Source organism: Diadema antillarum, unplaced genomic scaffold (genome assembly GCF_040938485.1).
Source record: "Diadema antillarum isolate AM-2024a unplaced genomic scaffold, OU_Dant_1.0 scf00000226, whole genome shotgun sequence".
Classification (NCBI taxonomy): domain Eukaryota; kingdom Metazoa; phylum Echinodermata; class Echinoidea; order Diadematoida; family Diadematidae; genus Diadema; species Diadema antillarum.
Window position 1 is genome coordinate 2,281,773 of NW_027271115.1, and position 72,089 is coordinate 2,353,861.

The 72,089-nt window shown below is 37.8% G+C and overlaps 4 protein-coding genes across 4 annotated transcripts in view; all 4 read right to left on the bottom strand.

The window, feature by feature from the left end:
* Window positions 1-4,053: 4,053 nt before the first annotated feature.
* Window positions 4,054-10,541, bottom strand: LOC139724673 (alpha-N-acetylgalactosaminide alpha-2,6-sialyltransferase 5-like). Its single transcript, XM_071635801.1, has 6 exons — window positions 10,512-10,541; window positions 9,613-9,726; window positions 8,723-9,001; window positions 7,276-7,703; window positions 5,635-5,742; window positions 4,054-4,465 (listed from the first exon to the last, which is right to left on the bottom strand). The coding sequence occupies exons 1-6, from the start codon at window positions 10,539-10,541 to the stop codon at window positions 4,054-4,056; spliced, it is 1,371 nt and encodes a 456-aa protein (XP_071491902.1).
* Window positions 10,542-25,216: 14,675 nt separating this feature from the next.
* On the bottom strand, window positions 25,217-34,696 carry LOC139724674 (alpha-N-acetylgalactosaminide alpha-2,6-sialyltransferase 5-like). The gene is made up of 4 exons (XM_071635802.1): window positions 34,637-34,696; window positions 29,187-29,614; window positions 27,881-27,988; window positions 25,217-26,630 (listed from the first exon to the last, which is right to left on the bottom strand). The coding sequence occupies exons 1-4, from the start codon at window positions 34,694-34,696 to the stop codon at window positions 26,273-26,275; spliced, it is 954 nt and encodes a 317-aa protein (XP_071491903.1). The 3' UTR covers window positions 25,217-26,272.
* A 7,399-nt stretch (window positions 34,697-42,095) lies between these two features.
* On the bottom strand, window positions 42,096-58,742 carry LOC139724675 (uncharacterized). The gene is made up of 3 exons (XM_071635803.1): window positions 58,292-58,742; window positions 46,135-46,440; window positions 42,096-42,143 (listed from the first exon to the last, which is right to left on the bottom strand). The coding sequence occupies exons 1-3, from the start codon at window positions 58,337-58,339 to the stop codon at window positions 42,096-42,098; spliced, it is 402 nt and encodes a 133-aa protein (XP_071491904.1). The 5' UTR covers window positions 58,340-58,742.
* An 8,493-nt stretch (window positions 58,743-67,235) lies between these two features.
* LOC139724677 (alpha-N-acetylgalactosaminide alpha-2,6-sialyltransferase 5-like) overlaps window positions 67,236-72,089 on the bottom strand; it is a 14,575-nt gene continuing 9,721 nt past the window's right edge. Inside the window, exons 2-5 of the mRNA XM_071635804.1 lie at window positions 71,818-72,056; window positions 70,796-71,223; window positions 69,331-69,438; window positions 67,236-67,740 (exon numbers count right to left, since the gene is read on the bottom strand). Of these exons, the coding sequence (XP_071491905.1) occupies window positions 67,236-67,740; window positions 69,331-69,438; window positions 70,796-71,223; window positions 71,818-72,056 (1,280 nt within the window). The remainder of the gene's footprint in view (window positions 67,741-69,330; window positions 69,439-70,795; window positions 71,224-71,817; window positions 72,057-72,089) is intronic.

Consider the following 72,089-nt stretch of genomic DNA (forward strand, 5'->3'; position numbering starts at 1 on the left):
AAAATAAAAATATTTTAGGCTCGCTCGCTGCTCTCGCTTGCCGAAATTTATATTAAAAAAGAAGATAAGATAATTATAAAAAAAGAAGATAAGATAACCAAAATATGACAAGAATTCCATGTTTTGTAAGCTGAAATACAAAAATTTTCGGCTCGCTCGCTGCGCTCGCTCGCCAAAAATTGATCAAAAATTATTACATTCAAATCACCCTCAAAGACCCTTTTAAGTGCTTGAAAAAGCATATCATGTGGACTTTTAATAAATCCCTATACCGAGTTGGGGTTGGGGTTGGGGTTGAACACGTTTTAAGAAATTAGGGGCGCAATTTTCGGGCTTGCCGCGGGCGCCGTTTTCCCTAGATACGCCGCTGCCTCAGGGATCACTCGAGAGTGAAAACCCTCATTTCAACCCCTGAGGTCACTATAGAATGAATGAAAATGAACATTTTCATTCACCCAAATTCACTCTTTTCTGTTTTTCACTCCTTCAAGACTGAAAACTTCCACTCATTTTTTGTTCTTTTTTTTTTTGAAAGGAGAATATCCCTGGTTTTACTCTCTGTATTCATGGTAAAGATATTGAATTTAACATGGGTTTCATAAACATTTTTTAATTTCGTTTTCAACTTTTTAAAGAAATGTTCATCATGGTGCATTCCGAAAATGTCACCATAAAAACCTAAGACGGTTTAAGATAATAAAAATGTTCAGAATGTATAAAAACATATTAATAGACAGCAAAATAGACAAAATTGTAGCAAAATCTATACAATACATTTACTTTGGCGCAATACACTATGCCAATTTTGATGGCCGCCATCTAAAAATTTGTGAGTGGTTGATATAAATTTTGTCTTAAACTATCTACAGCAAGATTGGTGCCAAGCTTCAAGCTTCTACCTCTATTTGGAAAAAAAAAGTTTATTTTTCTTCATCTTATCTGCTTCGGAACAATCTACTTTCAAATCTGATGATTCTATCAAATCCTATATTTCAAATATCAAATTCAGTAAATATGGCGGCCCTCTTGGACGCCTTTTGGATTTGGAGCCTTTCGCAACAATCATTTTTTAGGTAGACCTGCGGAATGTTGTTTGTTACAATCAAAACTTGAAAATAAGCATGGTCTACTAAGTTTGTAGAGGGAGTGGAACTCGACCTTTCTTTTTAGCTTTCGGCCCCCCGCTTATTATCAAATATTCATTTAAAAGACTCCAATAGGTACATATAATTGAAGAGGGTAGACCACTCCCCCGCCCGAACTCCATTACAAGACGCCGGTAGGTGAGATTTGTCTTATCATCCTGATGATGATGCCTACCTAAAACACCTTACCTTACACCTTACCTACAAAATTACTACATGTGTCTCCCTCGATCAAAACAAAAGACTGGGGTCTCATGCTCACTTGAATATTGCAAGTTCACCAATACACAATGGACTGCTGATCAAGCAGAACATAGCAAACTTGCGGTAATGTTGGTGACCTTTTTGGAGGGCATCTATTTTTATATTCTATGGCACTAGCAAAACATCTGGCAAATTTGTAGAAAATTTGACCATGCGTTTGAAAAAGAAGGTGAAAATGTGAAAACTGTTCCTGGTCTAAAGAGGGGAATTTCCAGATAAATCATAAAAAAACTGTACACACCCTAATACATTGTTAAACATGTAAATAGTATTTGTGTTGTTATACAAGTTTTTTTTTCTTTTCTTGTTTTTTCTTTTCTTTTTAAAGTTCGGTAATTTTCAGGGTTAGGGACCCTGGGAGCCCACAAGTAGGGCATTGGGCCCATTTGCACAAACACAATTGTGTACAGTATACTCTTGTATTCTGTCATTCTGGCAAAAATACCAAATACCAATTACACATGTACAAAGACCAAATGACAAATTAAGGTGATCCGATCTTTTTTTTAATCAATGATTCGAGTCCTGATACTGCAAAGTCTCAGCTACAACATATTAAAATCTGAGAGAAATTCACCGGAGCATAAGTAAGATAGTGCTCGATAAAGAGAGTCATGTCAATTTTCACATCTAAAAAATTCCCTCCCATAGAGATAACACGTCATAGCAAAGATAGAAAAAGAAGTACATATGACCTTTGACCCCACTTTGCACAGACAAGATGGCATCTGAGCAAAAAGTGGTTATTTTATGAAATGATCCCTGTAACATGGTCTTTACGTGTGCAAAATATGGGAAAGATAAGACATGTATTCACCAAGATACAGGATGAAACATCTATGACCTTTGACCCTAATTTACATACCCAAGATGGCGTCTGATCAAGTAGTTGTAATTTTATGAAATAATTTTCGTGACATGAACTAAACATGTGCAAAATATGAAGGTGATAGGGGCTGTTTTTCTTGAGTTATTGCAAAGAAAGTTGCAGAAAGACAGAAATATTTCAATACATCGAAGATAAACTTTAATTTCAACCAAGTTTTTTAACGTGATCCCGACAACGTATGAAAAAACGAAGGGCACAATTACGATAGCCCTACATCCCAGCTACAACATATTAAAATCTTAGAGAAATTCACCGAAGCATAAGTGAGCTAGTGCTCGATAAAGATAGTCATGTCAATTTTCATTTCCATAAAAATTGCACTCCCATAGAGATTACACGTAAACTAGTCAAATTTGACAAGGTTACCTTCAATCCATTTTTTCGAGGTGATGTTGTCATCAAATCAAAATTGTATAATAACGTTTATGAAAGAGCATTTCATAAGCTACAACATATTGAAATTTGGGTGAAAATTGGCAAAGGATTAGTGAGATACGCTCGAGTAAACTTGAAATTTGATGACGTCATTTTGAAAATTTACTTTTTTTACTTTATTAAGAAATTTGATATCTTTTAATCATTTTTTCAGCATAGCCAACCCATGAAATAACATGAACAACTCATCAGCTTTCATAATATGTAAAAAAAATGGGGGGTCACCGTCCATCCTGACGAGTAAAATCTGATTTAAAATTGGCGGTTTTTTTGCATAGTTGCACTGTGTATCCCCATTGACGCACGCGCGGAATTTTGAATTTGCCGGGCCCGTATGACGTCATACTGAGTCGGATCGACTTGAAATTTGGTAGAAATATTTCTTGACATTTTGGACATCCGATCCGTGTAAAAAAACTGAAAATTTTTCTTGCATATGAGCTCTGTGTGCGAATATGTGCGCGCGCGTACGCGTCCGTCCAATTTTTTCAATTTTTCAAAAAGTGCTCCAAATGGTCTGAAACGTGTGCAAAAAAATTTTGAGCTCGATTTGAGCATACAAATATTTCAACGCGCGCGTACGCGCGCGTTCTAAGATAAATATGAATTTTGACAATATGAGTAGAATCCGCTTGACTTAAAATATATGTGACGTAAATTTCATTGAAGAATTCTATTCTGTTAATGAGATATGGATGAAAATGTGTTTTCATATAATGACGTCATAGTGACGTCACGGTCGACTGATCACTATGATTTTATAAAATTTTTCGTCTTTGGGACATGATACATATATGGTATGAGTTTGAAATTGATACTGTGAGAACTTTCTGAGTACGTAGATACACAACTTTTGTCCAGAAATAAAGAAGAAGAACAAAGAATCCGTACAGATACAGAAGGTGATCCGAGAGGATACTCGGATCACCTAAAAAGAAAAATCCGCAAATAGCTTCACTTTAAAAAAAAAAAAGTACACATTTCTTGACTTATTACTGACATAATTCCCCTGCTTTGTAAAGGAGGTAAGTCAATTGGTCTTTCAATGTGCTTAATTATATCAATTTACACATAATTTTTGAAGAAAAAGGGTTACAGACTTTTGGCGCAGCCATGTACACACATCAACTTCCATATATCCACACCATACATATGAACATATGCAGACATGACCAGATGAATGCATATAAATGAATCTTTAACGTATACCTGTACGTGTAAATAATGTCAAATTATAGTAGAAGGGAAGACAAGTGACGTAATGTACCCATCTTTCCCACTCTTCTCGTTATGTCGCCCATTATGCCTGCCTGGAACTATTTAGTTTAGGGGCGTCTTCTCTTTCACTACATTGTATTGTTTGGCTCTGGTACTGTTCAAGAGCCGTATACCGGACGGCCCTGGGGCTGTTCCGTTTGAGGTCTCTCCATTTCGAATATTTTGTGCCTCTTCAGTGCCTTCTCTCTTCTCCGTGTTGTATCTTTGTTGCATCGCGTTTTTATACTTTCGAAGATAATCCGTATCGAGAGGTTCCGTGAGGTTCTGTGGAGTGGCTGCCCACGAAGGGTAGTGGAACATGATGTTATTTTGGAGCGACCATCGTGCAAATATTGCACGCTCTACTGAGAATCTGTGCCCTGAAACTTTTTCATCGTGAAAACCTTGAACTTCGCACTCGCTCCTTCCCATCGGCTCGTAGTAATGATAAGGCACACGTGAGTCGTTATGACGGCTGTTGAGAAGAAGACGATAAAACGAACAATAAAATCAAAACAAAGTGTTTCACAGCCATTTTTTCTCATCTTACTAGCACTTGTGTTTCTTTTCAACAAATTTGTAATACTCAAAGTGCTTCTGCCAGATGATACAGTAACGACACATTCTATTAGGTAAACCTTTAACCGCGTCCGGTTTGACCTGATCACATTCACTGCGACATTAAACAAACATGAACTTGTGAAATGATAAATGTACATTAAGTGCTTCCAGTCTAAATCAGCATAATATGCAGTTCAGTACAATTCCTTATCAATGGCAGGCCATGCCCTGCTACGATCAGCATTTTCCGTAGCATTTCCCGTCCGTCCCAACTGATTCGCTCCAAGGTTATATGTCTGCAGTCAATACGCAGAGATTCGTATATGTAATATATCTTAGGAAACGATAATTAGCACGCTATTTCTGCATCTGACGACGAAAAAATGCCGAAATAACAGTTTGCTTCTGCAACCTTTCCTAGTTTTTGTCGACGCCCAAGTAGACGCAAGGCCTAAGGGAGCGTACGTAGTCCAGTTTCTCTCTGGACTCAATTTGTTGGGTTTTTTAATGGTTTTGAATGGTTGACAGGAATTACGCCCGGGCTATAGCCATAAGCTAGTCTGAAAAGGTAGAGTTAAAATGTAAAAGCAAAACACTAAAAATTGTACTTAAAAATAATGTGTATGGCAAGTTATGAGGCGACGACATCTTCTATTCACTCATTTGCATATGTCGAATGCTCAAGAACTGCTTTGTGAAAATTGGTCAAAAAAAGTTAGGGTTTTTTTTTTCAAACTTTTCCTCATGCACTCTTATTCTAATTTTAATTAAATTTTCACCGTTGCGCTCGTAAAATCTTACTCTTTTCGAGTTAGACTACAATGTATTCTTAATGGTTCGGAATTCCCCTTTAAGCGTTAAGTGCGTGGTTCGGTCCAAAGGCACTTTTTTGTTCTTTCTTTTTGTTACCATGCACAGAACGAGCACATATGTGCATGTATAATCGTCTGGCTTGTAAAGTTTACAGTACCGCGATGCTTACTCAGAAAAACAAAACAAATCGAAACAAAAAAAAAACAAAGCAAAACAAAGCAAAACAAAACAAAACAGGGAAACTGCATGCTTATATACCCCGCTATATACCTGCAGTAGTCGCTGCTTGGTAGGCCGTATACATGGACGCTTTTGCAGATGTCGAGTGCAAAAGCCATTGAAACGAAGCCTGTGCTGAACCACGTGTTCAACTCGGCTCTATGTCCCCATGATGACGGTGGCGATGAGGATAACGACAGCAATGGAAAAAGAAGAAAAAGAGAGAAAAGTAGAAAAAAACATTTATATGGCTAAATTTAAAAGATGCTTGGGAAATGTTGATAAAAAGAATGAAGAGGAGGAGGAAGAAGAGGAGCAACAACTGCTGATAGAAAAAAAAAGCGAGCATGAAATAAGAGGAGAAAAAATTCGCAGAAAAAGAAAAAAAAAGGTGAACTAGTCATAATAGAGAGGGAAAGAGGTGTGTGGCATATAAGAGAAGAGCATAAAAAAGAGAAAACGTAAAAAAGGAACAAAAGCAAACAAGGAGGAGTGGTATGAATATCCATGATAGAGGGCGGTGTTACATTGTCATTGAAAAAAAAAAAGAGAATAAATCGTGGAAAAAGTCAGTAAGAAAACCTCCAGAAGTTAGATTTCACATCGGTAATGTTTAGACTTCAAACAGTACAAAAGAGCGCATTGTATGTGTGCATTGAACTATTGTGGCAACGATTAGTTAAAGGAAGAAATTGCCAGACATAAAAAAAGAAACACATTGGAATAACTTTAGAATTTCATGCAGACGTGTGACATCACAAGGTGTATCTGAAAAAGGAAAATAGCTGTGGAGATGTTTTTTGGTTTTTTTTTTTTTGGGGGGGTTTAAGCATGGACAGCAGACTTATGCGAATGATCCTCATCTCAATTTTTACTTTACTGTTGCTATTACGGTTGAAATCGTGAAATGAAACTAATGGGTGTAACAATAAGAAAGAATATTGATTTCTCAATTCACTGTAGGGCCTATAGTAACGTGTCCGGGCTTAACAAAATTTTCAGATGAATATTTCATTAACAGGAGAGTAATCAAAATACAATTACCATATGGGGAAGAAAACGGTGGGTGCCTACTAGGTTACGGTGTAATTAACAAGTTGGTCTGTTTTAATCCTATAATGTATTATTATGACAGAAGAACAAAGAGCTTTGTATTAACAGTATTGGCACCTATACTCCCTTTAACAGGTCCTGATTACCTTTGGGAACAGTTATTTAAAAATGTTCAAGATATCACATTTGATGCATATGTGTAGTCTGTTGTATCACAAAACATCCTACCGTATTATACAATTTTGCAATAAAGCCTAAAATATGAGGAGATATCAATTTTTTTCTCATTAAACCATAACTGTAGACTGTTTAGTCTGGCATCATGAATTTTTTTTATTGTAACTATTGTTCACATTTTGTGTATTTAATAATACTTAACATTGGTTGTATGGATTTAAATTTTTTACAATGGTTTTTTTTTTTCTATCCCAAACTCACATTTTGGAACTATTTCAAAGCACTAATGCTGGGTTTTTGTTCCATCTGCAAATGGTAAATTATGCCTTAAAGCAGGCCAAACTTTGATTTGACAGTGGAAACAAAACAAGAGAATCTCGGCATCACATATCACACAGTTTGCGATGTTATGCAAGTGTCCGGATCTCGAATTGATACGGAGCACGATCCAAATCTACTTACCTTCGCATTCCAGTGTCAAGCAGAAACCTTGTCTCTGATTCGTTATGTTTCTCCTTCGTCAGAAAAACGAATTTAGCGCGTGGATGTCTTTGTTTTAATCTTCTGGCGACTCTGAAGGTTCTGTCAGTCGTCATGTTGATCTCCGCTTCATAAAGCCATGGTACCACAATGTAAGAAGCTCTCGTTGACTCGTCTATCAGGATCTCATTTCGCACCTTCCAGCGTGTGAACAATCCCCGCGGAAGATTACGGTGGCCGATGATCCGGATGTCGGTTCGGGAGCCGACGTCCTCGGTCCAGCCGATGACGGGGGCACTGTTCATTCGGAGCACGCAGTCGGCACTGTCGATATCGACCCCGGCGCCCGATTGATAGAGGTGTCCGGAGCTCGATACCAGAGCGCACTGTCCACATCGCAACTTTAAAGGCTAAATTGGAATAATTTAGACAAATGAAAAACGCTCGTATATGTTAGACTACACCACCAGCGGAACATATGAAATTCAAAGAATTCCTTAGGATTTTACAGCCGAAAATCATGACAGGCTCGATAAAAAATGGCTTTGTACATTGTGGTTACCATCCAAAACGTGATTTGCGAGCGGGGTGTCATACTGTTTTGATGTTGCGACCATTGCCTATGTGTGTTGAGTGCATCAAAGGAACGTTACCGCGAGAGCGTTTAATGAAAGGGTTGTCGGGGTATATGGTCGGATTAATGTCGTGGTAATTACCCGGGATGATTAGGGTAGAATTTGGCAAAATTTATCGCGACGACATCCGCACAACATTTTGCGGAATCGTTTCAATAGGCATGGTAAAAAGAATAATAATGATTAAAAAAAAAAGAAGTATTGCCCCACGTTGTCGCGGTAGCTCTGCTTTGAAAGACTCGTTGTTATAACGGGGCTGCAGATAGAACTTTTATGGGACACCCCACCACTACAGCACACTTAGCCACAAACATAAATACACAACAAAACACACGTGCACACACATAACACCCACTTTTGAGCATACACACCATAATTCGACTATACTAACGACACGTCCTTATAAACACAGCCACCTATTTGGCACTCACAAACACAATATAAACGTTAGTAGTTTCATACACTTACAAACTAATACAAATACATACACCAACTCTACAAACACGTACGATATAAGCGCATGGCATGATTTAAAAAAAGGAGGTCGCTATGTAAATAGCAGACTGGCAGTCCCAAATAGGAATCATAACAATCATTGGAATCGATTCAAAAGAAAATGTTTAAAGAATTCACAGTATGAAAAAGAAAATCCTAACAAAAACATAATTCGATATAAGCATACATAACATAAAAATTGACAGTTTAGGTCTACAGGAAATATAAATACAATATTCGTGATTATTATGCATACCATAGGCCTACATAAGTATCAGAAAAATCTTGTTTAACTTTACCTCATCCGAATCGAGCAGAAAGTATCCTGGTACACCAGGACTCTCAGTCGGCGTTGTAAACGACTCGTCGTCCTCGCTTCCGTACTGACTCACATCTCCCGCCCAGTCGCTAAAACTATAACTCTGTATCCCACCTTCAGCAAGGGGGCTGCGGAGCTGACAGAAGAGGCCTGCGGCAGGAGCAGCCTTGATACTGCGAAACTCTTTATCTCGAGTCGACTCATCCAAGTAGAGAACAGATATCACCACAGCATACATGCAGAGTCCTATTAAACAACCCTGTTTCATAAAAAGAAAAGAAGAAAAAAGAAAAGAAAAGGCAGGACTTGAAAACGGAGAACTGTCATCAATTTATGTGTCATTTTTTGTTTGTTTATTTGTTTGTTTGTTTTCCTGGGTACTGTTTCATGAAAGGTGTCTGTCCTGGCAAGTTGTCAGTCTCTGACAATCTCAGTAAAATCCTTTGTTTGGATTGGCTGAGAAGCTCTGGTCACTGACTGTTTGCTATGGTGATTGTCAGAGACTGACAGCTTTGTCAGGGCTGACAACTTTCATGAAACGGTGCCCTGAAAGGAGACACATTAACATTGTGGTGGCTCAATTTAAAAAATTAAGTAGATTAGACAATTTTGAAATGGGCTGACTTGTCTGTTGAGTGGATTTCTAAGAAAATGCTCGCTCATCCGGAGTTGTAGAGACTAATGGATGACAGAGAGGCAGGACAAGAGGAAGGCATCAGTCTTAAGGAGTGGAGGCTATCTAGTATGGAACGCCAATTAACGAAATAGACAATGCGACACTTGGCGCCTCATAAATGTTTGCGCCTCGTAAGTTGACGGTTTTCGATCGGCGTCATCACTGCAGAAAAGTGTGGTCATTATAGTACCGACACAGCCTAGTCTGGATGCCTGGCAAGAGAAAACATCGCCGTACAGACTGGCCAGACTGGCCAGACTGGACAGACTTTCAGATACCGTTGACCGGTAACTGAGATAAAGATTAGGCTAATGAGAGAGAAAGATAAACACCTAAGATGAAGGTATGAGATGATGGTGAAAAAAAAAAGATGCACATAAAATTTTTTAATATCAACAATTTAAACAACAGTAATTAGTCATGAATGAAACAATAAAGACAAGAGAACTGAACAAAAATAGAGAATGAAAAGATCAATATGAAAACAAAGTATGACTGTAAATTATAGGTAAGCCTTTACGTGTGTATATTGATGCATGCTAAATCAAGATGTACGCTCTGTCCAAGCAGATATTGTCACACACAACGGCTTCCCACAAACGAATTTTAATGCTTGAATCAAATTAACCAGCCATGACTTCTGTTGACAGCAGAAATTAAAGTTCGGTCCCACATTGATATCGTATGTTTTCCTCAAACACTTTGAAAGCTCAAAAACTAAAATGCGTGCTCAAAAACAAAATTGCTTGCTGTTTGCATTGAACCAGGTACGAAACGCTCGACTGATATGATTTACTTACGATGACCATATTTACAAATAATTCGATTGGCAAGAATTTGAAATTGGACGAGAAAATCCTAAAATAAACCACCGGTGCCTGAGGCTGAAGGTATCGAAACAGCTGCACTGTACTATTAATGGCCGGCGGAACCGTGGGGGTCGGGGGCTCACCCTCCCCCCCCACACTTTTTGTGCATCATACAAAGGAATACATAAGGTGTTATCACTTTGGGCCCCTAACTTTTTTTTTAATCCGGAAGTACACAAGTGGCACTAAAATAGATGAGATCTTGAAAAAGAGTATCCACTCACCTTCGAAAATGCTCTACCAAGGCGGGTCATAGTGGGTGTGTTCATTTGTCGAAAGCAATCTTTATCAGGAACTCAATACTCTAAATCTACTGCTTTGAAGACCGGGGTAGGCTCGTTTAAAACGGAACCAGCACTTCAAGTTGATCCAGAGTCAATGTGATTGATACACTGCCCGTTGTTCTGCGTGTGTTCATCTGACGCTCGCCCCGCTTTACTCTCCAGTTCCGCAACTCTCTCCAAAATCCACCAGGAACCTAGTGGAGAAAAAAATATCATGGTTAGGCCTAAGGTAAGTCGCGACGTTCATATCTTTGGTGGCGCTTTTACTCCAGGTGATACAATGAGGTGATATGAGCGCTGAATTGTTTGCACTAACTTATCAGTGACAAGAGATTTGGCTGAATTCTAAATTAGTGGCGGATGGGGGGGGGGGGGGGGTTGGGGGCGCACCTTTATTTCTTTTTTGATAAAAGAAAATATGAAAGGGGGAGTGCTTTCGCCCCCTTTAATACATTGCACCATAAAAATTGCGCTTAAAGGGATGGTACAGTATTGGTGGAGATGAGAATTGGGCTTTTAACTTTTTGCGAGATACCAAGAAAACACTTATAATATAGTACAGAGCATACCATTTTAAGAGGAATTCAAAGTTTATTTGATGAAAATCGGGTTTGGAATGACTGGAACATCCAAAAACAAAGTAAAACAAAGAGATCGCAATACAAAGTGTCAAGGGTCCCACACTTATTAGAATCGCTCTTTTTTTGATATCTCAGCCATTTCAAAACCATAAGTTTCATCGAATAAACGTTGAATTCCTCATGGAATTACATGATCTTTAATATTTCATAAAAGGTTTCTCATTATCTCACCAAGAATGTTCGAAAACCGAAATTAGGTCTCAACCAAAGCTAAACGATCCCTTTAAAACCCTTTTTCCTTTTGCTTGTCAGCCGATGAGACCAGGAAGCAGCGAAAACGGGAGCCTTTTGTACGTGTCAGCTGATTAAACCCGAAAGTGGCACCAGAAAAAAAGAGCTCCCCCCCCCCCACTTTACGTAAACCTGGATCCGCCACAGAAAACACTAACGTACACTTATATCCAGAAGTCTCTGCTTTAGAAATTGAGTTTAATACTCCTAACCTTCATCACGTTTTTATATTATACAGACACAATCCATCGCGAAAATTCCACCATAAAATGAAAAGTCTGCTTGATTGTTATTGAATTATTAAAATAGCATGAGAAGTAACCCTTTAAGCGGCAGGATCCAAGTAACCAATTAAGCGGCTCGATACACGCACTCGCACGCGAGAACACGCACACACACTTTTTTATCATCAATAATTTTCATTTCTTATTTGATATTGTATAGCACACTTGAAATTAAAATGTGTTAAATAATAAAAAAACACGATTATCTGTAGATTTTTTCTTTAAAGCACACACCATTTACAATAAAATCGTAAAAGAATGATGTTCGTATTTTCAATGCGAAATAACCATGATCTGCTGTAATGGCGTCTGATCAAACAAAATGATGGCGTTACTTTGATGAATCTTTAATATAAGAACAAAGCGAAAAGACCCCTCCCTGCCCACCTGTACCCAAAACTATACCTGTATACCTATTATATATTCACATATTATTACAGGCGCCCGCTATCTTTGCAATCTCCTAATATATTTCCCTTGAAAAAAAAAGAAGAAGATATCATTAATGAAATATCTATGACTGCGCATTACCGATTCCCCTCCTTATCTAAACAGTAACTCTCATACTTCTGGTACAAAGTGCTTACAATACAAGGATAATGTAAGCCTACATCTGAAACAGAACAATTCAAAATGGCTGATCAAACTCAAACGATGGAACGCATAATCTAGCATGCAGAGCCGGCCGGGAGCCGGTCAACACAACCAGCAATCCGCATGGGTATATTGCCTTGTGCGGGTAAAAACGATCATACGCGCGATTACAAAGTTTATTTGGTATGATGCAGGAAGTGTTTAACAAATTTGATATGATGAACATCATAACGTTTACTTAAATACTACAAAATATTGCAAATAAAGCATGCTATAGAACTTAAAGTATAATACCTTAGTCACTGATAATGACCATTATAATTATGCATGAGATAATAGCTCTAAATAAGTTTTGGAATTGGGAAACATGAGTTTTACCAAATGTTCATGCAGCCCAGAAATGAACGCCTAAACAGAACCTAGACGCCTAAACGTACTATAGAAGGCTTAGTACCGCATCAGTAAACACAATGCCGTATAGGCCTAAACACCCCAGCGGCATGATTAACACATGACCACTGGATTGCCGAACACATGACGTAGGCGTACTAGTATTTTTTACAATGATGTCACTGGAATGTTTAGGGTTCCACCCAATCCAGGGATTTCAGAGGCCACGCGCTATTGTGACGTCACAATGATACTTATTGATATTCTAAGTCACTTACGGAAATGTACTCTGATAATATGTTTCAACTTTTCAAAGACGCCATTGCGAACCCAGTTCTACAATCACGAATGAAATCATTGTCATAAATGTGATATGATATGATATGATATGATATGATATGATATATTTTGTGATGTGATGTGATAATATGTCGATTGATGTGATGTCATGTCATGTCATGTCATGTCATGTCATGTGATGTGATGTGATGTGATGTGATGTGATGTGATGTGATGTGATGTGATGTGATGTGATGTGATGTGATGTGATGTGATGTGATGTGATATGATATGATATGATATGATATGATATGATATGATATGATATGATATGATATGAAATGCCCATAGAAAAATCGCTCAGTTATCAATTCGTTACTCGCTCACTTCAATAATGTATAGGCCCTACATACCAATACTACTACTCGATACAAATGCGTGTATGCCAGCCATTTTGATGGAATGGGTGGATGCATCTAACGCTCCTGGTCCCCGTTGCTAACTCGAAACATCAAACGCAAGTTCCCCCAAATCATAGGCGAACTTTGCGTTTAACGCAATCTTTGGTGTAAGGACTTGCGTTTGATTTCGAACGCAAATATCAAAAGCACAATTTTGTTTGATTCAGATCAAATGCAACGTTGCCTTAATTGAATTGAACTGAATTGAATTGAATTGAAATAAATTAAAATGAATTAAACTGAATTGAAATGAATAGAATAGAATAGAATAGAATAGAATAGAAATAGAATAGAATTGAATTGAATTGAAATGAATTGAAGAGGTATTTATTGACGAACATCCATGGCAAAATTGCGAACATTTTTACATAAAACCAATTTGAATATATTGAAATATGTCTAAAACAGCAAAAGATGTACATATAGAATCAAAAATATATGAGATATTTATCTTGAATATTGCACAATAAACATGATAAAATTGGACTTTACGACTAAACAAAAGCAAATATTGGGGTTGGGATCTCGACTTTTGTATTACTATTCACTGTATAATAAGGGAAAACCTATCATAACAAGTGTTATACTATGAATTACACTTGAAAATTAAAAACACAAATATATATAATACTTTCTTCAACGCAACTGTTCTCATTATGATCTAAATTATGTAATCATTATTCATACTTATGCATAAAAATTCACCTGTAAATTCGACTTCTTTCTCATCTTCTGCTTCTTTACTCTCTTTTTCCCCTCCTCAGCCTTTACCCTCTTCTTCCTCTTCTCCTCCTTCAACCTCATTTTATTTCATACAACAATATTTAGATTAGCATTATCTTTGATAATACATATTTTGCCATTAGTATGATAAAGATCACCATTTACACTATAACAGCATTCGATATGAACCACTAACAATCAATGTTGCCTGCGATACTTGGGTTTGATGTAAAACTTTAATCGCGAGACGATTTTTTTTTAGCCACGGAGTCCATCACGGAAGCCAGCATAACCTGACAATTTACCATCCACATTAAACAGGGTAATTTCAGCTGAATATGAGCCGACAGGCATCATGTGGGTATCTATACATTAAGTATAGAGCGAATCTCGAACTGGTACATTTCTTCAGTAATTTCATTACTTAACGACAAAGCTGCTGCATCTTACTGTCATAGGAGAAAAGCTGAAACATGTTAAAACATGATTCTGTAGCAAAAAAAAAAATCAATTATAGAGTAATCTTGAAGTCAAACTATGAGTGGACCCTAAACCTCTGGATTGCCACGTGTTCTGTCGTTTTATACTAAACAGTAAAGCAAAATATTGTCCCTGATAAATGTCTCGGAGACGCAATGTAACTAAGAAGGAAGTATCCACTATCCATATAATTCTTTTCTTGAAGGATCAGAACAAATATATCATTACAATTTGGGGGCAAGACGTGCTTACAAAAATATATATTTTTTTTTAAGTAGCTTTCAAAGGAGATAAGTTTAATAGACTTACCAATTTTTATGCTGCCTGGCCGTTTGATACTGGACTCTACTTCCTCATCGCAGTAGTCATGTCACAGTCAGTACTCTTAGAAGGCTTGTGTTCACAAAGAGCAATGTACTGGTGTCACATGAGTCTTGGGGAAAGTGTGTATACTATTGTCCTTTTCAGGCTACAGTGCAGATTAAGATATAATGGCCCAAACATTCTTCGCCAGACTGATCAATAGAATATGATAAGCAACTCTAGCAAAATGAGCTGCATTGTAAGAGTATACACCTTATGCAGCGAACCAAGGTTAGATCAGGGATGTGACACGAAAAAAGGAACCTTTACATTTTACTACGCATACGAGCATGTCAAAAGGCACCAAGTCGGGTCCCAATTCATAAAAGATGATAGGATAACAACTCTTGCTAAAATAGCAACTTCTCAAAATAACAGTCAATCAGGAAACTGTATTCCTGATGTTACCATGACAAATGCTATTCCAGCAAGAGATGCTATTATTGCACTCTTTTTTTTCTTTTGGGAAACGGGGCCCAGGTTTATGTGTTCTCATTTTTGTAAATGCAAATTCAGTCTACTTTCTTTTTATGCGAAAGTTTGCTTTTATAAATAAATATTCCGAAATTATTTTTACCATCTTTCTGTATAGCTGACAAGTTATTTTCGGCCCTGAATTAAAAAAAGTATATTTCATCAAAATCATTAAACTATAAATCATTAAAATCATTAAAATTCTTAAATAATAGAAATTACCCTTAATACCCAAAGAGATTTTGTGCCAATTCACAATTTTCAATTTAAAAATATCAAAATATTCAATCACAAATTCCCATACCTCTTTAACCCTATCACAATGTAAAAATGAATACAAAAAATATATATTTATACGTCCCTGGTTTCTGCTGACAACTTCCCCCCCCCCCCCACACACCAGGTCTAAGTCTTGCTGCAAAACTTTATTTCATAGTGCTTCTTGATATCCATGTAATAACATAAACTGAAATTTCCTGCATTCTGAGAGCAGGATTTTCCTTCGCGATATGATAAAAATCATCTCGTCAATTCCTGCCGAGATATCAAAGTTTTCATGACACACAAAGACACACACACACACACACACACACACACACACACACGTTTCTCATTATAATGCTGTATAGCTGGCGTTTGTAGAATTTGACCGAAATTCCCCACCTCTTTTCCTTGAAAATTTCGGGATTGAAGTGAGACAAATTGCTTTATTTAGAAACCAAACACGCATCCATTCTTTTTTTATTCAGCCTTCTCTCTCTGTCTTTTTCATTTTTAGACACAATAGTGAAATATCCACGTGTGGACTTTACCAAGGAGTTCAAGAGCTGACGTTCCAACTCGCCGTTATTTAAACAGCTGTCAGTTGTTGAAAGATGGAAAAAAAAATCCACAGGTCCGCTTGTGCCTTTGCTGATCAGGTTTGGATGCCACCAACTGTCTGAGCAACCATCTAAAAAGATTCATTTTAAAACTCTTTACATAATGTCGCGTATAGATTTTTTTTTTTTGTTTAACTCATTGAATGAAATGATATGTCGGCTTTTGGTAAAACATACAAACCAAAGTCAATCCGGTCCAGAGATATGTGCAAAGAAAGTGTAATGTTCCAACTGCATATTTTTCTGGATATGTAGGATTGAATCAATTTCCTGATCAATTCCGAGGAATGAAACTGATAAAAACACATGGTATAATCTTCAAGAACAAAAGTATAGTTCTTTTTAAATCAATAAGTCAGATTAAGTGTCGAGTCGTGCCCTGTCAGTGATCTTAATCATGTTAATCATTTAAAAAAATGCATCTACATGGAATCCAGATATTGAATGAAAACATGCCCCGAGAAGTTACACTAACAGGTAACTTGTGTTGGGATGCCCTGCTACAATATAACAGTTTGAATACAATGATACAAGAATTATGCACATACACACACAAATACACACACACACACACACACACACACACACACACACACACACAGACAAACAAACAAACAAACACACACAAATACACAGAAGAATATTGCCGCATTCATTTAAAAATTCGTTTTGTTTTTCTTTGAGTTTGCTAGCAACATTTGTGTTCATCTATGTTGGAGAATTCATACATTCACTGCCGTTTATTTCGTCGTTTGTACCATGGAGCTACAAACGTAGCTCCATGTTTGTACACAACGCCCATACAAAGAACGCCCTTTTCAAATGCATGTTGATTTGTATTGACTTATGATACCCTCAACATCACTTTTGAAACGAATATCTAGAAACATTCCATATATTTTCAATTACTGTAATTTTCCTTCTATTTTTCTTCAGATTACTTGGATACACCCACAAAACATTCTTCCAAACCAATATTCCTGTTGTGACCTCATCTGTCAATCATTGCTAACTGGCTAAAGTACTGATATGTTTAACAAAATACATTGGAATGCACCTTCCCCTAGACTCAGCATAACTTGCATGTTTCTGTGATATCAATGTGACAAAAATAAAATACATGGTGAGGGAACATGCAAGTTATGCTGAGTCGAGGGAAAGGTGCATTCCAATGTCTTTTGTTAAACATTTCAGTACTTTAACAATGATTGACAGATGAGGTCACAGCAGGAATATTGCATGGTTTGGAAGGATTTTTTTGTGGGCGTATCCAAGTAATCTGAAGAAAAAAAAGAAGAAAACTAGATATATCGCTATGGCTACTGATATGCCTCCGCCATAATGCATGGTTCTCCTAATAGGTCTATAGTACAATGTCTTGACAATGTGTGATGACAGTTTCACACAATTGGCAAAATATTAAAATGACAGGTTTGACACAAATGTGCTGAATGTTCACTTTCCTAGAACTAGGTTTAGTTGGATGAATGATTAAAATGTCAGAGTGCAGGTATTTGGGGAACTGATGATTTTTACTTGACTTTTGACCCTTTTATAAGTTTATGCACTGAGTAATTTTCAAGGTATTGAGAAAAAGTATAATTTCAGTATCAAATGGGAAAATAGCATTATCTAAACCTGGCCTTTGACCTTTGACCTCACAGTTCCAAAGAGAATCACTGTTAGGTTGAACATGCATAAATATGTAAGTTTCATGATAGTACCTTGAGTTACTTTTGAGATATGGAGGAAAAAGTGCAATTTAGCACTTTCACTTGACCTTTTACCTTTTGACCTTTGACCTTTTGGCAGGAAACTTCCCCAAAAATATATATTGGGTAATACATGCCATACATCAAGTTTTAAAAAAAAAAACCCTTCAGGCATATTGCATTAGGAAAGTAGTGATATTTTGAGGGGTTGACCTTGACCTTTGACCCCCTGACCTTTGACCCATGACCCCCAACTTCCCTAGATAATCACTGCCCATCGGTACAAGCATATATACTAAGTTCCATGAAGATACCTCGAACCCTTTGCGAGATATGGAGAAAAACATGAAATTTCAATTTTTTTTCACAAAATAACCTGTGACCTTTGACCTTTGACCCTGTGACCCTAAAATCCACACAAAGTATTATCTCCCAAGGATATGCCCTCATACCAAGTTTGATGTAAAACCACCACACGGTTCTTGAGATATCGACAAAAACAAAACGGGACGGACGGACGTACGGACGGACGACCCGAAAACATAATGCCTCCGGCCACTTCGTTGCGTAGGCATAAAAATCGTTAAAAATATATGGAATGTTTCTTTAGATATTCATTTCACCGTGAAGGTGATGTTGAGGGTATCATAGATCAACACAACTCAATATGCATTTGTCTTTTAGGGAACCTTTAAACGGTCTTTAGATAAGAAAATCACTTAATTCAAAGTGCATCCAAAAGACACGTGTGTAATAATGGAGGTGTAATCATGAATAAATAAATAGTAACATGCACATACTCAATTTTCACAAATTGAACGTGTTTATGCACTCTCATCTTAGGCTTAAGTCCCGTGAGTATCGTAAACGTATTCGAGCTGTAGGTCAATAACGTGGTTAGCCACTCGTGATTCCACTTGCATCTAATGGTTTATGTCTATAATGTGAGACTCTTCCTCAGCTCACACTCGCCATTCATCTCCGTCAGTTTACACTCAGAGACCGTTTCAGGGGCGGATCCAGGAATTCTGTAAAGGGGGGGGGGGGGGGCGCAAGTAATATTTCTGGTGCCACTGCTGGTGTTTCTTCTATTTCTTCTGTTTTTGAGGAAAAATAAAGGGAGGTGCGCCGGTTGCGCCCCCCTCTGGATCCGCCACTGCGTTTAGAGTCCCTTCGTCTGGCGTGAATACAGCACAACCTCTAGAAGTTGTGCTGGACCCCTGCTTGGCTGTCTAGTCAAGGACCTCGTTCCCCAACTGGTCGCTTATATAACCCACGACTGCACGGTGTATCAAAACCATCACTATCAGACCCCGTTTACAGCGCAAGGTTGGGCCGAGGACGGCCTCAATTGCGGTACTCGGCCCCGCAATTCTGTGCGTTTACAGTGGAGGGCTCGGCCCGGGCTTATGATTCAAAACTCTCAATATTTTGTCGTAGTGGCGCTCTGCTTGTCCCAGTGTGCGTTTACGGTGAGAAAAGGCCAGGTCGAGCCCGGGCTGAGCCCGGGCCCCGAGTCTACCTTCAGAGCTTGGCCAAATGAGCGGCCGTTTTTTGGTACTGTACCGCATTTGGCCTTTTGAGCGTTTACAGTGAAAGGAAGGCCGGGCTCAGCCCGGCCTTTTCACTCACTGTAAACGGGGTCTTTGGCCCATTAACAGGACGTTTGTACATTCCAATCCTGTACCGATGTCTGAGGTGCACAGCACACGCTCTCTACTAAGAAGTGCATGTATGTAGTTAGTTGTATGTAGTTGTGAAATATGGTTATGAAATCAAGTATTATAACATTATAATACATTTCAGCGTAACAAAGAGAAACCGAGAACGATACAAAGAGCACTTTAATCGACATCTTGTTTCTTACCGACATCTCAATTTATTGCACTTCATAACGGAATGGGATACAGTTAAAATATTAAGAATATTTTTAAAAATATATATTCTTAACATACTGATGTAACGTATTATTCTATAAGTCATCTGCTCATATCATACTTGATATAGAACACTGTTTTCTCAACAACCTTACAAAAAGAAAGATACCTTACCTTAATTTAACATTGCTTGAATGCCGTGTGAAATACTATACATAGTGAGGAAAAACCGACAATTATCATCAAGAAACAAGAGCTTGCTGGCACCCTCTTTCCCGAACCAGCTTTTTATGTGGCTCCTGTGGATTTTCGACGACTTAAAATTTCCTTACGTCCATTCCACCAGTGGGTCACCAAAATCGAACGAAGAAACACAAACTTATACGAACGCGGCTGATCGTTAAAAGGAGAGAAAAAACACCACAAACAAAAACGTGATCACGACAGGTGTTTCCAATATCACATGGTGTTAAATGATTCAACGCCGTTCATACTGTAGAAATCCCCTTACCGCCTGACCGATACATCTGAAACTTTGGGTAAAACATCACCGTCCCCTTTTAAACTGTTTGAAATAGAAAACGGTGTCCCTCTGGAGTCGTGCCTTGAGACACCAACATTGTACTTACGTCTCACTTCATTTTATTTATATCTGCGAAAAAGAAAGCTCAGGAAACCAAGAGCAATCAATATCTTATGACGTCAATGTCAATCAATGTTACCATGTAACAAAATTATGATTACCAAAAGACATTTCAAGGAAACATGCAAGTTATGCTCAGTCTAGGGGAAGGTGCATTCTAATGTATTTTGTTAATCATATTAGTAAGGCCTACTTATACAATGACTGACAGATGATGTCACTGGCAAAATCCTGGTTTGGAGGTTGGTGTTTTTTGTGTGGGCGTATCCAAATAATCTGAAGAAAAATAGTTATAGACACATTGGTGTGTATTTGGATATTCATTTGGCCATATACGATATGGCCATGCTATTATGAATCAATACAAATCAATTTGCAATGCATCAGTCCTTTAAGCTCACATTATCATACAGGGATGGATTCGGTAATACATATATCAACTCTTGCCTAATCCTCTATGTGGTTTGAGTGTCGACTGGCACAGACATCCACCAAGCCTTTATACACTGTCTAACTTCCTTGGCACAGAAAAGGTTAATGATAGTTAAACTGAATAATAAATAATTGATTGTCAACACAATTACAAAAGCATCTAAACTCAATTTTGATGGAATCAGTAAGTAAGTTATCAAGCCTCTTTGAAAGTTAAGTTCTACAAGGTTAGGAGGTATCCTGACATGCAGTTGAATATTATTGAAGTATACATACAAATAAGAGTAAAGTAAATTATACTGTGTGGTAAATGTGTGCGAAATTAGAAGATTCCGACAGTGCCTAGGTCACTACGATACTCGTTCATCGAAACTTAATCGTTCATGATAAAAATTATAAATGAAGTATAGATTATATTACACTAGTATATCAAATACAACTAGTATATCAAATACAACTAGTATATCAAATACAGCGACTGAGGTAGTCTAACTTAAGGTTTTTGATTTTCTACACAGCACCCTCAACGTTAAGTCCAGAGTTGCGTCACTCGACTGCTTCACGTAATTTTCATAAGTATACCTACAACCTTTATCATACCATAAAACACCCCTACCACATCTAGGAAAACAAGAAGACAGGACATTCACACGTGCAGCACAAAAAGTTGGAAATAATTGCCTCTACTTAATAGAAATATCTATACCGTATGTCCCCTGCACCCCTCAAAAAAAAATACCACGAGGCCCTCCGCAGTGATATCTTTAAAATTAGTGAATCAATCTAAATGGAAATTCAGGGTATGAAACTATAACTCATTGCCCACATCTTACAGAAAACCCTATTCGATTTGCTTCAGTGGTCAAAGAGAAATGAGGAATTTTGTAGAGGATGTCAGGAATCTCTTCCCTCCAAGTTCTGTCTGGATAATTGTATTTACACACAAGAGCATCGAAGTGCTAAAATGGGAAGAATCAGATTCATGACATGCTTTACAACAATCTACATTTCTCTGTGACCGCTTAACCAAATTGAATGGGGTTTTCTGCAAGATAGAGCTAAGATGTTATATTTTAAGACCCTGAAGTAGCATTTAGACAGGTCAATCATATTTGGTGTTATCAATTCGAAAATCTGATTGTAATTTTTGTGAGGGGACATACTGTACAAAGGATAATTGTCATTCATAGAGAGGCACTGCCAGAGAGGGCGTCAAGAGGGCTGAAGCTGCGAGGCATATAAAGCAGACCGACAAGAGAGCCAGAAAGAAGGCAAGGGCAACCTCAGTATCAGTCCCAACGGACTTCATCTGCTGCATGTGCGCCAGAGATTGTCATTCAAGAGTGGGACTATACAGCCACTCCAGGCGGTGCAAACTTCTTGCCTATATAGTGATACGCCAACATCTCTCGAAACGAATGGATACCGACAAAGGATATTCTTATGAATATCTATATTTTATGATAAAAAAGTGCTTTATGAGCTCTTGCAGAAAAGTGGAATATACATCTTTACTTTCTGCACCGTCGATATTGTGTAATGATTTTTATTATCATAATCACTATCATTGTTATGAGTATCAAATCATAAAATCAGTTCTATTACTATTACAACTACAACAACAACTACTATTACTGCTACTACAATGCATGCACTGCTACTACTACTACTACTACTACAATTACTACTAATGATAATTATAGAATTATATGCTACACACTCATGGTGGATCAATGATAACTAATAAATAAGAGTCAGAGTATAGAGACTGAATAACATTCAAGGAAGCAGCGTTGGAATGTGATGGAATTATCCTTCAGCTTCACATAATTTAGAGAAATTATTTCAAATCAGAGTAGTACAAAATCACAAAAAAACGAGTCTGAAGAAGTACGTGTGATACGAGCTGGGATATGTCAAGTTTAACAGAGATGTTTACAATCAACTCAAGGCAAATTCTGATGCCCATTTGGACTGAATTGCGTTTCACTATTTATGAATAATTTCCAGCATGCAATGTAGGTAAGACTGCTTGTAAAAACATCACTGAACATTTGAATATAATTTGCGAGTATAAATGTGAGACTTGTGAAACGGCTCTCATGTCGGAAAGCGCGTTTTCTCGACAGCAGATGACGAAATATAGAAATGGTCTGCTTTGGTACTAGCAAAATTAATGACAGACCAAAATTTCTGGTTTTGAAGACTGGTCCTCATCGGGCAGACTCAGCTCAAATATAGGATGCATGCACAAACGACATTATTCGTTAATTGTTATGTTCACTTCGTCAAAATGAACTGTCATCTCTGTCATATCATTGACGCTTACATGACATGTGTGTAAATAACTTTGGTATTAGCATGGTTCAGTGCAATACAACACAATGTGACCCCATGGCACACTGTACGCACAATTATATTATGTCCGTCATGAGATTGTCAAATGGTACGGTCACACCTTTAGTGCAGCAACTCGATTAAAAAGGGTAGAATTGGTTCACGAGTGAACCGTAAGTACAAGTTTAGAGCGCCGCCACTTGTTTGCAATGAACGCGATACACTGTAATGTGGTTGCGGCTACCTGAAACTTTACTGTGAAAAGTGAATCGCCTTACCTAAAACGATCTACAAGTGTAAATGATAACTCAAAGACATTGAACAGGCCCATTATTCTCGCCTGAGATATACGCTTGATGTTTTTGTTAGGTCCGCTTTGACTAAAAACTGGCAAATTTTTACCGAAAGCTGCAGAATATCATTGAGATAGGTATAGACGACCGACGTAGATGGCATTTGAACCCGGCTGACAGGTGGTCTGTTTCGAGTATTAGATTTCACGATCTCCACGACATCCAAAAATCCCAAAGATATTTTCTTTGAATAAACATTCTTTGACACAATACAAGAGAGCAAATGTCATTTACCCCCGAAATAATACTACTAATGATGATGATGATGATGATGATGATAATAATAATAACAATAATAATAATAATCATAATAATAATAATAAGAATAATCATCATCATCATCATAATAATAATAATAATAATAATAATAACAATAACAGGAATGAAAGGAAACCAATCAAGAAAGTTGGAGCTTGGAATGCGATTTTGGTGAGAAAATTATGTAAACCACATCAAGTTATATCTATTCGTTTGATGTCAAAATATCGGTCACATCTTGATTTGTGGAATCATTGTTTTACGATTTTAACCATATCTCCATATCATTATTTTTACTTCAATTGATTGAAAACATTGCTCTGAGCTGTAAACTGGACCTCACTTTCCATATGTAACTTCATTATACAAGTGAGTTAATGACTGTTTTAAATGAATGTTTTAAAACTATAATTGGCTATTGATAAATGACCACTGTCTCCCAAGCAAGTGTAGATCATGATACCAAAAACATCTGTATGACAACGGTCACAAATGGATGTACAACCTCTTCAAATGAATATATCTGAACAAAATATGTGACCGTGCACCTCAAAACGAACATAAAGTCGCACACACTGATTTTGCGTGAGGACTGAAACTAAGTGAAATGGGTCAACCTAGCCGAACTTGACTTTTTCATATTTTCTGAAAAAGCGGGTCTTCTTGTACATTATGCTAAAATTTGGTATCATAAAACGGGCAGGAAAGTGTGTTTTTTTAGCAGTTTATCTCGAACTTTTTTTTGGTAGAATAGTGCAATTAGGTGTGTCTTTAGAATCCCTTTTTCATTTGTGAAAAACCTTGTCCACACTCTTCACTTTCAACTCTAATAAATTTTGAAAGGATAAAGCTACTGCTTTGAAAGTTGGTTTAATTATGGACAGAATGTTTTAATGAGACATGCTTAATTTCAGTTTAATCTGATAATCCCTTCATTGTTGTTACTCTGGTGGTTTACTTCCTGTTTTTCGTCCCAATCAACGCACAGCCAGCACGGTTTGGTAAAGATTAAGCGCTTGAATAGACACTGTACTTCAGAGCCTCTTTTCTCAGTTCACACTTTTCCTGAGTTTGTGCTTTCTTTCCAATATTTAGATAGGTTAGGAGAGTCCATTTGATTTGAGTTATACATCATCTTAAAGCTTAAAGTCTGTTTTTTCAGAATATGGTCTTAACTAAAAATTAATGTCTGGCGACTTTTTGTTTGTTTTGAGGTGCAGGGTCACATATGTTATGCTATAACGAAAGAGCAAGTAAAGTGCCTCTTTCGCCATGAATACTGTAACATTAAAACTGGAACGTTTGATAAACATTGAAATGTGAGACTGCTACGGTAAATAACTCTGCATTACAGTTTTCTTCTGACAAAAATATTACAAACATTAAACTAATGAAGTCAACCTACGGTACCCATTTTGCCACAAAGTGTGGCCAAGGATCCGGTGGGCATGGCATGACGGTTAAAAAATGTACATTGTAGTCACATCCCTTAGCTTTTGAAGGATATCCGACTGAGAAATAGCGCAAGCAGCCATGTTGATAATTATAAATATAATATAATATATAATATAATACTGTATCGCTTTTAAAGACCGATAGCTTTACAATACATGAACACTACGAATCCCACGACTACAAAGATTACTGTTTGTGGTAAAAGTATCTCAATATGTGCAGATCATGTTGCCCACCGTCCAAATCTCGGAGCCTTAACTAATTCTATTATGAAAGCATGGGACGGACATAATCGAAATTAATAATTTTGAAACAAAAGAAGATATTGATACAGAGATGTCTTCAGGCATGCAATTTCATTCACAAACGTGTATGTGTATTGTGATTGAACTAACAATACTGATTATCAGTCAAGGGAGTCAAGATGTTTGTCTCCTTCATTTAAACAAATGTACAGACCTCCTTCTAGAATGTCAAAAGTCAAGCTCAATCTCCAATATCATCTACAATACTTCTGCAAGAATACAATGCTCCTTTTGTGAATACAGATCACCAAAAGCGGGTTCAGATGGTCATGATGAGAATGCTTTGGACGATTCCGAAGTAAGCCTCATCGTTTTTCTTGTACAAATTAACAATGCTAGATCAAAAGCAGATTCCTGGAAGATCTTGCTATTGACAGCCAAGTAGCACACTGTCAAGATTTGCGAGTACAATCGTAAGATTCGCAGAGACGTGCGTTTGCGAATGCGACCTGCTATCAGTCCAAACTTCTACTGCAACCCACAGGGTCATAGACTCAGAACAAATCAAGATGGCCTCGCAAGTTATGCCTACGGTTTCTTTTTGGTACGTCTTACCACGCGCCTAACCACCACACGCAACCGCTTGCCGTCTCTAATGATAAAGCGTGGTCCCTGTAGCTCCTTGAGATTTCCATTGACGAGCGCCTCCCTGTACTTTCGAAGGAACTCAGTATCAAGATGCTCCGTCATGTTCTGTATAGTGGCAGTCCATGACGGATAGTGGAACTTGATGTCGTAGACCATTGACCACCGAGCGAACATCGCGCGCTCCGTTGAGAACTTGTGGCCCTCGGAGAAACGCATCTCATGCGATCGTTGAAATTCGCACTCTGTCTTACCATAAGGCTCGTAATAGTGGTATGGTATGGTAGAATTCTCGTGTAATCTGGAGGAAAGAAACGAGACACAAATCATGAACACGGAACTTCTTTTTTTTTTCTTTTTTTTTTTTTGCTTCTTAGGATCGTCACAGTTGTGGTTCAATCCATGAAGCGATTTGCACACACACACTGTTATTGACATGGCATCTTTAGCATATTGTATTAGGGACAGATTTACTGCGCATATCAGACTTTTCCATATCAATTTTGTAGGAAAGGTAGGATTTTCCCGGCATATTGTCCTATCTTACCAAGCAGCAACTATAATGAATGGAGAGAGGATCATCGGCAGGTTTCAGCAAGATTCGCAATTTACGCATAAAAACAGGTTAATGTATTCCTGATTTCGGAGTACAACCTGAAAGCAGCGTGCGTTAATATTGAAGTCGAGGAATCTGAGAGGGGAATTCTTTTAATGTAAAGGGCTTGTAGAGTAGGTCCTACAACATGTCGGCCTACATCTGCGTTCCTGGCTTTTTAGTATTAATACCGAGCTTTAGATCTTCAACGCGAACACTAAGACAACGCAGTCTCACGGGTTTAGTCTGGGCTATCATTCCGTCCCTTTTCCTCGGTGCGATATTTTGCCAATTGTGGCAAACCAAGAGAGGGGCGCAGCCGCTGCAGTTCTCGGCGTATCGCAAATTGAATGTCACGCCCTCTACCGGCTTATCGCCTACACTGAATCACTGCTACGAGTAAAAAGAGTCCAGAAGCGGGCTAGACAACCCGGGTGGAATAATGCAAACAGCTGTCTCACGCATGTGCCGAACATTTTTGTTTTGTTTTGTTTTGTTTTGCTTTGTTTTGTTTTTGTTTTGTTTTTGTTTTTTTGCCTGATTAGTGTAGTTTTAAAAGCGTTTGCAACGCAGATCCGCAAACTGTTCGAGTATACGCTCGAAATATTCTCACGAACGTTTGGTGCATGTTAAGGGGCAAATCTCCACCTCGTGGCGTTTGACCAAGCATATGGCCGAGGTGTCTGATTCACGATTTATAATGATTTCATTTAATTTCATTCATTAGATTTATCAAAATCGCATCTGCATCTCCACATCATACAATAGAAACAAACACACACACACATATATTATTACATAATCATAAATAAGTAATTTGATAATCAAATAATAATCATACAAATACCCTCCCCCCCCCCAAAAAAAAAACAGCAACAACAACAAAACAACAACAAACAAACGATCAAACAAACAGACAAAACAAACAAAACAAAAACCTAAAAAACGATACTCACTTGCAGAAGTCGATGTTTGGTAGCCCGTACACGTGCACGCTATCACACACATCAAGAGCGAAAACCATTGAAACGTACCCAGTGCTAAACCACGAGTTGAGATCCGCCCTGAACGATGATTGGGATGGAACAAAAAGAAAGAGAGGGAGAAATGAGGTTACAAGCCATCCAGGTCACACCCTCGCGCTGCAGTGACAGTAATTTCATTGCATTGAAAATAAATCTAGAATTCTGTTGCGCGTTAGTTCCGTCTAGCGCTAATTTGGTATACATTAAGAGCTAAGACTTGTCTGTAAGCTCGTTTGCTTGTTCAGTTTTAGATTTGTTTGTTGGTGTGTTTTTAGATTTTCTCAGCAGCAGCGAACCATTGGATTGACATAATATTAAACTCTCCTACATAATACATAGACACCTGAATAAGCTTTTGTTTAATTTTTCAAAATATAATATAAAAGAATAGGCCTACGCTATGGCTCGAATTATATTTCAAGGGAAGTCAAACATCAGAAACTTCTTTTTTTTTGTGAGATACAGAGACCATTCCAGTTGAACTGAAAGGCAGGGTATGATCTATCTGGGAAAAATTATTTGGTATCGAATATTCCTTTTTATTGTGTCATTATTCTTTTTCAAACTACGTGGGACTCATATCTTCTTGACAATCCAGGGGTGCGTTTATCAACTTTTAGAGGCTGCGTTTATCATCTTTCCCCTGTTTAAACGGCTTTCAAAAGCCGTTTCCAAAGCCCTTTACAAACGGCTTCCAAAAATAGTTGCGTTTATCAACTCTTCGCGAACACGATAACTGGCCTGTCACTGCACAGCTGCATTGCGCAATTCGACCCGAGGAGAAGAGGTCATATGAGGCGTGCATGGTTCGTAACTGCAGTACAAAGCTGTTTCAAAACAGCTTTGCGTTAGTCTCGCTTCAAAAGGCTTCTAGAAACAGGTTTCTGAAAACCTGTTTAGGAAACCTATTTGGAAAGCCACAAATTTGCGGCTTTCGAAAAGGCTTTCCGAAAGGGCTTTCAAAACAGCTTTGCGTTTATCAACTCGCAAAAATGCCTTGAAAGCTGTTTGGAAAACCTGTTTCTGCCGAGAAAAAGAGTTGATAAACGCACCCTAACAGGGGAAAGATGTTAAATGGAAGAGAATGTTGCAAGTGGTAATTAGAGATTTTAAGAAGTGATTGACTCTTCATTAATTCAGCTACATTTCCATTTCTCCATCGAGAAGAATTTGTATGCTTGAGTAACCCTTGACAATCTGTCAGACAGGGAGTGGGTGAAAGGAAATTAAATCTCACCTGCGAAATCCAGTGTCCAATCGGTATCTTGTCTCTGACTCACTGTGCTTCTCTGGTGTTAAAAAGACAAAATTGTCGTAGGAAAAATTGCGCTTTAATTGTCTGGCAACATTGAATGTAAAGTCAGTAGTCATATTAATCTTCTCCTCAAACAACCAAGGCACTACGATGTATTTAGCGCGGGTCGCCTGGTCTGTCAGGATTTCCTTCTGCAATTCGGCTTCGCGAAGGAGACCGCGCGGAAGATTTCGGTGGCCGATGATCCGGAAGTCCGTTCGGGAGCCCACGTCCTCGGTCCAGCCGGTGACGGGGGCGGTGTTCATCCGGAGCACGCAGTCGGCACTGTCAATGTCCGCCCCGGCGCCCGATTGATAGAGATGGCCCGAGCTCGATACCAGAGCGCATCGTCCACATCGGTATGTGAAGGGCTGGAAAAAAGAAATCAAGGTGTGAATTGGATTGAATTGAATTGAATTGAATTGAAATGCGTAACACATCTAAAACCCATTGAAAAACACGTCTTGTACAATGATTGTTACAGAAAATTAATGATCATTTGTTCAAAATACATTAACATTTATCTTACTTGATTAAGCAATTTTATAAACTCCATACTGATATCATCATTAAAGACTCAACGTTCCGACAAAAAAAAGTCTTGTAAATAGCATCTTCCGCATTAATTTCTCCTTCATCTTCATTTTCTCTGTACATCTAAATCAACACATTATAACATTCTAAACAGCACATGATAAAAACGACGTTACAATACAACAAACAAACAAACAAAAACACAAATCCCCATTACTCATTCGTGAAAATGGAATTCCCCAATGGCGTGGCGCGTTGAGCGGGGTTCCCACTATCGTGCGATTCACTGCGAACGCCACGATTGGACATTCGTAACTGATCGTGGAAAATTTGTTGAACTCGTCTGAAATTTCACGTTTGCATACGAGGTTATGCGAGTCTATATGTGTTGGTACGCTTGGATGCGATATGGTCACGATTGGTCTATTTCAAGCGATACGATCAGTCACGATCTGGTCTGCCGTTCAAATACGATCCGACAGGATTGTCCTGATTGAGTTCACGATTGGTACCGATCTAACATGACCATTACGATCAGGATCCTCGATCTGGTACGTGCAGCAACGTACTGATATGCTCCAATACGAATACCGCGAACCAATACGGGCTGCTGAGATAAGATACGGTATCTTTTACGATCGGGATCAGAAGCGACCCCCATTTAAGGCGCGATTGGACCCGAATGGGAATATTATAGTCCGGCTGACGATGGATTTCATTGTTTCCCTTAAATTATGCAGAGTGATTAGGCCTATTAATTTTATCCACAACCATTGATGATGGCAAGGCTTGACAGGTTGACGATGATGACAACGTAACCTTTGCAGTATTGCTAATGACGATTATGGTATCAGAGAGAAAGCAGCACCCAGGCCAGCCATAACCTCAGATATTTCCTCGTCTAATATTAAACGTAAAGAAATTAATAGATTATTAAATCGACATGCTCACCCTCCCCCCTCACAAAAAAAAAAAATGAAATAACGAACCCAAATACATAAGATCAGATGATTGCCCCTCTTCCCCAGAAAAAAAACAAACAAAAACCAGCGAGACAAAATGACCTTTCTCTCCAATACATGAAGAAAATAATTATATGATGAAATGGAAGCTAAGAAAGAGGATGGGATCATTTTGAATGTTATGTAACATAGTATTATGTGTTATATACGCTCGATATAAGAAAGTTGGCCGAATGGATAGTATTGCTTATGTGTTGGACTTCATATTCGCAAAGTGTATGTATCATATGCCTTTTTATTTCAAAATGTCGTTATCTAATGGGTTATCAAAAGTTTGGTTTATTCGGCTTGATTTAGTGTATTACTTAACAATATCTAACATAACTGATACACACACATAACAGAAAAGTGACTCCCTAATCAAAATGATGTCACTTTTTAACAAAAAAAGGAGGTTTTACGCAAAATTATTTCTTAGGGGTATATTGCTACACTTATTGAATAACTAACTGTGAAAGAATAATAAGAGTGGTCTTCATTGTCATAATCATACGAGTGATCTCACATCCACGACAATGGTCTTTTACATTAGCAGTAATAATGAGAGTTGAAAATAACCATTTTCCTCTAAAATTATGCTCTACCAAACATACAAAAAAAGACATTCAAAGTGGCAAAATAGATGTAAAGGGGTCAAACGATGGCTGATGAAACAACAACTCTCAATTACTATGTACAATACACAAACAGCAGGATACTGCACCCCCCCAAAAAAAATACTCTGTAATATACTTTTAAAAATTAACCATTTGCCTTTGATATGTACCTATACAAGCACGATCATTTAATTATTCTCATCTTTGTACTGACGTTCAGTGAGTCAATACGTGCAGACATACAATTGCCATTTTATTTTTGCTCATTTTTTGTTTTCGTTACAAGAGTTATCCCATATCCTGTTTTGTGTGTCTGTGGAATGGTAATAGCAACTCATCAATGAAAGCTTAAGACTTGCCCGACAAAGCAGCAACTAGTTCATGGAAAATGGGTTCCAATGACTGAAATCCAATAAGTACCAGGATGTACACAGGTCAACAGAATAGCTTGTATGTGCCTGCTCACTAAAATTATCCTTAAATCTGTATATGAAGAGCTTGCTTCAAAAAGGTGCTACATCCATCGAAAACAGATGGATTTAGCGCCTTTTGGAAGCAAGCTCTTCATATGTCAGGAAACCAACCTTTCTCCTTTTGTTTGTATAAGGAGGTAGCAGAGCATATCGTATAGTTTTGGTTGAGAACTAATTCCAGGTTTCTAACATTTTTTTTTCTTTTTTTGTGATATAATGAGAAACCTCTTATGAAATATGAAAGAGCATGTAATTCCATGAGGAATTCAACAGTTTTTTTATTTGATGAAAATTGGTTTCAAAATGGCTGAGATATTAAACAAAGAGCAATTCTAAGAAAGTGTGGGACCCACACTTTATTACGATCACTTTGTTTTACTTTGTTTGTGGATTTTTCAGTCTTTCAAAACCTGATTTTCATCAAAAAAAAAACAACAACGACAACTTTGAATTCCTTTTAAAATGGTATGCTCTGTACTATTTCGTAAGTGTTTTCTTGGTATCTCGCAAAAAGTTAAAGCCCAATTCTCATCTCCATCAATACTGTACCATCACTTTAAGACCTCCGTGCAATTTTCAGATTTTTACATTGGCCAACTATATTGCTTGTACTGGATAAAGAGTTACAGAATTTATAATGATTAGGATGAGGAATGTTTTTTGTGTTTTCATAGTATTGGTTTATCGGCTCAAGGACCACAATGGATTCCACAAATCTAAACAGTGAGCTATCGATTTAAACATATTGTGAAATATGCAGTAGTCTGAGCTTCCACTTTAAAGCATTCTCTCTTCATGACACATAGCCCTTTGAATGTCACCCCATCCATCTCTTGCCTATGTCACCCCATCCATCTCTTGTCTACACAGTTCATCTTGTTGACGCTCATTATACGGTTGGAAGTCGATTGCCATCTGGAGCGATTATGTCAACTTGTTTGATAAAACAGGCTGTACTTCGGCTTTTACCAACATCTGTTACAAACTAATCAATAGTGATTTGCCCAAAATGAATTAAGGGGTTGGGGGGGGGGGGCATTATGTATATTTCTTACTGGCGAGATGATTTAAGCAGCAGCAACAGGCGATTTAAGTCTTGATCATAATAACAATAAACCTTCTCATCCCCTCTCTCATCTGCGGCATCTTTTTTTTTTTTTCATCAAGGACTATATTCTTTCAGGTCGGGATATTCATGTTAAATGCCAAATAGTGAATGCCAAATAGTGAATTCTATGTGACTATGTGAATTCTATGTGACTATAGTGACTTCAATGCCAAATAGTGAATTCTATCTAGGTGCGTCAACATGTTTACCTCTATACATATATACATTTTCAAAGATTAGATTAGAAACAATGGAGCCTAATGCAGGAATGAGTTACCGTCGGTATCAAAGAATGTCCAGTTAAGTATAAAAGTATTTGAATCATAGTGCAACTGAATAATCTTTTTTTTAAATTTGCCCTTTTTGTTTTAGTTACGTTGTTCTTTCTTAACTGTTGTTTAGTATCTATTTTTAATCTATAGCAGTATACTATAATTGTAATAGTGAATCTTATCATGTTTAGATTACAATCTGCATCCTTTTCATTTTGTAATTGATTCGGCCTCGATTAGTTCTTATTCATTATGACATTTTGCTGATTCCATCACGCGTTGAATTATTTGTATTATTTTGCATGTTTTCCCGTTAATTGCATGTGATGTGTAATGTTGTTTAGGTGAATCCATAATAAAATGCTGTTCATTGCTACATCAAAAATTTGTCCGAAAAAAAAAAATTAATTGAACATGAGATGCTGCTGTGAGTCAATACAGGTAGTAACAGCAATGAATGGTATAAAGGGCACATTAGTTTGGCTATTGTTCAAGTCAAGTGTGACAGGTCCGGAGGATGATTTGGAATATTATGAATAAACATAATCTGGAGGATTTTTTTTAAGGTGGAGCTTAACAGGATGCAGGAAAAATGACCAAAGAAAGTTTATAGGTATATGATGCATATTTTCACGAGATATTCAGTGGTTTGGTTATGTACAGACCAATGGGCACTGACAACACATATTTTGTATTGCAGGGGCCCTTTAAAGACTGTGTGTAATGGCAACGTAAGAGTGACCAGGAAATCAATGCAGAGCACTATGTCTATTTCCGGATTGTGGTTCAGTTTGAAACCACACACTGAACGTAGCCATGCGTGACCCGAAACTATTAAAAACGCTGGATTAACAACCAGACAATACCCAGTACACGTTCAACATAGTGTATTGACGTCATGAATGCAAGAGCAATATAATGGTATATTTGAAAAGTAGGCCTGAAAAATTTGCTAACATAGTGAATCAGTGTCCATGGATAAATCCATCTCCTCATAGGGAGCATGTTATTCACGTTTTATAATATATATATATATATATATTGAGCAACGGAGCAGTACAGCAAGCTGTCAAACAGGAGCTCGTATTTTGGACTTATTTCTCCTCATTCGGAAGAGTGAAAGTACCATGACTTGGTGACACAAGACCTGTTGGTGCCTGGAGAATCTGCTCTGGTGATTTTTAGTAATTATATTTTATCCTATTGTTGCTAAACTCTTGCCAAAATCTGTCCGTCGATATTGCCAGATTCCTCAGCAACTCTGCTTAGTCCCATTCACCCAATATCATGCTGCAACTGAGCGTCACGAGCTAAACTTGCCACGTACTATACTACAGGCTATAGCTACCCAAGGTGACATTCCACTCATTCCTGAACAGACTTCCCACCTGCGCTGCGCAAGTCTCACTGCCTTTGTTCTCTGGAATAGCCCAACCTGTGAACAGCATGTCAACAACTAGATCAACGAAGAATCTCATCAAGGATGCGCTCAGGGATGAAGAGGTGCTGACAGCGATCAAAGAGGCAGTAGCACAGGTGATGGAATCCAAATTCCAGCACCTCATTGAAAGCGTGGAAAAACAAGAGGGAATGATCTTTGATCTTGAGCAAAAGGTCAAAGCTTTTCAAGAGGACGCTGCCACACTGAAGTCCAACGCAGAAAAAGATCATCAGCTGATCAGGAGTCTCCAATCCCAGCTCAATCAACAGGAGCAGTACTCCCGCAGGAATTGCGTGAGGTTTTTTGGAGTCCAGGAAACCAGCGAGGAAAACACAGATGCAGTCGTATGTCGCATCGCCAAACAACAGCTCGGCGTGGACCTGAAATCAGAGGATATCGATCGCAGTCATCGTATCTACCGCGATCGTGATGTCCAACCAACGCCAGGAAAAGCAAGACCAAGAGCTATCATAGTGAAACTGACGTCCTACAAGCATCGCCAGCAGCTGCTGAGAAATCGGAGGAAGCTCAAGGGTTCGGGTATGAGCATTTGTGAAGACCTCACAGACCTCAACCGGAAGCTCCTTCAAGATGCCTTTCTTGCCAGCAAAAAGAGAGACAGCAACATTCTCGCTGCCTGGTCTGTAGATGGAAGAGTCCTGGTCTCTGTCAAAACAACTGGAGGAAAGACTATGCGAAAGCAGATCCACAACAAGAATGATCTGGATAGATTGTAACTACATTCAGTTGGAAGTATACTGTACTCAGGTAAATTCTTTTAATTTGTATATAACATATAGTTCCGTCACCACACTATGATTTTAGTATACTGTTGTAATACGATATGTTTTAAATTCTCCAGGCATCACCCGTTGCAATAAATTTTGTGCTTTTTTACATTTTATAGTTCTTTTATATTTATGCTATGCTTTGTTATTCTCGTAATGTCTTTTAACTCTGTACATGTATGTGTTACTTGTGACCGGCAAATTGATTTTAACCTGAATGATAGTAGGCCTAATGGGCAGTGCTCAACTTGTTACGGCAACTTAAGCCAGCATACTCGAAATGGATACTTTGAACACAATTCTAATTACTATCTTCCAGTGCAATTTGATAATTCTCTGAAAGATTTAGACATGGACAACCACTTATCGATCTGTCACTTTAACTGCAGAAGTATAAAGAAGAATTTTGATAATATGGACACATTTTTACAAAATTTTAGGCACCAATTTTCACTCATTGCTGTAACAGAAACCTGGCTAAAGACACAAGAAAGTTCATTGTGCGTTTTACCCAGTTACACATTTGTAGATAACAGACGCTGTGATAAACGTGGTGGAGGAGTTGGTTTTTATATACGTCAAGATTTGAAATTCAAGAGAAGGACAGATTTGGAATTATTTGATGATAACATTGAAATGGTATGTATTGAGATATACTGTCAAAGTGAAAACATTATAGTAACAGTTGTATATAGGCCACCTGCTGCATCTATTTCCCAGTTTCTGCATGCCATAGAATTGCCATTTCACAAGATTATGAGGGAAAAGAAAAGCTGTTATGTGGTCGGGGATTTTAATGTAAATTTATTGTCATCTGTGTCGACTGTTGATGCTTTCATCGACATGTTTTCATCATATTCATTTTCTCCGGTAATTTCAAAACCCACTAGAATAACAACACAGTCATCAACACTTCTAGATAATATTTTTGTTAATAATCTAGAGAGTATTGTCATATCCGGGATATTTACATGTGATGTTAGTGACCATTTACCGATATTTACTATTATAAGATGCAACTTTTACAGCAACATTGAAGGCAACAGATCTAGACGTGTCTTTGATGACCCATCTATACAGTATTTCTGTAATATGCTTTATACGTGTAACTGGGAGTACATCCTCAATATGCACAATGTAGATGATAAATTCGATGCCTTTCTTGCCAAATATCTCCTGTTCTATAATAAGTGTTTTCCGCTACAAACATGTGTGCACAGAGTGAGAAGGAATGACAAACCATGGTTTAATAGCACGCTTAGAAAAATGTGTAAAAAGAAGTATTTATTATATCGTAAGTATCTCAGGAATCGTACAGCCACCAATGAACAGAAATTTAAACAGTATAGGAATTTAGTTAATAAGGAAATACGTAAAAGGAAGCGTGAGTATTATTACAGGAAATTTAGTTGTGTGCGTGGGAATTTAAAGAAAACATGGTCTCTTATTAATGATGTTATGAATAAACAAAGGCAGAATAATCATATTGAATCATTGCAAGTCAATGATCAGTGTATCGATTCTGCAGAGTCTGTAGCAACACATTTTAATGAGTATTTTTGTGCAATAGGTAGAAATATCGTATCAGAAGTGTCCAATGCATCTGCTTCTGCTTATACTTACCTGCGCAATTCCTATAGCCAATCTATGTTTTTTAAGCCTATTACTATATCGGAAATGCTAACTATTGTCAATGATTTGAAAGTAAATAAGAGTCCTGGTGATGACGATATTCACGTCAATGTATTCAAGAAATCAATATGTTTTATAATGGAACCCCTGTGTGCAATATTGAATTCATCTTTGGAAAGTGGGATATTCCCACGACAACTTAAAGTAGCAAAAGTAATTCCAGTTTTTAAGAAGGGGGACAAACACCAGCTACAAAATTATAGGCCAATATCATTGTTGTCAGTTTTTACTAAATTGTTTGAAAAATTAGTTTATGCTCGATTGATATCATTTATTGACAGCAATAATATTTTGTATCATCAGCAGTTTGGGTTTAGACAAGGTTATTCTACATATATGGCACTACTTAAATTGATGGAAAGAATATCAAATGCATTTGAAAATCATGAATTTTTGGTCGGAATATTCTTAGATTTAACAAAAGCATTTGATTGTATAGATCATAGAATACTTATTATGAAATTAGAATATTATGGAATAAGAGGAAATGTTTTGAACTGGTTTAAAAGTTATTTATCAAATCGTGTACAATATACAGTTGTAAATAATAAAAAATCAGAATTGTGCCATGTGAATACAGGCGTTCCACAAGGTTCTGTACTGGGTCCTCTTCTCTTTTTGCTTTTTGTTAATGATTTGCAGTTTGTAAGCCCTAATTTATATTCCATATTATTTGCAGATGATACAAACCTATTTTTTTCAGGCCGGGATGTGCATGAAGTTAATAATATGATAAATTCAGAAATGCAGAAAGTGTATTCTTGGTTTACTGCAAATCGTTTGGTTATAAATATTGATAAAACATGTTACATGGTATTTAAGACAAAAAATAAGGTAATAGATGAAGATGTTTTACAAATATATATAGGTAATGTCAAAATCAAGCAGGTTAACAGAGTAAAATTTCTTGGTGTTACAATTGATGATGGATTAACATGGAAAGGTCATTTTGATGATATTTGTATCAAAATAAGTAGAATTGTTGGTGTCATGAATTATCTGAAACATATATTTCCTTCAAAAATTCTATTAACTATGTATCATACAATGATCTCCCCACATTTAACGTATTGTGCAATAATATGGGGTCATAGTTCATTATATTTATTGAATCGTGTCTTGATGTTACAAAAGCGTGCAATAAGAATACTCTGTAATGTAGATCCGTTTGCACACACTGCAGTACTGTTTAAGAAATTGAAAATTTTGAAAATTGATCAAATTGTGCAATTTCAAGTGGCTACATTTATGTTTTCATACTTTAAAGGTGTCTTACCTGTCACGTTCCATAATTCGTTTACCCCAAATAGTGCAATCCATGCCTACAACACTAGACGTGCCAATGAGATATGTTTACCTTTTTACAGATATAAGTTCTCTAAGACTACAATTAGATACACTGGAGCAAAATGCTGGAATGAGTTGCCAACTTTTATTAAAGAGAGTCCAACACTGTCCTCTTTTAAACGTAAATATAAAATGTCATTAATACAAAGCGCAATTGAGTAATTATTGTAATAATTTTGCCACTTTTTTTTTTCTTTTCTTTTTTTATTGTTGTGATGTTTCTTTGTTGTTTTTGTTCCTTGATGTATATTTGATGGAAATTGCGTACTATTTATTGTTTGTAAGGGAATCGGCCTCGATAGGCTTCATACGGCCTTTACTGATCCCTCACGTGCTATGTCTGTTTGAATATTTTTCTCTTCTGTTTTATTGTGAACGTGATGTTTTCTTTTTAGCATGTGAAATAAATTTGAATTTGAATTTGAATTTGAATTTGAATTTGAATTATATGAAATAATCTAGATGAAATGCAGAATGATCTCAATTTGGTAAAATTCTGTGTTTGTACAGCTTTGTGCAGCTTTATCAAGTAAAGATAATATTGAACGATCAGGGAACGATGAAAAGGTAAATACACAAAATATAATATTACTAATTGTGATAACGGCTATATAAACTAATAATAATGATAACAATAAGAATCATTAGACAGCAACAACAACAATAATAATAAATGATAATAAACGATAAGAAATGTTCTAGAGATACGCGAAAATGCTGTCTCCATTACGATGACAGAAGATGTTCTTCCTTTTAAGAAATGGCCCTATTTTTCTTGGCTAATATACTCCAAATACCGACGTATGAAAAAAAAAGCACCCTCTTCTTTGTTTCCATTTCATTTTTTTTCCTGCCTCCCCCTGTACCTTTTAGGCCCAACTGCAGAAGAGGTTAAAACGCTTTTCCAGCCAAGAGGAAACGCACAACATTCCGCCCAGCTGTTACATCCCTTAAAGATTTGTAATATTATCATCTTCATCTGCGAATTATACCCTCAAAGCTTCCGTACCATTTCCCACTTGAAGTCACATACAATGTAGTGCAGAAGTAGACTGGTGACACAATATGGAAAGAATCAATGTTAATACATGGTGCTGGGAACAACCTTTGTGCGTCATTCTCCTACTACATTATCGCTACTGCGAGCTTGGAAAAAATATTCAAGGTAGAAAACTCCGTTGAGACTACTAATATCATCAATTTAGCTCTATGGTTGCTATGGTTACATTCAGTCGATGACAATAGGAGGACTGAGCCGTTGTAGCAGTGGATAGTGCCCGTCAGAGCTGAGAGCCCGCCCCTGCCTGTGAAGGGTGCCCCCTCTTGGAGAAAACTGCCTCCCTCCAGAACACTACTTATCTAGAAAATATTTGGATATCTACCCGGTAAACAGAGCACAGTCATAGTTGTAAATAGTTTTTAGATCAGGAGGTTTTATATTGAGAAGAGAGAAACTGATTATCAATAAAAATGTATACTGCGAACGAGGTTGATAATGATCAGACTACAGTGTACTTTCTGTGGCGATCATCGTTGTGATGAATAGACGCCACCCTGAGAGGATACGATAAAAACAACAACAAAACAAAGACGAGAACGAGGCTGGTGTTAATGGAACTCGCGTCGCATGCATTTTATCTCTGTTCAAAGAGCTTGTGATAAAAATCTCTTTATCTCGAGTACAGTTCATTGTTCGCACAGTGTGCATGAATTACTCATATGAATATGAATAGAGCAACCCGTCGCCTGAATACGTACGATACGAGATATCACGTGTTACGAAAGAATAAGATCGTTCGCAATATGTACGTTTATTTACTACGGTAAACACGCCATGTTTTGAAATGGCAGAGACATCCAAAACAGAGCGATTCTAATAAAGTGTGGGACCCATCTTTTATTACAATCGCTTTGTTTTACTTTGTTTTTGGATGTTTCAGTCATTCCAAACCCGATTTTCATTAAATAAACTTTGAATTCCTCTTAAAATTGTATGCTCTGTACTATTTCATTATTTGTTTTCTTGGTAAAAGCCCAATTTTCATCTCAACCAATACTGTACCATCCCTCTTAAATGCTTTTGTGACGCTTTTGACAGAAACAGGTGCATGAATTAATTAACGAGCGGTGAATGTCGCTTGTTTAGTAGGTCCATGGTTGGATGATATCGGCATAGCGACCACTGATCTACATCAAATATAAATGGCGTTTCACGTTTTTTTTTTTTTTTTTTTTTTGGGGGGGGGGGGAAGCGCTCAACACGAAAGGAGGCACTCTTTCCTAGCTGCATGACTCGGTCTGACAGGGGGCAGCTTTCCCTGGAAACTCAAGTAGGGAGGGCCCGGGGAGGCGCATATCCCTACAATTTTGATTTTTTTTTTTTTTTTAGTAGAGACTAAAGGGTATTTTGATTTTTAATGATGAAAAGTAATAATGTGTGATTATGATAAGGATAATTTCAGGGAATAAGAAGACGCTGAAGGAGTGAAAGTGAAGACGAGGATGGTAAAGTTTATAAGGAGGGGTAAAAGAGAAGATGGGTTAAAAGAAGATGAGTAGATGAAAAGAAAGTTGTTTTTTTAGTAATGTTATCTATCAAACAAAAGAGATTATTTATGTAAATAAGAACAGAGAAGTGAATAATTGTATTTTTTGTTTGTTGATGGTAAAGGTCAATTTTATTGTGCAATAGTTAATATTTCTAATGTATGTTTGTATATTTGAATGTATTCATGATGATCTTTGTAAAATGTCCGCAATTCAGCCTCCTGGCTGCAAGAGATGTTATTTAATAAATACCTTTAAAAAAAAAAAATTAAGAATGCCTACCCGGAAGGGCTCGCGGCTGGGGGGGGGGGGGGAGGAGGATTCTTCTGCTTTACCTCCACTAGAAAGCGGGAAAACGCACTAAAAATATTATGATGGCACATCCTCTAAAACTAAGGCCTACATGTGTACATAGTATTTTCCTGAAAAATGGTAAAAGCGCAAATAACGAGAGAAAACAGAACAGCTCACCAATGTCTTTTGAGCAGAAAAGTCCTTATTGCCACAAAGTGAAGCAGGAACTTACCATTCAGAAAAAGACATATCAGGGGAATTAGAATCAAGTACTTTGAGGAACGGATTGACAGAAAACTAATCTTGTCCTTTTTTTTCTCCTCTCTGATCTAAAGGAATTCTATATCGTTTCTATCGTTACGCTTGCTTACGAGATTGAAACCAATCCGCAAAGCCCCACTGTAGGGAAAGAAAAGGCCTGGCAACCAAAAAAATGAGCCAAACTTTGTATATACAGTTATAAGCGCATGACGATATTTTTGCGTGCACCTACTGTGATTCGCGAAACTCGCGAAAATAAAACCCTCTCCAAAATAACAGCTTAATACAGAACTAAGTAGTAGAGCGCACTGTATACTGCTCTCGTGCAAACGTGAACGTGGGGTTGTTATGTGTTGTGTTTGCCCCTTGAAAATAGAGGGTGGTGCTGACGTCACAGCCTACGTGCCTTTGTCTGACCTTTTGGAGGTCAAAGTAAAGTTCCCTTTCCACCTGTCTCTGTCATTCAAATCAGGTCATTCACGGGGAGCACTGGGGCAACAGGTTGGATGAATCGACCCACGTTTCCTAGAGAGTCAATACCGTGTCATGGCACACTGGCAAGCATGTGGCATTTGACGACACGCCCCATCAATCCATCTTTATCAACCCCATTCCCACATCATCTGACGTCTTCAACATCATTTGGTTGGAGTTCACATCATATGTAAATTCCTGAAAAAATCTTTGTCCAGTTTAACCAAAAATACAAACAAACAAAAGTGTAATAATAATCATAAGATACACATGACTCATGAAACTGGAATCCATGAAACTTGTCATGTCGATCTGTATTTATGTGTTTAAACATAAAACAAAAACAAAAACAAATAAAGAGATGGTGGCGAACCTTCAATACAAGAACCAGAGAGTGCTTCCGTGAATTGCAAACTGAAGCAAAGGGGTTCTGAACTTATCACTTGACAATAATGATAAATCACATGATGTAAACATCAAGGCAGTCAAATGCTTTTCAGTTATTTGTTTATTCATTTAATCATGGTAATTACACATTCTTTACTATTTTCAGTGATACTGTAAAGTGGTGGAGTAATAATATGCCCACTTTACTGTAGAGATAGTACTGGCAGAAAGCTGGAATATATTAGTTTTCATGCCAAGACATGTAATATAAGTGATGGAGCAACTTACCCATTTTAGTGTTTGTAGAACCAGAAAGCTGAAATCTATTCATTACCAAGATACAATAGGTGCTTGGTACACAGTGTATTACATAGTGCCACCATGCAACCTGGAGGGTGAATGAGTTTATGAAACAAAAGAGGTACTGCCACCCTACTTGAATAGTGGATTTAGTGGCAATGACTGGACAGTGGCAATGACTGGACTGTGACTTAGAGATGGAAAACCACATTAAAGTGGCTGGTATTGTTCTACGTTACTTTGAAGTTTGCCACCCTGTGATGCCGTACAAAGAACCAGAGTACAGCATACATGTAAAATGCTTTGTATAAAGTCTCTTTCTCAATCTCCCCCTCTCTCCCCCTATCTCTCTCTCTCTGCCTCTCTCTCTGCCTCTTTGTTTCTCTCTCTCTCTCCCTTACCATTCATGGTCAGTTTTTGTATAAAGTTTTTGTATAAAGTTTCTTTGAGAAGGGTTAGTCAGGAAAGCTTGGGTACGATACCAGAGACAAGTATCATGGGATAGTACATAGGAGCAGGAAAGTATAATAGTATATATTGGAGTTGATACTTCGCGTCAGTCTCTCTCCCCAGGGAGGTGGATTCCCACCTCCCTGCTCTCCTCCCCAAGCCCTGTCAAGTGGAAGGACGTGTTCCAGTTTCTCCGAGACCGAGCTTTTACACTTAAATGTTTTAGTGGAGAAACTCAACCTTTTGCATCTATACACCCAATTCCGTCCTGACAAAACTAAGTCATGTCTACTGTACATCAGTTCAAAGTTGATAAGATGTTTCGAATGATATTTTATGGACGCTTTGATGTACATTCGAAACGGTCTGTTATAATTATGTTGGTCGATCTAAGGAGGAGTCAAATGACCACTTAGTGTTTTGAGGACCAGACATGCAGCTTTCAGAATGTGCAGCAATCCCGAAGTAACTTTCATTTGGACGAGGACCCCCCCCCCCAAACTGTATAGATGTCTCGAATGATATTTTATGGACGCTTTACTGGACATTCGAAACGGTCTGTCATATGTTGGTCGACCTAAGGAAGAGTCAAATGACTACCTAGTGTTTTGAGGACTAGACATGCAGCTTTCGGAATGTGCAGCAATCCCGAAGTAACTCTCATTTGGACATGGACCCCCCCCCCCCCCTCCCCAACTGTATGTGTGAGTCAACTCAACGCAGAGATGTCTTCAAGTCATCATTCGCGGCTCCTCTTCACTTCATGAACTGAGCGCTCCAACGAGATTCGCCATCAGTTAGCATGTTAAGTCGACCGCGAGAACTGTATTTGTGAGCATTTTGCGCGAAAATTGAATGATAGTGCATGACCCAATCCCCTTCATTGAATATCAGAGTAGACTTAAAGGTGAGTACATTCTTATCTCAGTCAATTGTATATGTATAATAGCTCTTTTTATTTTTCATGGTTAAAAGAGATCAAACTGGTTGCTCTGATGCCTGACTTTGAATAAATCTCAACACCAACAAGGTGATTAATGTAATCCAATGTGTACCACATTGTCTTTGTCACTGCTTTGACGCCCACATATTTGGTTTGTTTAATATTTCTGTGTGATATCCATTTGGATGAAATTATGTATTCGGGGTGAGAATAAGCCATCCTGACAAGTGACTTTATTCTACACATATACACTAACACCCCCCTTACAATACTATTTGGTAAAACTTTGTTTTATTTGTTTGGACAATACCCAGCGTATCTCTGGTATATGTGTGGTGTAGACAAGGTATGCCACCGTGTGGTATCAATGTACTTGTTATTCTGTACAGCGTGCCCGAACCACCTAAAAATCGAGTGTTCAATTTCTCTTGATTCTTCTCCCTCTCACCTATTAAGTTATTTGCTGTTGTTTAATCATTTCCACATTTCAAGGCACCTAAGGATAAGATACACTAACAACACCAACTATCAACCAACAAATAAAGAAAAGCAACAACAGTAAAAACAAACAAAACCAATGAAACACCTACCACCTCTCTGGTAGTGGACGAAGATAATCTGGGTGATATTCTTTGGTATAAATGCCCTGAGCAGGGACGGATCCAGGATTCCCGTAAAGGGGATGCGCCTGTACAAAATTAAAGGGGGCACCCCCCATTTTTTCTTTTTATTTCTTTTGTTTTAATACAAAATAAAGAGGGACGGAAGCCCAGTGCGCTCCCTCATGGAACCGCCACTGCTGAGTGATTAAGCACAGCAAACACGGAAGTATCATTGTCTTTTTTTCTTTTCTTGAAATCCATGTCAATTGACAATAACATTTGTCAGTTCTAATGTCAATATCGTATATATCAACGCGATTTTATATGAAAGCAGTAACTGATATTCAGAAGATGATGACATCGCAATGCAATACACAATGGTGTGGAAAAGTCTTTCCTTCGTCGAGGCCCCCTTGGCAATTAAAGTTCGATGAAACTGACAGGAATATGATGAAATTCCATCTCTTCAGTCTTGTGAAACGAAATACAAAATGACAAACAACCAGAGGACAATGTGACACGTTACTTAATGAAGGACGGATTGTGTTCACTTAGTGGACTAGTAGACTTGCAAAGCGAACTACCCATTATACTGTTTCTATAACAATTACTCCATGGCATTTTTTCCTTTTCAATGTTTTCTGTTGTTGACACATACATGTACCTCGCATAAAGGAGGTAGTCATGGTTTTTACCGGTCCAAAGAAATGTATAGAATTGCATATTTGTTAAGGCCTTTGTGACCCTTCTAGAGCCATCGAATTCAATGCAATTTTGAGAAAGGGTGTGCCGTGGAAACTCGAAGTATTGACTCACCAAGCCGATAGTATATTGACTTTACTGGTAATATCGCACAGCTAGGGCCTCCGATGTCGTCAGAGTAATTATAGAAGTATAAACTCACAGATGAAGGTTTTTAGTATATTTTGTTCCGTATATCATACATCACGACAGGATGAAACAAAATCGTAGAGAAATGCGATTTTCCCTGATACATGTACCACCTTCTGCTGTTTTTTTTTTTCATCTTATTCTCTCTTGGGATTTGGGCTAACCGATTAAACCATCGTATCATAACCGACCACGATGCACGAGTAGGTATTTCTGCGTACAATGTATTTCATATTTGTGCGCGTGTGTTCTTTTGCGGTTTCTTGCTGTTTTTTTTTTTTTTTGTGTGTGTGTGTGTGAAATCCAACGAGATTAAGAGCGGGAGAGTAAAGGTCAATTACTTAGATAGTCTCGATAATGCGTTCTGTGATATTCTTCGATTCTTTAATTCAAACCACTTCTTGGCTTTGTCAACTATCAAGTGCACCACAAGGAACGGTTGTGATTAACGTTAAATCCGTGTACTTACCTCATCTGAATCAAGTAAAAAGTAGCCTCGTATGACGGGACTAGCCGTGACTTCCCCGTCGTCCTCCTCTTCGACATCGAGCTCCTCCTCCTTTTCGTCCTCGTCATTTTTGTCGGGCTCCTCGTGGACGACAGGGGCTTGTCTGGGGTTGCCCTCCACTACTGCCGTCAATGCGTAGGCCTGCACACTGACATCCCGACTTGTCTTGTCCTTGTCGACGCGGACTTCGCTAAACCTATCGTGGAGCAGGAGTAGAGAGACGACCAAGGAGTAGAGACAAATGACCACGAATGCGATCTCCTTCGTCTGTTGGGCATGTAAACGTGAAACGGGGGAAATAAAGGAAAAGACCAAGGAACAAAAAGAGTACGACAAAGTTAAGAACTGAATATGATTATGTGTTTATCAAATTAATATCCACTTTATCTTCTGTCAAAGTCATCTAGAATAACAACTGTATATCATTATTCATTCTTTTTTTTTTGTTCCGTGGATGTAGACAAGATCAAAAACACGGAAATGGAAATGACATCGAATTTCAGTATCAAATATGAGTTACCATTAAATCTAGGTACAGTTGTACTGGATGATCGTCAAAAAGTAATAATATTATGCAAACACACACAAAAACATAATATACGCATAATATGATAGCTATTTTTGGTCCTGCATATGCCTCTCTGACATTTCATGGGCATTTCATGTCTCACTTCGAAAGTACAATATAGGTATACAAAATGTATGTGATGAATAAGCATACTTGCATTAGTTTAATGACTGATAGTATAATCCACGCCAGCATAAAGAGAAACAAAAACAGCAACATGAAGAAGACTAAACCAGGATTGCCCTCTTCAGTGTTATTTTTTGTTTTTCTTGAAAAAATAAAGGTTTTCCCGTTTGCATTCTAAAAATGTATGCAGACCTTTTCATACCTTTATTTCTTTTTTTAAAAAAGCTTAGTTCTTAGTACTTGTTGATATGTAAAGTAAGTTGTCCACGTGCTGGCGTGATAATATCATCAAAAACAAAACTGAAACCAAGTTTATGCTGTATTCACCAAGAGTTTATTTCGGCACACAAATTTTGGAGTGATTCGCTCTTTCAAAGAGCGCATCGCTGGAAAATTTGTGGTGAATACAGCCTGAACTTGGTTTCAAATTTGTTTTTTGATGTACATACGTCATATATATATATAGAGCGAGAGATAATTCCCTTCCCAAACGTACGCGGAACCTCATTGTGGGAAGCATATAGGGAAAGAAATTGGACTAAGCCTCAGTCCAATTTCTTTCAGTGTATATATATATATATATATATATATATATATATATAATTAAAATATATATATATATATATATCATATGTGGGTGTATATATATAATTTGTCTTTTCTCGGTGGTTTGGTTTTACTTTCCATCAAGGACGAGAATCTAATATATACCATTACATTATCCCTAAACATAATGTTTGCCTTACAAAGGGGAGGGGGCGGTAACTCCAATGATCAGTGCGGCGTTTTATATGAATAATATATGGACATGATAATATTTGCCTCTAATAAATTGTACGATTGTTTTCTCTTTTCTCCCACCGCGGTTCTGTCATCCCTCTAGAGCATTCGCTGACATCGACTCAATATTGACAAGTGAACCATCTCATAAAAACATAAATGTATCTATCTACCATCTCATCGGCAAAAAGTGATTAGTAAACCAATGGAGCTACTCTCCACGTTTACACCATACTTTGTTATCCATCCATTTGCATCAAAAATCGACTTGTCTGTCAAACTCGTCATCCCACGAGAAGATAATATCACTCACAGTGTCCAGACAAACACACTACATCCCTCCATCTTCCCTTCCCAGCCTCATCCACTCGGTTGTCCTTCGTCATTTTTCTGGATGCATATTCATGAGTAGTGACTGGAATGACGTATGTTGATGTCCACAAGAGGCCATAATACAGATGACAAAGACTACACGTATAATGGCGTGGATATTAACAACCTAATGCCTGTTATCACGATCTGTTATAAAGACTGTTTACTGTAAGACGTTGTGTTTACAATGACCTTAAAATCAACTATGGAGCGAATGTTTGCATATAGATGATAGGATTACAGCGTCTAGGCTAAACACATACGGCCTCAGTGTTGACTGTCGACTGCTATTGCCTATAGAATTATAACACGCCTACCTTTATTCCATGCGCAATATTTCCAAGCAAGCGTCATGTACGTTATCCATGAGACGTGCAATGTCATTCGAACTCTATAACACAGCCCTGGTCCAAACAGATAATTTGTCTCTCTGTCTCCATGTTGTTGTTTTTTCATATTTTATTATTTTTCATATTTAATTTTCTTCATTTGATATGATTAACACATGGCGAACCATTCCCTGTGGGCTCAGGTCAAGGTTAATCCGTTCCATACTGAATCCTTAATTCCCCATAAAGTTAAAACATGAACAACCAGATTCCCGTATGGTACGGGTTAAGTCATTGAGTAGCTTATTATGTAGAGTCTATCTGCTAAAGACCCGACGTCTAAAAATGGAAATCGTTTGAATTGTTATTGCTTAACACCTCGACTTGATTGTGAGAATACTGGCGGGAAGAGAAAAAGAGGGAGAGAGAGAGAGAAGGGGAGGGGGTGGGGAGGGAGAGAAGAGAGATAGAAGGTAGGGTTTACCTCAGGAAAGGATATAAAACCTACTAGTCTATGCCATCAAAACACTCCACCTCCACCTCCACTAGCCTTTTGACAAGGCTTCGTGGCTGAGGAATGAGACTAACACGCCACACCGAGCATTGCGAGAACATCCGTTCTCCTCAAGTTAGTCTCTTTTTCAGCCACGAGGCCTTGCCAAAAGGCTACAATCTCCTGACCTTCAGCACGGATGATAACGAGCGAAACACCTTGTGGGACATGTCAGTGTCTCTGTTGTGTTTTGTAACATGTACCCATCATACACTGTATACTACAAATTAATGATTACAATGTACTGTATATGGAACCTATAAGTACGGACTCATGGTGTACACGGATGTTAATTTACTCTCAAAGGCAACGGGCTTATGAAAATCATTAATTAGGCAAAGTGTACGGGGTGCCAGAGAACAGTTGACATGACGTTCTAGGGCATCAGTCATCACTAACAAAATATATTTTGTTAACAAGTTCTTTTCTTCTTTCTTTCTTTATTCCTTTCCTTCTTTTTTTCTTTCCTTTCGTTCTATTCTATCTGTTTGCAGTAATAAAGATTAATATGATGATATCGGCAGAAATAATCTGAAACGATAATAAAAAAGATATCAAGTGGCCTAGTACAGAGATATTGCATGTAAGGCTGGAAAAGATTTATGAATACATTCATTATATCAATCAATATGAGTTTTCATTTTTTATATCTAATCCTTTATATCTCATTTTTATCTAAAATACATATTACTATATTTTTCTCATTCATATCATATATATATATATATATATAAATATAGGTAGATAGATGGATGTTGGGTAAGTGGTCCACGTGTTGGTGTGATAATATCATCAAAAACAAAATTGAACCAAAGTTCATACTGTATGTATTCGGCGCACAAATTTTCGAGTGATTCGCTCTATCTCGAGTGGACACTTGAGGTACGGCGAATCGCTCGAAAGTCGAAGATTTGTGTGCCGAAATCACTGTTGACACAGCATGAACTTGGTTTCAGTTTACATAAGAATATTCAAATGTATAATAATACATGTACCTATTGTCTATTTATCCGTTATCCTCTGAATCTTGGTGAACTAATTCTTTTGAAATGCACAAATTATGTGCCAAATCAGATGCATTTACATATTATTTTGACCTAATTGGAGTCAAAGCATTTTCCTATTGGAAAAGCTTTAAGCAGTTTATCAAAGTAGCACCATGCACTCGTTTTGTTTATTGCTAATCTCTTTTCAACCTTTTGTAATGTAGCAGCTTGTTTCGATTGTTGTCTGCAAAACCACATTTCTGAACACTTCCTGGACAGCCTTCCAAATAAAGGAACTAAAGTGTAATAACTAAAAATTGCACTATTGTGAGGCAAATTTTTTTTTTCTCTCTCTGTTTATCCCTGACTATCTTGATCAGCCACAGCAATATGAAACTGTGTCTCTCAGGCTGCGTTCACATAGAAGTATACTATTCGGGTATGGTGCGCATTTTCAAGGGCAGGCGAATAGCTTGAATCGAATGATAGGATTTCTAAACACCGGGTCACATACAGTGTAAGAGGGCACTATTCGAAAATGCCGAATAGCTGCGAATAGTATAGCATAGTGGGAATTCGCGCTTGTTCGATTTTCGAGCAGCGTATACCATCTTTCGTTTATGAAATGATGAAAATTTTGGTCTGGATTTGCCCTTTAGCAAAAGTAAGCATGTCGACTGACATCTGATGCAGTTTAGAAAATGTTAAGATTGCTGGGATGATTGTGTAGGAGGAAGAAATCCTCACTGCATGGGATAGGGAGTTGATGGTGCGGGTGATGGTGAATAGCGAATAACGAATAGCGAATAGCGAATACCGTATACTTATATGTGAACGCAGCCTACAAGCAGATGAAACAATTTTTACACAAATACGATTGGCACTATATCATATCAAAGTTTCTAAGGTCATCCATTAAGTAAACAATAGGTCTCCGTTGTTGTCAATTCACCACTTGACGTAGCAATGTAAATGTCTACTATATGGTATCACAATGGGTGAGGCACGTTGCTCACGTAAACCCTTTCCATTAAATTGCGGTGTCTCACACTATCCTTTGCGCAGACATCGCATTGTCTTCATCGTATTATCTAAAACAGGAGCTGAAGATTATTGTCGTATACATATTGTTCTGATAGCCTGCCTTTCAAGATCTAAAAGCAAATTCTAACGATGAGCGACGGAAATTTATGACACGATCGTTCGTGCCAATAGTACGATAAACTGTCATCACAGCATCTTGCCTGCAGTCATATAGATCGATAGATATCAAAAGACAAGTTGTAATCAGGCTTCCAATAGATGTCATTAAAACTCTTTTAACCTTCATACGACAAGTCGTTAACTCGACGACATTTTCCTATCAGTCACGTATTTAACCCCTGTTTACTCTCCTGTACCGTTTTTGTTTTGTGTTTCTTTTTTCTGCACCATTTGAAGACATGGCTGAAATGGAAACTGTATCATAATGATAGTCATCATTGTCTTTTCAGAACTTTTGGGGTAAGTCTCGGATGGTGCTGGTCTTTCACTGTCGTGGTTAGTTGTACTGGGAAGGTGGTATTCCACCCCCCCCCCCCCCCCTTGCAGAACCCCCTCACGGTATGACGCAAGCTCAGCTCCTGTCCAAAGTCACGTCTTGTTAAATTGTATAACAAACTCAAAAACTACTTTTAGCTTGCAATGCAGTATCTGATCAGTAGTCTCCAAGTGTAATGCGTTGCTGACTACGTCCAACGAAGGACATTTTTCAAATACTATTGAATAGACTGAAAGAAAGATATTTTTGTATTCAGAGGGGTGAAGGTTCATGTGTAAGTTTCTTCAATTAGTCTCCCTCTACAAATTAAATTTGTTAAGATCGCAACTGATTATCTTTAAATTACTAGAAACAAGCATGTCGGAAAAAAAGGAACCAGTGGGACTCGAACCTGTCATCTACCGCTCTCCTGGCAGCGACACTTCCTTCAGGCTAACAATGGTTGCCAAATACCCAAGCTCCGAAATTCCGACACTGTTATGTTAATCCAAGGCGGACAAGGCAAGATATAAGGTTCAGGTGTGAGTTTCTTCAATTTGGCTCCCTCTACAAAAGAAACTTGTTAAGATCGCAAGTGTTGATCTATGACTTAGCAAACAAGACAAATAATGTCCTGAAGAAACTATTGAATTATAATACACACGGAAACTCACGCGCTATGGATACTGTTGAGGCCCGATATATTGTAATCTATGTGCATTAGAAAAAAAAATCCACGACCACGACCGCTATGCTCCAGGTCTTATGAGAGTGTATTACACTGTACTTCCTGCGAAGCGCATTGGTTAATATTTCGCATTGTCGTCCATCACTTTACTTACAGCTGTACATCGTGTCATACACTGTAACAAAGTCATATTCATAACATATTTCTTACGTATATTGTGTTTATTTCAGAGCAAAAAAACGACGGTTCTGCATGACATACGAAAAACATGAGTTGGCTTTAATGTAATGGGTTCTACATTTTCTCCAGATACTTGAATCGAGCTGCCACTCCCATCCCCCCCCCCCCCTACACACACATGAAGCTTTCAAACCAAGATATGAATATGACATCATCTGTCAATCACTGCTTAACAAAAAGAAAATGAAATGAACCTTCTCCTAAACTGAGCATAACTAAGATTATTATTTCCATGCAATGTCCTATGATGAACACACACACACACACACACACACACACACACACACACACACACACACACACACACACACACACACACACACGAAATGTATATTGACCGTGTCGAAATGCACGTCTCATGGGTTGGTGTGTATGGTGAGGAACGCTGAGTTTTACTGGAGCACGTTTGTCTTGTCGCGTTTCTAACTCCAAGCGTCCACCTGTGGCAATTCCCGGGAACGAGTCATATTTGTTCACCTGCTCTTTTCATTAGAAATCTATATCCAATGATCTATGTATGCCGTTTGGAATCCATACCGCTGGGTTGCAAATTCCCAAGATGTGCAGGAAAAATTAAACTGTGAGAATGTAAAATTGCCGGTGTCGGTGTCATTCGATTCTATAATGAGAGATCACTGTTTGAATTACATGATTCTCTGAGAGATTAAATTTCACTCATCCGCAATCGCCTTTTTTGGACATTTGCCAAGGCACTTTTTAAATCTTTCAAGAGGTGAAGTGTGATGGTACTGCACGCTTTAAATAGTACTGTGCGTGCAAGGCCACATGTTATCTTTTGATGGACTGCTGAATTCATCTCACTGAGCTTTACAGATGAATTGCAAGACAGAGTAGAATTTTCCAAATTACGTCACTTTGCAATAGTGGCATGTAGGCCTACTAAGTCATCACAAACGATTGCAACATCTCACTTGGCATTCAAAACAGAGTAAAATATGACAGAATTACCACGGTTTTATTTAGTTTACACAAAAACCACAGAGACTTCATAAGAAGAACTAGTTTCGTCTTCTCCAGTACTAGTATTAGTTGACGGTTCTACTTGCGCGATAATATTGATTTGATTCGGATTTCTAAGAACATAGTCATTGCAATGACCGAAATATGGCCGAATTACGCAATCTGTGACGTCACAGTGAGTTAAGATTCAGTAAAGTTGCGCGAATGTTTGGCGGAAATAAAGTATATAATTTGATAGGCATTGTTGATTACGATAATGTGTCACATACAAGGGGATGTTGACACTTGGTGCTTGAATCTTGCACCTGTCTCCTCCTCGAAACCTCTCGACGTCCTAAGAAAGCAAACTATATTATGTGAATATAGTATCAAATTACTTTCAATTAAAAAAAGACATATCATATTGTGTGAAACAGGCGCCGGAATGCAGGCTGTGTTTGATTTTCATTACGATGCCGATATCGCGTACACTTCTCTGAACCCAACATCTGCCTTATACGATTCAGCTGCTTAGTTTCATTTCCAGTTTGCGTTTGTATAATTTCCGTCAAAAGTGGTAAATGAAGTGACAAAACCCCCTACAAATATACATTGTAAGTACGCTCTACGGAGATGTCTGTGATTAAAATTTATGATACGTATAATTTCAAAATGCTCTTTTCTGATCGTATATTTTGTCTCACGTCCATGTTTTTTTCTTGTGCCTGCTATCACACCAAGGCATCAAAACTAATCTTACCAAAACTACTGATACTAAGCTTTTATACGTGTGTCAAAAGCCGAACTTGCTAGAATAAGCCAGTTCGGGGTTCCAGTTTGAGCATGAGCAGAAAAAGGTCATTTGTACCGAGAGACAGGTTGGTTTTTAATTTCACTGAGATAAGCATCTGTAATGCTATGATTATTCATGGTGGTGCCTGCCAGTACATCCACCTGACAGCAAGCCTGGTATTTGGCAATGTTAACAGAAAAAGTTTGTTAATGTATTCAAAACAGCACAATGAAATAGATGCTTCCCAAAGTGTTGATTGACGAACCATTCTGGTCACTTCATGATCTACACAGGTTCATTCTTTGTTAGAATACGAGTTCCATAAATTGCTATGTTGGGCAAGCTGCTGCATTATGTCCCTTTGAATTTAGTGAAGTGCCTAACCACCTGAGAAAAATGAAAGGTCATTTGTACCCATGTGCACATGAGCTATCTCCGAACTGGCTTATTGATTTCATTCATGTGGCCGTTAGGCACAACCATGCAGCTATCGTGGCTCCATGGTACAACTTAAAAACTTCTGAAAAACTTCTTCGCAGCACTAAAACAGAAAGAGCGAACTTTGGAAGCCAGAGACCTCTTATCTTTCTGTATTCTGCATGCATAAATCCAACGATTGCTGAGGACATCCACTCACTGGAGGATCTCTTTAGGGGTACAAGGCAACATGGACAAGGTTAACCAGACCCTACGGGCAGTGTGTGCATTGCAAATAGATCTCCTGTTTCAACTGGTCAGTCATTTCTCCCCTTTGGCTTTGTTTGTTTAACAAAAATCAAACTTATTGCAGCTATTTTTAGCTATAGAAGGGTTGAGGCTATCACATCGACAATCATAAAAACACGTACATTTTGTGGTAGTAAGGTGTTCCCAGGGCGTTGTCATGACAACGTCATTGAATGACAGCTGGAGTAGCTAAAAGTCCACGTCTATTTTGTAAGAGGCCTTTTTCTGTTGGATGCAGCTCTCTTGAGGTTTACAGCAAGGAGGTACTGTACCTCCTTGGTTTAGAGACAGGCCTGTAAGGCTACATCAAAACTTTTGAGTATCTCAAAACCCTCGCGGATGCAAGATTCGCATCAACCAGATTCGGAATCAGCACCCTCGAAATACTGTACATGTATGTTGACATAGGGTAAAATCATCACTTCACTTTCGATTTTGTCGCCATTCACAAGGAAATACTTGAATAGAATTTCAGTTTTCGGCGGCCATCTATCTTGAATATACCCAAATCCTAAAGAATGCGAGAGTTGTCTCTCTAGACAACTAAATCAGATTCCAGTTCAGCAACCTCAAAACGGATCAAAAATACGATAAAATCTTCATTTCGATTCTTTTACCAAATGTTACGGAAATACAATGCATATCACTATATGAAGAAATAATCGATTTCAACCGTCATTCTAGCAGCCATCATCATCCCGATTCGGATTCAGCACCTTCGAATGGGGGTAAAACCATCCAAAAACATTGGGCGGGCAGCAAAACAAGGTTATAGGTCCAAAATTTGACTAACAACTTTGCACAACCATATTGTACAGTATTTGTCCCCCTGCAAATGAATATTCACGCACGTACACATAGGCCTACATATTTAATCAGCGTGTTTGTGTGCCATCTTTTATCTTCTTTTTCAAAAAGAGCATGGTTGGCGATGTATGGACAAGTGACTTAAAGATAACCCCACTGGCATCAGATCCATAACTATAGACTCATCTGGCTAGAAGTGGATAAGTGGGTACTGTTTAACGTCTATAGCTGTGATAGTGGCATAAAACAACCTTGTTGTTTTGGGTGTTTTTTTAAAGCCGCCAATGGTCCCTTAGTCGTATTAATATAGAGATCCTTCGGGTTAGAAGACAGGACAACGTACAAATGTACATATCCAATGTATACATGTTATGCAGCTCCATGGGAACCTACCGATTATTTTACATCTTATTCCGAAATCCTAACAAAGAATTCCATTATATTTGAAAAACAGGGTGTAGATTAACGTCGATATCCCTGGCTTATCATGGGACAATTCTTAATGTACTTGACGTGCGCCGGGGCTAGACCAAGTTGAAAACACTATTCTATATGCTGTAATTCTCTCTGAAAATCCCGTCACAATCCGTGAATACAGAGGATTGTCCAATTAACACGATCCCTGCTGGAATCCCTGTATTTGGGCTTTATACATGAATATAAAAGTCTGCGAGATTCCCACAGACTATACATAATGAGTTGACTTTCAAATTGTAAAATATCTTTACATTAATTGCAGCAGGATATACCACCACAAAGTTTCCCGGAAGCAGACTATTGAGACTTCTTATTGCAAACGACTTCTGCACATCGCTCTTGTGTGCAGTGTAACCCGTACATAGTGTACATCGCAGATATTGTATTTTGTATTTTGTAGTTTCAGTTTGTGTTTCTAAATCACTTTGATTTTTTTAATGAATTTTGGATTGGGGGTGTTTGTGGGGGAAGGGGGTTAAAGACGCCTATCCAGGGTTTTTTATCTTAATGAATAAATATAGATATAATAGATAGATTTGTGAGGAAATAGATAGGATTGTTAATTTGGGGAGTGTGTGGGGGAGGGTTGGGAGAGCAAAGGGATCTGTTTTGTAATTGTGTCACCCTTTTATCGGTGTGATCATGAGTTTGTAAATTGTGATTTGATAAATTGTGAAATATAAAAGGATTTTTACATAGCTTGTATTTTTATGCAAGAGATTTTAAAAGGCACAAAAAATGAATATTTTATTATGATAATCAGTGGCACATAAATCTGTAACGCTGGTTCCGTCTGGAAGGGATATTGGTTAGGGCGGTCCGCGGACTACAGTTTAGTTAACTTTGCCCAATGCCTGGCAGCCCCTCGGGTGCATTCAGTGTTTAGGTATTTTTGTATTGTATTGACTGATTATTTTGAGTTTTGCAATTGATTATGTATTGTATGTTTTTTGCCAAATAAAATAATAATAATAATAACATCTGTAGGGACTGGTATAAACTACCTACCACCGTTTTCATCTCTTACTTTCATATTTAAGACATTTATATGCCCCCCTCCGTCTTCAAAGCCATCATTGCCAAATCACGGTTTGTTTGATTTTCTCTAGATATCAAGTTCATAAAGTAAACCCAGGCATTGAAAGACTATATTTCTATCTATACTTTCTGTACCAACAACACCTTCATTTTGTCGAAATTAAGAAAAATTATAAAATGTATAGGGCCTACAAATTACCCTTGACATGATCCAACCGATGAGCACCATTAGCTCAGATATCAGTAAGAAGACTGACACTACAATTGGAATCACTCGTGATCACGACGATTCATCTATACCGTCATAGAACTTGCGATCGCGTGGTATACGACATCCTGTAGTCCTGCACACGTGCAACATGCATAGCCAATATGAGGTACTGTAGATGCCGTGTGAACGAGAGAACGACATTTTGTGCTAGATATTTTGACAATTGAGCCGAAAACAAAGCAAAGAGGAAAATCAATATTTGAAACCGAAACAAAGAGTAAAAACAAAAGAATAAAAATGGAAACAAAACAATAACAAGGAAAAGAAAAATCATTACGGGAAAAACCGCTTAATTTGTACTGATAATAGATGTTTAAAAAGAGGTGCAAATTACGCTAGAAAGCTTAATCATGCCAATGATTTGCCAACTGAATATGGCAAGTACGTGCATGGGCATGATGAATCTATATCTTGTATACTGCATAATGTCTACCCACAAGTGATAAAATACTGTAATATCATAAAATAAAGGGCATGCATACGCACTTACAAGAACAGCCACGACGTGTACACAAAATCTCAAAAGCGTGAATGTTTGCCATTTTGGCAATTGCGCACTTTTAGTGCACATTTGCCGTGATTTTATTCTCAGTCTATTCCCAAAACAAATGGGTCTATACGCAAACAATGAAACGAAAAGTCGACACTACACTCACTATAGATTATAAATTTCATCGAAAACGATATCGTCTCATAATGTACTTGGGACAGTGTCATGGAGTGACCGTTTTACATCCAATTGGAGCTGCTGCTTTGTGAGCCGTATCATCGTGTCATGGATGACAGCTGATCGAACCAGGGCGGCTGTAATCAAACTTCCTGGCTGAACACCTGGCCTTGAAAACAGCACACATTGAAATATAATTGGGATTTTGGATACTATACCTTTGCCATCCACTTCATGACTCGTCTGCACGTTGTCCACAACACCATTCTCGCATGTCGTAAAACCGTCAACGTTTGGTTTGTGAGGTAGTGCCTTCCAGCTCTGCCTTTACAAATAATGAAGAACGTTCAGTGCAGGGAGATGAAAAGACGACGTTGCCATGTTTTGTCACCACGGGGACATGACAGCTACAGATCACAGAGCGTGGTCGCCCCCTCGCCCTTTCTGGCTTCCCTCAACAGGGAAGAAGGGGAATGATCAGTCAGCAATCAGTTTTCATCACATTCTACGTACCATTGGCGAGAGTGACACTAACCGTATCGTACAACGAGCGTTTGTCCACCAGCCAGCGTCGTCAGTTCTGGTATACCATGGCGTGAGCATACGGCTTGGTGCTCAAGCCGCAGTCGAACATACTACCGTACTATGCGCATTACGGGTTGACATAATGCATAGTCACTGAGCTGTGGTATTCTTCAAGCGCAGCGTTCTCTATTTGAGGAGTTACAGTGATTGCTATCGTTGCTGTAGTGTAGGAGGACAACAGACCTATGGTGGTTATTGTTCGCAGCCCCCCCCCTTTTTTTTTTTTTGCTGTACGTTGGTTACTGGTGTCTCACCTGAAGCATTCATGCGAAAGATCAAACGCCCTTTGTTTAATCAAAGAGGAGGTATTTTATATAAAGGGGGACCCCCTTGGACCCCGTCATTGAGTACAATGAAAAGATATGTTCATTGCTTGGCGAATTGCAATAACAGACCTGTCACTGGAAACGCATAACTAATCAAAAACTCTCAGGAAGCGAATTAGACCTATAACAGCGTGTGATCACCGAATATTCGGACGGGACCTTCCTAGCTGATCCCTCAATCCGTTTATACGTCTCTTTCGAGACTTAACCTTGAACCTTAAAGATAATCCCGATTCCCGATACCAGTTTAACCATGAAGCTAAACTCGGATGGTTGTGCGACGTGACAGTACAAGGGTGGGTTTGATGGACATACAATAAAATTGTACTGTTATACGCAAGTGGTGCGGTGAAAAATCCATGGCATTATGACAATTTAGTTGCTTTTCAATTCAGTGAAAAAAGCAAAGACGAAACAGAATAGGGGGAAGATGATGATTAGACAGAAAACGGGGTTTCGATGATAGGCAAGATAACGATAACGGTACATGAAAGAAGAAAAAAAAGGAAGAAGAAGGAGAAGAAGAAGAAGAATGCTATAAACAGTAATAATGGTAAACATTATTCCGTGAAGAATAATGATAAATTTGATTTTAAAAAAAGCAGCTAGCTCCCTCGCTCATGGCAGTTTGGCATACAGTTTCAGTAATTCCATAAATAATGTACCAAAATGTTATGCATGCTTTGTTAACAAAAGTTGCTCGTAACAGCCATAAGGCTTGCCCTACCTAGCATTAACTCAGTGAATTCCTGCCTGTGGAACTTACTGGCAAGAAGGAGGTGACTGGACTCTTTCGTTACTATTGTATGTAAGAGTAAGTAACATCCATAAATTGTGAAACATTCCAGAAATGTTCTATATTTTCATACACGTTTTCAGGTCTCATCTTGTGGACGACAGTTGGGAAGAGGTCGAGAAACCATTAGAAAATTAGGTGACACAAAATTTGCTCCTGCGACAATTGCTCGGTCTAATCTTCTGACTTCCCAGCTTAGGGTTAGAGTTAGGGTTGTGATAGGGTTTTAGGTTTAGTTTGATGTGAGGACTGGATTAGGGTTAAGGTTATGTTTGTGGGTAGGTTTTTAAGTGTTTGGCTAAGCTTGTAGATTTTTATGGAAGCAATTTTCGCCGGAGCAAATGTTATGCAGCAGAAAACACACACTCGCTGTTGTTTTGAGAATTAAATAGTTGTTGACCTTTTGCTTGAGCAATTATGTTGGCTCAGGGCAGAAGGCCATAAAGAACAAGAAAAGTTTAAATTGCTTCTACGAGATAAAAAGAGATAAGCTTCAAAGATCGCTATTGTAGAATGCAGATATAATTCTTATGAATTCTATTTGAGTGAATCTTATGGGCTTGTTTGGTATGATGGCTTTCGGATATAATATATATATTATGATAGTGGTAGTAGTAGTAGTAGTAGTAATATTGATGATAATAATGATAATATTAATAATATTAGTAATAATAAGAATAAGAATAATAATAACTAATTATAATAAATTGATTATGCTTCGTGGGGGATAGCTGGGATTAACAGGATCCGCAAGTACCTCGACGCTTCTGCCACAGAAAAGCTTATCCATGCATTCGTGTCATCTCACCTTGATTATTGTACACTGTAACAGTCTCCTAGCCGGTTTACTCCAATCCCATATTGCACCCCTTCAACGCATCCAGAACACCGCCGCCAGAGCAGTCACACGTTCCAAGAAGTTTGAACACATTACCCCAATTATCCAGTCACTTCATTGGTTGCCAATAAAGGAACGTGTTATCTTCAAAGTTCTTCTCCTTGTCTACAAAGCTATCCATAACCAAGCCCCCTTCATACTTACAGAACCTAATCTCTCTCCGATCCTCACCAACTTCTTCTGCATCTAGACGCCTGCGCTCCCATGCTACTGCCCATCTTCAACTGTTACCCGGACCTCGCACTAAGACACGCTATGGAGAACGCTCATTCGCAGTTATTGCACCCAAGCTTTAGAACAATCTACCCATTCATATACGACAAGCCCCATCAGTAGAATTATTTAAGGCACTTCTTAAAACTCATCTTTTCCCATATTGATTGCTTCCCTAAGTTAATGTGGTGAGTGTAATTCAATTATTGTATTTGTTTAATGACTGGTACACATTGATTTATGTCGTGTTATTCTCACTTGTGTTTTCATGTGCCTGTTTTCCCTCATTTTTCATCTTTCCTTTCGTCTTTTCCCTGTGTGCTTAGAAACATTGTATTAAGCGCATTACAAATGTAATGTATTATTACCATTATTATTAATATAGGTTTTCCCGCTCAATTTCAAAATTGTATCACTCAGTTTAATGATAACATCACTAAAATTCGCGATAGTTCATTTGATTTAGTTAATCTTTCAAAACGCTTTTCAAATGAGTCATTTAAATCTATAGAAAGAGCACACGATTTAATGAATGGTTATTTAATTTCATTTTCTCTCGTTGGAATTTGCTCTTTGTGCAAAACAAAAATTCAAATGAGTCACCTGCAATTTAGATCAAGAGCATGCAGCTTAAGGAATGGCCATTCAAAATAGTTTTCCTTCGTTCGAAATAATTATTCTTGCAACACAATTTTCAAGAGAGTCATTCACATTTAAACTAGGAGCATAAAGATTAGAAAAGGGGCATTCAAAATCAGACGGCAGTAGCACAGGTGTTTCTTCAGTCATTCAAAATCATGAAAGGGCAAGCAAGTCTTAGATAAGTGCATCTAATTAAAGATGCAATGGAAAATATGAATAAATATAAAAATATACATAACAGCCATGTTATCAATATAAACACACATATGAATAAATATACAATTCGAAAGTTGTGAAATGGTTTGAAATTCGATTGATTTGAGGTAAAATGAACTGCCGTTAACAAAATGAAAATATATAATGGCAAAGCTTTTTAAGAGAAATATAGACATGATTAAATGTATAGATAATAGAAAAAACAACAACTTAAAAATGGAAAAAATCATTAAAATCAAATAACGAATCATTAAACTGAATCCTCCAAAATGAAATTGAGCGCCCAAACAGGCTCCTCAGGCCTACTTTTTTAATTTGAATGCACGAGTATCGAAATCCAATACATAGCATCTGAAATTGTAAGTACGTTCACGATTTCGTATGCATGTTAATTAATTGTTTTGCTCTAAAAATAAATTGAATAATAATAACAAAAAAAAAACAAATGCTCTGATATGAAACTAATTTGCAGATTAATTTATTTGAATGCTCATAAGTTAAATCGCGTGCCGTCAAATGAATTGCATTGGCCAATTTTTAATCTTGAAAGACCGACATCGATCGTTTGACGTCAGTGCATGAATTTAAATGCACTTTAATTGATTTGAGTGACAAAAGTATGAAACAGAGCGCGAAAACCTATAATCAATTCACACGGCTGTTGTTTGGCCATTGTTTCTGCTAGTCTAACGTAGATTTGTACAAAAGCCAAATTATATCTAAGTATGTTTCCCAAAGACGCATTAATGCGGATATCACGGGAGCATTTTCTTTTTATTTACAAAATCAAATTTCTAGTTGTCTACAATGAAATTTCATTTTCAAGCATTGTTTTGAGACACCCAATGCATTTTTTGAATGATAATAGCTGATTTCGTGTGGATAATCCAATAAACTGGAGTCATCTAGCTCTATCAAAATAAGACTAGACAAAACACTTAATAATAAATCAATAAATCAAATAATTTTCATCATAATATACGATCATACTACTATACAATAACATTGAATGAAATGGTTGACTGAGTCTGTTTTAGACGTTTCTATTAGTGTTTTTGTGAATCAGGCACAGAGAGTGAAGGCTCTTTTGCCGTAGGGGGGCGTGGTACAGTATCGGTCGTAGTCCAGATTCTGGACGTTTTCTATCATTACGCATCCATGCGCCGCTCCACAGCTTATCGCGCTTTCCCCTGTAACCGCTCGATGCCAGCACCGAGGTCGAGATGCGTGCGTGCGCGGCAAATTAATACACAAGCATACGGTGGGGCATACGCGTGCTGTAGCGGTGTGTGCGCGCGGTAAATGATCACACAAAACAGTCCAGGCAGTGGACTATATCGGTTGATGTATGGTAGTACATCTCTATGATCGATAGCAGGTTACAGGTGCGATGTTTGAACTATAAGACGGACGGAGAAGGTGTGCATCTTGTGTACCAAGAGTTCAATGGTATGAGGGCGTGGTGTAAAGTGGATGGTTCGCTTTGTAGGTAAGTATAAATAATGATAAAGGGAACTCCGCATTCCATTCGATCAAAATGCCAGACGGACGAGGGTGATGTGTTCCTGTGCTTGGCGCATCGAAGACAAAAGATAAAAGAATAAAAAAAAAAACCCGGAATTTGTTTTGTTGCTGTTTTTGTTTGTTTTTTTTTTTGTACCATGGCCGACGGCCATCCTTTCATTAAATTTAGTTCAAAGCATACCATTTTTTTTCGGCATTGAACATAATTATTTTTTATTCAAAGTGATTTTTTTCGAACAAAATAAGAGTATAAACAATAAGGCGATCATCAATCTTTTTTAATTGATTTAATCATCAGCTTACCGTATTTTTGTAATTAGAATTTGGTATTTTCTCACCTTGAGGTTAAATGAGGCCAATGTAAAGGAGCTCTCCTTTACTTTCTGCCCTTGCCCACAGTGATATCGTGGTACGTTCATATACGAAGGAGGTATGTATGTGTGTGGGCGTGTTTTTTTCCTCCATTACCAATGACATATCAATTCAATAATCCCAATGAATACAAAAGATAACCGGGATATTAGAAGGAAGTGTCGATGTATCCGGAAGTGCTGTGAAACAAGTCAATATTTGTTCAGAAAGTCCATTGAAAGCTTAATTAAAAGTGGTACATAATTCTGTTGCAAAAAAAAAAATGCTATCAACCATGAACCGTTTTTCCAGTTTTTTTTTTTTAATATATTTGACTTGATTTGATTCGATTCCCTGTACATGATATTGCTTTACAATTCAATTAGTTTTCACCGGTTTCATAAAATATTATAATATACTTGTACAAAATTACGATATTACAAGTTTTGGTTATTTTGTACAATTTCAACAATTTTCCTGATATAATCATCTGGACGGTATACCAATTTCCATACAGAACAGATGTCAAGAATAAGCAAAAAGTCTGAGTGTTTGGTAACCGATAATATATAACATCAAAACAATAAAACAAGGGTAGACCAATATGATGCTCGTTTATGAAAAGAGTGATAACATTATGTTACTCTCACGCATACGAGCTTGCGTAAGATAGGTACACGTAGGGTATGTTTGTGTGTTAGTGAGTGTTGCACCTATTGAGGAGAAACCGAGGCTGAAAATGGCGTAAAATCGAGAAAGAAGCCTTAGCTGGCACCAATACTGCTTTGGACATACTGTAAGTGATACCCAAGTAAAGCCTAAATGGAAATTAACAAGTTTGAAAAAAAAACAAACAAACTTATAGTTAAATACACAGATGAGTCAGTTCATACCGATTTTTAAGAACTCGCCCATCTTGGCTGTTATTGTTTGCTCAGCAAACAGGATGTTGATAGAATGATGAATAAAAAATTTACTTACGGCGCATACTCTAGCAAAGAGGGCGCTTTACAAACCATGTGTTACGAGACATTCACTGTGTTAAAGAACAAGCACCAACTTGTATAGGAATTAAAGGATTCATTTACTACCGTCACTCCCGACCAGTGAGGCTACAATGATTCAAGCTGAAAAGTATTCAAAACCCCAGCTCGATATCCAACAAGCAACGGCCCAGCTAACATTTGGACGTTTTCTGAACGTTCTTGACACGTTCCAAGTTCGTCATTTGGACGTTTTGTCAAAACGTTTTCAGAACATCTTTTTGTGGAAGGTTTTCGACGTATTTAAAACGTTTCAAATGGACGTTATAAAAACACTTTTTAAACGTTTAAAAAAAACAATAATTATTAAACATTTCGGAATTTTTAAGGACCTGCATAAAACCTTTTGGACGTTATAGACGTCAGTAAAACCTTTTAAGAATATTCAAAACGTTCTGCGGACGTCCAGGAAGCCTTTGAAAACCGTCTAGAACGTTCAAACAACGTTTTAAGTACGTCTAAAAAAGTCTTATGACCCGTTCCAGAACGTTTAGACAACTTTTCATATCCGTCTAGAACGTCCAGAAAACCTTTTAAGAGCGTCTAATGTTTATTTCTTATTGGGTATTAAAAAGATATATAGTTATGAGATTATACCGGCACAATCTGGGATTAATGTGCCCTAATTCTAATCCTATCCTAACTTGTTCTTAATACTATCCTAACCTGTTCCTGATGTCCTACCACCTATACCTATACTACATCCTTTTCCCAATTGGTGAATCTATATCACATTCTTTTATATACCAGCAAAATGTTGTAATGCATGAAGACATGGTTACTAAAATTGAATCACACACACCTTAATTAGGCCTGTTAGCATATGAAAATATCTCTTCATAACACAAATTAAGATTGTGAATAAGTGAACAATAACGTATAAGGTACAATCTTTAACACAGAAAGTTTGAACCCGGCATAAATCTTTAGATTTCAATAATTTTTATCTAATTCCACTAGTTTTCAAATCTTATATTTTCTTATTTGAGCATTCAGAAATATGCATGAATATTCATGATAAAGAAATCAATGACGAACACGTAGCGGACCAAACAAAAATGTTTTTTTAAACGTTCAGTAAAGACAAAGTCGACGTAGCAGACTTTTAAAAAACGTTTTGTGGACGCTTATAAAGGACGAAGACGTAGCAGACATAATAAAAACGTTTTGTAACATCCATTGACGTTTTTAAAACTTTTTCCAAAAACCTGTACTTTGCGGTAAATGCTAAGTCCCAGCTTTGACGTTGTATGTAAGTTTTAAAAACGTCCATTTTGTACGAAGACGTACGGAACCTCAAAAAAAAAAAAAAAAAACGTTTAGGAAATGTTCTGAAAACTTTATGTGTTTGCTGGGGGAAAGAACATTTGGAATATTTCTACTGAATTTTTCTTCACATGTAAACTTTTCTTCGCCCCCCAAAAGGGTGACGGAAACAAAGAAACTCAAGTAAAATGAAAATCGCAATGTCCAAAGCTACGCAGTTTAACTTTGCTACTGTACGTCCTTCACACAAGCAAGTCGTGCTCACGGAATGAATATCCTTTTATACCTTGTAATACGAGTGATAACCCCTGCCTGGTACATACCACGTTATACTCACATTTTGGTTTATGGCATTTGAAACAAGATGTGGAATGATAATGTACTGCCTGTGATGTTATTGTTGAAATGCGATAATGATAATAATAATAACAATGATAATAATACATTATAATACTAACAACAATAACACCAATGACCATTATGATGAATACTGATACTGATAATTATATTGATAATTACTACTTTTACTCATAATACATTGTATCATGATTATTGCTATCCATCAATGAATATAAAGGTGTATAAAGGATTTGATCAAAGAAAACCCGTAGTTACAAACCAAGTAAGTGATTAAGTCGTTTTGTTCTATATTATTCATAATCTCCTCTGAGATTCTCACCCTTCATTTGAAAGCATTTATTCTTGGCCGTCCAAAAAACAAACTACGTGTATCTACTTCTCTCCTTTTTCAAACGCATGTAAAAAACAAACAACTTTGTACTTAGGACTAAGGGTTAGAGTAAGGGTTGTGTTAGGGTTTTAATTTTATTTTGATGTGAAGTTTAGGATAGATAGGGTTATGTTGGTGGGTAGAATTTATACATGTACTTGGCTTAGCGTGCAGATATTTCACGGGAACAATTCGCAGGAGCAAATGTCGTGGAACAGCAAAAGCAAGCCCGTGGAGTAGATGGCACACGATGAGTGATCAGGACAAGTAGCAAAAATATTTATGTTGGTTGCCTTATTTTCATGTACCTCTAGTATTAAAGATGTTCATCACATGTGCAGGAATTGTGTCTTTATGTCGAAGTACAGTGGGAAGATGCTACATTTCCCTTATTCAACCACAGTTACATTATACATTGTAAATAAATAATAAAATCATTCCAATTGCCTAGACATTGGGACATGTTATGTAAAAAATCATTTTCACATTTAGGAACGCTTATAATAATATTGTCAAATTAAAGACAAATGAATTACTGCCTTCTATGTTTTTTTTTTCTGAAATCGACCTGTCTATTGAACCCGTCTTTTCACTATCTTTTTAGTTTCGATTCTTTTAACGTTGTTCTCCAACACTTGCTCTCGCCCACCAGAGCTTTGTTTATCCTCAGCTCTATTTGACTTCGCTCCATCGTCTGGTTTTAGATTTGTTGTCTTGTTTTTTGGCGCAACGTGCTTGACTCGCTTCTTTATGATACGCCTGTGCATTATCAACACTTTACGTCCGTTCTTTATCACAGTTCGCGGTGAGTGGTCCGCGCTTTTGTTTTTCAGCGCCGACTTGTACTTGCTCAAAAACTCCGTGTTGACGAGCGCTGTGGTGTTCTGAATGGTGGCTCTCCAAGATGGATAGTGGAAGGTGAGATTGTACACTAGTGACCATCGCGCGAACATGACGCGCTCTGTTATGAATTTATGCCCAGATTTCTTCAGGTTCTCGTGTTGATTGTACATCGTACATTGCCTATGCGTGGGCGGTCCGTAGTAGTGGTAAGGTACACGTGATTTCGGATGTAATCTGCATGTGAAGTACAAAAACGTTTAACAGATTAGAAAGGGATCGTCAAGAGGAGAAACAACTTCAATATTGTTCAGTATTATGATATTATTATGATCGTGATTATTTTCAATTCAAGTCCATTACATGTACTAGCATAACCATTAAACTAACAGAATTGATTTTGGGTAAGACGGCTTACGATAAGGAACAAAACATTGCATCACAACATTTATAAATTTGAACAGTTTCCATATTTCCGTTTAAATTCCGATGGTTATCTTCATATATCATACAAATGAACATTTTGATAGCATATCGATGACAAAGACAATGTGTACAAAGACACATAGAGATGAAATCTCAACAAGGGTAAATAGGAATTCCCTCTTTTCCTACTCTCATTGAAAGGATATAGGTTTGAGGTGTGTTTCCTTCAATTTGGCTGCCTGCCCTCCGTACAAATGAAATTTGTAAGGAACCAGCGGGAATCGATCGAACCGGTCATCTTCTGCTTTCAGCGACTCAACACTATCACCATACAGGCTATCCCTGGTTGCCGACAGTGACACGATGGACTTGGAACAAATACCCTAAGTTCCAAAATTCCGATATTGTTATGTTAAGTAGTCCAAGGCAGACAAAGCAAAAAAAAAATGAAAGCAAGAGGGGTGTAGATAATATGATGTATAAGTCTTCTTCAATTTCATGGCCGACGGAACCATGAGGGCCGTGGGGACTCGGGGCCCCCACACTTTTTGTGTACCATACAAAGGAATACATAAGGTGTCATCACTTTGGGCCCCCATGGCTCTTTTTTTAACCCGGAAGTACATAAGTGGCACTATGATAGAAAGAGATAAGAGATTTTGCAGTGTGAGCGTAGTTGTTTTTCCACTGAAACTGAAGACTTTTTTTTTCCTGCTTGTCAGCAGAAGAAACCTGGAAATAGAATTTGAATTTAGATCAGCAGTTGCGATCTTACAATATCATTTGTAAAGAGGGCAGACAAATTGAAAAAAAAAATATATATATGTATACCTCTATCTTCGGGTGCTGTTCGTTATCGTTATTCGTTTTTCCGAAAGTTCGTTATTACGAAGGTTCGTTAATGCGAAACACACAAATTTCATATGCCTATACATTAGAGGTTTGTTAATACGAAAATGAAAAAAGGTTCGTTAATCCGATCATTAGTGGCGTTATTCCGAAGGTTCGTTATTCCGAAGGATCGTTTATCCGAAAATGAAATAGGGTTCATTATTCAAAGGATCGTTAATCCGGAAAGGAAATAGGGTTCGTTATTCCGAAGGTTCGTTGATCCGACAATAAAATATGGTCCGTAATGAACCTTTGGAATAACGTGCTTTGTTTCATTTTCGGATAAACGAACTTTCGGAAGAACGAACCTTATTTCATTTTCGGATTAATTAACCTTCGGAATAACAAAGCTTATTACATTTTCGGATTAACGAACCTTCGGAATAACGAATCTTCGGAAGAACAAATCTTCGGAATAACGAACTGTTACTTTATCTTCACCCCTCTGCTTAATGATCTCTTGCTTTCAGGACAAGGTTCCTGAAAATTATATAGGCCTGGGATGCTCACTTGCAATAGTCGCTGTTGGACAATCCAAAGACTTCAACTTCGTCACACACATCGAGTGCGAACATCATTGAAACGAATCCTGTGCTGAACCACGTGTTCAGAGAGGCCCTGCAAGTGTTGACGACAGAAAAATGAAGTTATATATATATATATATATATATATATATATATATATATATATAGAGTGTGAGAAGGGGTATCGACCATTTACAGTACCAGTGTGTGGCCTTCATTATTTGCATTCAGTGTGAAAATTTTATATATATTATATGTATATATATATATATATATATATATATTAATCTTGATTTTGATACTAGGACCTACGCTCGACAAGCTTGCTTCTATTAAAGTAGGTTCCATTATATTTCTTTAGCATTTGTTCTCAGATTCCAATATTCATAAATCTACCACTATATATTTGCAATTTTCTGTTATGCCTCCTTGCTGGATATCATGTATTACTTCATTTTATTATATTTGATGTATTTTTTCACCGAGAAATATCAAAATGAATGAAATACATGTTGAACATATATATATATATATATATATATATATATATATACACACACACATATATATATATATATATATATATATATATATATATATTATATGCATTGATAACACTAACACACACACACCTGGTCATTTTCCCTTCAATTTGCTGCTGCTGAGTGTAATTGCATATTATTACGTGAAATCACTAACGTTGTTACCATGGTTGCATCGAGGTCGTCATTGCGGCAATACAGAACAATTTCCAAATATTCCAGGTTTATTACTAATAAACACCACAACCAATGTCTCAGATCAGTTAATCACTTCCCATTAAGCAACAGCAGATGCACATTTTATTTGAGAGTTTCCACGAATGCATAATAGTTATCAACAAAATTGCTCAATACTTCAATGGGGCTTAAGAGAACTTACACCTTGCATCACAAAACGAACAAAAAGTCGCCAGATATGGATTTTTACTTGAGGGTAGATTCTGAAAGAGCAGACTCTAAGCTTTAAAAATGATGTATAACTCAATTCAATGGACTCTCCTAACCTATCTAAATATAGGAAAGAAGCAAACACTCTGGAAAAGTGTGAACTGAGAAAAGGGGTCTAAGGCAATTACCCCCTCGGCAATTACCCCGGATCCTTCCCTTGGCCCTAATCCTAATCCTAATTCTGAACCTAATCCTATAACCCTAACCCAAACTCCTAACCCTAAGCCTAACCATAATCTTTCCTCTAACCGTACCACTAACCAGTATGTAGCAGGGGGGGGGGGGGGGGGGGTAATTGCCCTCTGGGGAATTGCCCAAATATGATAAGAGGCTCTGAAGTACAGGGTCTGTTCGAGTGCTTCATTTCAACCAGTCATTTGGTTGATCTCTAAAAGATTTCTGAACAGTAAGCAGAGAAAAAAAGAAATTGTGTTTTTTTGTTGTTGTTGTTGTTACTTTACCTTTTAAATCCGGTTTCCATGAGGTATCTATTTTCCGACTCTTTGTGCTTCTCCTTAGTCAAAAAGACGAACTTTGGGTGACGATATCTCCTCTTTAAACTCCGTGCAAGCCGGACAATTTTGTTAGTCTTCATATTCACATTCTCTTCGTACAGCCATGGTACAACGATGTACTTTGCCCGAGTCTTTTCTTGTGACAATATCTCTGCCCTAAGACTCCCACTCTTCACTAGACCACGAGGTAGGTTGACGTGGCCGATGATGCGGATGTCGGTTCGTGTCCCGACGTCTTCAGCGTAACCTTTGACCGTGGCCGTGTTCATCCGGAGGACGCAGTCCGCTCTTTCGATGTCGGCTCCGGCTCCGGAGTTACGGAGATGACCCGAACTCGAGACTAAAGCGCATTTGTGGCAGCGACCTAAAAATGGCTAAATGGGAAGCATAGGACAAATTGAGTAGAAAGATTATCGGGATATACAAATAGGAAGCGGAATCGTGACAGTAATCTTCAGCTGCGTACATCTTACAATACGAATGAGGAAGATTATCAATATTATCATTATGATCACCATCACAATGCTCAGAGTTGTGTATATAATTGTAGCAAAATTACATTGAGCTAGAACTGACATGAAAATGAGGAGTTATAGCAAACATGATCTAGAGGAGCTCAGTTAAAGGACGAAGGTAAGAAACACATCTGTTCATATCAACTCTGTTGGGAAAATAGCTTTCTTCATTTACTGAAATGCATTCTTATGACTTCTTAATGATGAAAATAATGTGGCTCTGTCTGTATATATGGTCAACTAATGCGACTTTATGGTGCGTTTACGCGTGTCTTAGAGTTAAAAATTTAACAAGATATTTTGCTCTCCATTTTAAATTAAATGGAATGAATGTTTCCTAAAATAAAACAAACATTGAAAAGCTCGAAAACTCTCTATAAGTACAATACCTCATTCCAGCTTACGACGATAACCTATTTGGACAAAACGAATATTCCTTTATCGTGTACACACCTCACTCGAATCCAAAAGAAAATACCCAGGTGCTATGGATGCGTTTATAGGTGGTGAACTGGGCCTGAGAACTGATGCTGGTGGTGGTGGTGTCTTTTGACGTAGCAGCGAGCTGTTTGACATGCCGACATTACGATTGACTGAGGCGGACGTAGGGTTGTTGAGGGCAGAATCATCGGAAAGGAATTGCTTGGCTATAATATTGTGAGCAACAGAATCGAGACCAGTCTGGTTGCCTGCTGTGTGTTGAGAGAGCACGTAGCACAGAAGAA

Coding starts and splice junctions, on each gene's coding strand:
- LOC139724673 (XM_071635801.1), bottom strand. CDS start 10,541: ATGACCCGCCTTGGTAGAGCATTTTCGAAG. Junction 7,704..8,722: donor TTCTGCTCGATTCGGATGAG/GTAAAGTTAAAC, acceptor ATTCCAATTTAG/CCTTTAAAGTTGCGATGTGG. Junction 4,466..5,634: donor CCAAGCAGCGACTACTGCAG/GTATATAGCGGG, acceptor TCTTCTCAACAG/CCGTCATAACGACTCACGTG.
- LOC139724674 (XM_071635802.1), bottom strand. CDS start 34,696: ATGCTGTTCACAGGTTGGGCTATTCCAGAGAACAAAGGCAGTGAGACT. Junction 29,615..34,636: donor GTGAGACTTGCGCAGCGCAG/GTGGGAAGTCTG, acceptor TCTTTTTTCCAG/CCCTTCACATACCGATGTGG. Junction 27,989..29,186: donor TTGGACACTGGATTTCGCAG/GTGAGATTTAAT, acceptor ATCATCGTTCAG/GGCGGATCTCAACTCGTGGT.
- LOC139724675 (XM_071635803.1), bottom strand. CDS start 58,339: ATGGTGTTGTGGACAACGTGCAGACGAGTCATGAAGTGGATGGCAAAG. Junction 46,441..58,291: donor TCATGAAGTGGATGGCAAAG/GTATAGTATCCA, acceptor CATGCCCAACAG/ACGAAGGAGATCGCATTCGT. Junction 42,144..46,134: donor TTTTACTTGATTCAGATGAG/GTAAGTACACGG, acceptor TTGACTCTCTAG/GAAACGTGGGTCGATTCATC.